General features: G+C 38.6%; 5 protein-coding genes and 1 pseudogene across 9 annotated transcripts in view; 1 reads left to right on the forward strand and 5 right to left on the reverse strand.

Moving 5' to 3' along the window:
- Positions 1 to 825, reverse strand: part of LOC127964076 (protein unc-119 homolog B) — a 3,804-nt gene extending 2,979 nt beyond the window's left edge. Inside the window, exons 1-2 of the mRNA XM_052564233.1 lie at positions 495 to 825; positions 28 to 141 (exon numbers count right to left, since the gene is read on the reverse strand). Of these exons, the coding sequence (XP_052420193.1) occupies positions 28 to 141; positions 495 to 720 (340 nt within the window). The 5' untranslated portion in view covers positions 721 to 825. The remainder of the gene's footprint in view (positions 1 to 27; positions 142 to 494) is intronic.
- A 2,186-nt stretch (positions 826 to 3,011) lies between these two features.
- Positions 3,012 to 11,025, reverse strand: LOC127964075 (malectin-like). The gene is made up of 6 exons (XM_052564232.1): positions 10,611 to 11,025; positions 9,701 to 9,905; positions 7,875 to 8,053; positions 7,537 to 7,713; positions 6,053 to 6,110; positions 3,012 to 5,936 (listed from the first exon to the last, which is right to left on the reverse strand). The coding sequence occupies exons 2-6, from the start codon at positions 9,900 to 9,902 to the stop codon at positions 5,695 to 5,697; spliced, it is 858 nt and encodes a 285-aa protein (XP_052420192.1). The 5' UTR covers positions 9,903 to 9,905; positions 10,611 to 11,025; the 3' UTR covers positions 3,012 to 5,694.
- A 1,097-nt stretch (positions 11,026 to 12,122) lies between these two features.
- LOC127964070 (calcium-binding protein 1) lies at positions 12,123 to 31,324 on the reverse strand. Of its 2 annotated transcripts, none has more exons than XM_052564224.1 (7): positions 30,421 to 31,324; positions 20,060 to 20,090; positions 19,732 to 19,875; positions 19,540 to 19,649; positions 19,395 to 19,469; positions 13,245 to 13,317; positions 12,123 to 13,140 (listed from the first exon to the last, which is right to left on the reverse strand). In XM_052564224.1, exons 1-7 carry the CDS (start codon positions 31,087 to 31,089, stop codon positions 13,115 to 13,117), a joined length of 1,128 nt encoding a protein of 375 aa, XP_052420184.1. In that variant the 5' UTR covers positions 31,090 to 31,324; the 3' UTR covers positions 12,123 to 13,114. The 2 variants fall into 2 exon arrangements, with proteins under 2 accessions (XP_052420184.1, XP_052420185.1); XM_052564225.1 differs by lacking the exon at positions 30,421 to 31,324 and adding an exon at positions 20,184 to 20,410.
- A 4,353-nt stretch (positions 31,325 to 35,677) lies between these two features.
- On the reverse strand, positions 35,678 to 42,845 carry LOC127964071 (aspartate beta-hydroxylase domain-containing protein 2-like). 3 transcript variants are annotated; one of them, XM_052564226.1, is made up of 5 exons: positions 42,756 to 42,843; positions 42,326 to 42,560; positions 40,443 to 41,666; positions 39,366 to 39,479; positions 35,678 to 36,872 (listed from the first exon to the last, which is right to left on the reverse strand). In XM_052564226.1, exons 3-5 carry the CDS (start codon positions 41,335 to 41,337, stop codon positions 36,763 to 36,765), a joined length of 1,119 nt encoding a protein of 372 aa, XP_052420186.1. In that variant the 5' UTR covers positions 41,338 to 41,666; positions 42,326 to 42,560; positions 42,756 to 42,843; the 3' UTR covers positions 35,678 to 36,762. The 3 variants fall into 3 exon arrangements, with proteins under 3 accessions (XP_052420186.1, XP_052420188.1, XP_052420187.1); XM_052564228.1 differs by lacking the exon at positions 42,326 to 42,560 and having other exon boundaries at positions 42,756 to 42,845; XM_052564227.1 differs by having other exon boundaries at positions 40,443 to 42,560.
- An 8,027-nt stretch (positions 42,846 to 50,872) lies between these two features.
- LOC127964177 (glutathione hydrolase 5 proenzyme-like) lies at positions 50,873 to 58,361 on the forward strand (annotated as a pseudogene).
- Positions 58,362 to 60,201: 1,840 nt separating this feature from the next.
- Positions 60,202 to 71,805, reverse strand: part of LOC127964066 (glutathione hydrolase 1 proenzyme-like) — a 26,855-nt gene continuing 15,251 nt past the window's right edge. For both annotated transcript variants that reach the window (XM_052564218.1, XM_052564219.1), the window contains 6 exons: positions 64,600 to 64,736; positions 64,184 to 64,371; positions 63,025 to 63,152; positions 62,824 to 62,936; positions 62,342 to 62,455; positions 60,202 to 62,228 (listed from right to left, as the gene is read on the reverse strand). In XM_052564218.1, the coding sequence (XP_052420178.1) occupies positions 62,082 to 62,228; positions 62,342 to 62,455; positions 62,824 to 62,936; positions 63,025 to 63,152; positions 64,184 to 64,371; positions 64,600 to 64,736 (827 nt within the window). In that variant the 3' untranslated portion in view covers positions 60,202 to 62,081. The remainder of the gene's footprint in view (positions 62,229 to 62,341; positions 62,456 to 62,823; positions 62,937 to 63,024; positions 63,153 to 64,183; positions 64,372 to 64,599; positions 64,737 to 71,805) is intronic.

A 71,805-nucleotide genomic window follows, 5' to 3' on the forward strand; every position in this document is an offset into this window, starting at 1 on the left:
ACTTGAAGACAAAGAAAGGAAACGTACCACACTGTGGTGGTTTGGCAATCTCAAAAAGGACAGTGCCCGTCTCCAGGTCCCTGATCTTAAACCGTGTGAAGTCAATGCTGTAGATGTTGTCCTCTGGTTTACACAAATAGTCTGTGGAGGGAACATGTATCATGTACTTCAATAATAGAAACATAGTATACAGTAGTTTTATATTCAGTAAGAGACTAGAAACAAAAAGAAAGCTATGTAGCAATACTCTCAGACTGCTAAATATGATGCATGACCTAAAGTTCTGTTTGTTGCTGTTTAAAACAGACAAAATGCTCTCTGGAAGCACATTAAAATGTGTTGCATGGACTGGGCCTGCATGAAGTAAACAAACACATGAAGTAAACAAACACATGAAGTCGAAGGATGCTCGAACTCATAATACGTGTTCATAGCGAGCATCTGAGAAGTTGTGAGCTGAAGCAGGTATCAGAGTGGAGTCTCGGAACTCTTACCGCGAGTGACTGCGCGAAGTCCCAAAACTTCATCCGGAGTGATTTCTCTCCCCAGCGCCCGCAGCTCTTCCTCCGTTACAGGCCGTCGGTCCACTTGATTTCGTCGCGATTTTAGCCTTTTCGGAACACCTCCTCCGGGTTTGCGGTCCCGAGGAGCCGTTGCCGTTGAATCCGAACCGTTGACTGCGGCAGCTGCCGTTTCGTTGCGGGAGCTCTGACTGTTCATCTCTCCGGGATCTCACAACGGCGGAGCGCGAACTGCGTTTCTGTTGAGCTCGACGCTCGCTGAATGCAAGATGGCGTAGCGCGTCACTATGGAGAACCTACGCCGACAGGATAGCAACGTGATTGGCCGAACGCGTTCGAAAGTTGCTATGGTTACCTGTTTACAAAAGTCTCCCCATTAGAAGGTCATTATTTATTCTGTATTTCTGATATTATTTATGCCCTGTAAAGTTTTTTTGTTTTACAATATTGCAATGTATTTTTTTATTTCGAATATTTTCATTTTGTTATAAATTATGTTATTTTGATATTGAGTTATTTTGATTGTATTTCGAATGCCATATTATCATTAGAATTGGTTGTCTTAAATATCAACAAACAAAACCAATTATGTATTTATATTTTTAAATAATTTTTACTTTATCTTTTCTACGTTGCTGATAAATTGTTCCCGCGTTTGTGTATGTGTATTTATTAAATAAAACTTTAATTTTAACAATATATATATATATATATATATATATATATATATATATATATATATATATATATATATATATTTAATTGTAACTATGTATGAATTAATTTTTTTATATTTTACTATTTACATATAATTTAATTAACAATTCCTTACATTTAAAAAGTGCCTTTCTAAGCACTCAATGCAGTTTACATTGTCAGGGGGTATCTAAACATTATATATTAATAATACACACACACACACACACACATTTTAATTTAACAATATACAGTTGTGTTCAAAATTTTTCAACCCCCTTGACTTGCAAGACAATTTGCTGTGGAGGATAACATTTTATGAAATCAATTTTATCAAAGGCATCAGTAAAGTATGAGAGAGAGTTTGTTAATACACTTTTGAGTGATTCTGAGAATGGAACATTGATGAATCATGATAAAATTCGAATTGGCTCTAAACATTCATGTTCAAAATTATTCAACCCCCTTTGTGCAGAATCTTTTATTCTTTAAAATCTCCAATAAACGCTGTCTGTAAGTGTTTAGAAGCTTCTGTCACCTCTACTACAGTTTTGGCCCATTCCACACCTGATAAAGCTTTCAGATCACTGATAATATTTGGTTTTCACATTGCCACTGCTTTCTTCAAATTCAACCAGATATTTGGCCTGACACTTTAAAGAATCCATGATGTCCTTCATACAGTCATGATTTCCACTTCCTTCTACAGTAAAGAAACCCCATAACAGGACTGTTCCACCTCCAAGTTTGAGGATGGAGATGGTGTTCTTCTGCTTATGAGCTTTGCCATTTTTTGCAGCAGACATACCGCTGACCCATGGGTCCAAAAAGTTCCAGTTTGGTCACATCACTGCATAAAACATTGCTCCAGATCTCCACAGGTCCACACAAATGAATTTTATCAAGTTCAAGTTGCCTTTTTGTTCTTCTTGATCAAGAGTGGTATTTATCAAGATGCCTCAACATGAAGGCCATACTTGTCTAGTGTTTTTCTTACACACTGCATTGAAATGGTTTTCCTCCTTTCATCGGGTCATCTTGCAAGTCTTTGGCTGTACATTGCAGGTTTTTTCTCAGTTGCTCTGATTAAACATGTTATGATATTGTGCTTTTTCTTCCACACCCTCAAAGGTTTTCTGGTAAAACAAACTTTAAGCTAAGATATAAGGCTGAATGCTGTGTCTCTAAAACTTTCAATGTCTTGGAAATCATCATATAGCCTTAGCCTTTCTAAAGTAATACAATATTTCTTCTCTTTTGCTTTTGTGAGATCTCTGTTGACATTTTTGCTACTCAACTTCAGCACATGCATGGGCTAACTGTATGTGTAACGGCCCAAGCTAATTCTGTTTTTAATAGAGTTTCTAAAGGCTTAATTGTGTTTTGAGACTGTTTTATTCCCCACCATGCAAATAAGTAATTTAAAAACAGCAATGTTGAATAGGGGTTGAATAATTATGACATAGCAGTATTATTAAAAAACCTTATAACTCAAATATATTACATTATATATTGATAAAATCACTTTTAATATGCCAGTGAACTGTTATAGATGCAAGTTTTATTATATCCTGGATCTTCAGAAAAGCTTGTATTTGTAAAGTACTGCAGTCTCTAGGGGGTTGAATAATTTTGAACACAACTGTAGTGACTTATCAGGCATACACATTTACTTATTTAATATTTATTTAATAGGAACTATAAATCAATTCTATAATCTTGACCTGAACAATGATTGTTAACAGAATCTTATAAATTAAAAAAGAGCTCTTTAAAAATACCCTCAAGGCCAGATAGATAAAATAGCACATTTATTAAAAAGAAACAGCATCAGTTTGCAGTTCCCACTTCAGAAGCCTTCTCTCCAGACGTGTGGGTGCTAACCGTTCCAATACTATTTCACTAGTTCTGAGGGACGAGGTTCAAGAGGGGACAGGTAGTTGAACACAACTAACATTAACAGAGAAACTACATCCCTCGTAAACACAGCAGTTTATGTGACATGGAGCAATACACAAGAGCTCTTTATGAAGGAGGACACAACAAAAGGCCTCCATGTGGTCTTTGGCTATTGTCCAAGAAGTTGTGCATTTGTAGAGGACTCACTAAACGGTTTTTCAGATGACAAAATAATGAAAACGAAATCATGCAATAAATCAACCTAAATGGTGGAAATAAAGATTCAAAGAGCACAAAATGATAATGCACATGAGGATGTATTCAAATTTAAGGCAACAAGGAATCAAAAAGTACACAATGCAAAAAAAAAATAAAAAAATAAAAAAAATTCACACCAACAAACAAAATATTTTGTTAAAAAAAACACCAGGCCGTGCAATAAAAGACTCATCATCATAAAAAAAAAAAAAAAAAATGTAATTCAAAAGATCCTGAGGAAATAAAAAACAACTACTTCTGGAAAATAAAGTCTTTCAAAATGTTTGAATATTCAACCCATTTCCTTTTACTTAAATTACACAACATAAAAAACCCCAACTGTAAATTAACTAAACTTAACACTATCCAAGCTCTTTCTGACAATCAGTCAGTGTGTCTTTATCCAGACCAGATACACAAACAATGCTATTTTAAGGCCACTCCTCCATTAGGCAAGATATTTAAAAACCCAGCCACCCCAATAGCAATTAACATTTACACCCCAGAAAAGTGAAAAATAACTGTATGGCACAACAAACCAAGTACCTTATATACACATGCACCGTATAAAAGAAAACGACTTTGGCGACAATAAGCAATCAACTTTCTGCAACTGATAAATGAAAAAGGTGCCTCAATGTTTTAATGATTGTTTTCTACTGGGGGTGGGGGGGGGGTGATCAAGGCAAAACCTGCCCTCTCCAACTCCTACTGAGAAGGTGAAGGCCAAGATGAGTTTCTGAGTTCATGCAAGAGACGGGATCAAACTGACATGCAGCACTCATCTCATACATCAGACAGTGGCATAATAATGTTTCAGCAGTGTGAGAGGTGGTCTCTTGATCACACACGTAATCACATTTAAAGACAGGCTTGCTTGAACAAAACAGTGAAGCAAATTAAAAAAACTAATAAAGAGGAAAATAAATTAGATGCAGAGAAAAAAAAAATACCAAGACAAAAGTATACAGATACAGAACAGGCTAAGAAAAAAAGATAGATGAAGTGAAATGCAGATGTTCACTCAACTTATGCTAGTACAAAAGCTAAACTACAGCACTGAAATTTGCCAACTTGAGTACAAAATTCATGCTTCTGCATTCATACTTCATGGTGTATGGCAGGCATGTATCGGTCAAACCGTTTCCCAACCAGGCCCGTATGGTTAAACCTAGAGCAAATATGACAAAGAGCATCCCAACAGAGCAAATATCCTTCTCTACACTGTGTATTAGGTGTCTTTTGCAATGTAATTAAGACAACATATTTATAAGATGCTATCCCAGACACATCATGTACCAATGAGAGAAATTAAGGGGATTTAACACTTTAGTCCAACACAATCTAGTTTCTGGGACTCAAAAGGCAGTGTATAAAAGACCCTCTTTGTTATGAACTCATGTTCCCACCTAAAGGGAAGCAAATATGCAATTTTTAAAAATAAAGATGTTTTATTAAATACTGAACACACGTAGTTATTCAGAGACCAAAAAGTCCCTGTAAACAGGAAACAAAATAATTTATATCTCCCTTGTGCAGTTAGAGATTTGAAGTTATGGTTCTGAAAATATGCAACTGAAGAATGGACAAGCACATCTCCAGACAATTTTGAATGTTTATGCTTTTTAAATCAAAGAAAGAATTGAAGCCGCAGGAAATTAATTATAGTAGTTTGTATGAGTGTGAGGGAAATAAAACGTGAGGTAAATAGAAACCAAGGTCTCAAATCACTTTATGATCCGCCACTGAGATTTAGATGCATTAACCAAATGATCAAAGAGAAAATTCATGTACCATTTCTGCCTCCCACTAGAGGCCACAAAAACCCAGCAGATCAACGCCACCGCTGATCAGAAATGCACTCCTAGCCAATATCTTTCCATGAGTTGGGACACGGGACCTAGGAGTGTCTCCAGCTCCATCTCCTGCTAGACCAGACAAACCAGGTTTGTAAAGTGGTTAGTCCTGCTGCACGTGTGTGTGTGTGCGCGAGTGCATTTAATCAGTACCTCTCAGGATCTCCTCAGACTAAAATTAGTATTAAATGTGTACGAACACAAGCACAATCACACACATGAAATGAACTCACGCTTGAAATCCTTGTGTTTTCCAGGTCACCCAATATCTGAAACCTCCTGGTTTCTGCATGTCTCTCATCCGCCTTTTGCTCTCTCTCTCTCTCTCTCTCTCTGTTGTAATATCAGTCTATATTCTGCCTGTCCCCACAGTTGTGCGTCCCTCGATGCTCCCCTCCCCCCACCCCTTCAGAGCCTGATGTCCGTCATCTCTCCTCTGTCTCCCTCTCGTTCACTTGTTCCCCTCAGAGGCGGCAGAGGCAGAAGAGGGTTGGGATGAAGACCCCGAATGCCACTAGTATAGGGAACATCAGGCTGCTGTTATCAGTGGCGTACGGGTTGGGGGTGCGCGGCCCGGACCGAACCGGATTCTTGGGAGAGGTGGAGGTGCTCTTTTTTTCGCTTTCTCCCCCCTCCCCGTCGTCCTCTTCCTCCTCCTCTTCCTCTCTCTTTTCCAGTCCGGGATGTGGCTGCAGTTTAGGCACATCTACAAACACACCAAAGGCTGTTACTTGGAGAAAGTGCGAAGAAATAATAATAAAAAAGCAGGATAGGACTTGATCGAGGATGCGACCCAATCAATTATAGGGGCCCCCCTCTTACCCTCAAGCGTCCCCTTCATCACATATAGTGCACATATCTTGGGGTTGTCATAGTAACCCTGTGGACACAAGAGATATATAGATTATAGTTTGCTGCTTACAGTGGATGAATGCATGCAAAGACATGGGGAAAACATGCAAATTAGATTCTAGTGTATTCCATGCGGCGGTTGGCCTGCAGGGTATCTAACAGTGAATAAAAGACTGAGGTGTGCACCCGGTCAGCCCTGTGGCTCTATACCCCAGTGGTTTCAGCTTCAAACCTCAAAGACCTCATAAATCATTTTGTTTAATGCAACACTGCAGAGTTAGTTGTCAAACTACGAATGCTGCATAACCTAATAAGAACTTGCTAAACAGTTCTGGCACAATTTGCCAAAGGAAAGCAGGTGCAAAAGCATCAGAATGATTCATTTTAAGAATGAGATGTTTTATGACAGACAAGCTAATGAGTGTTGCATCCTCATATCCATTAATGTCATCTTCCCTCTGGATTGCAGTCATGCTCAATGTGCACGGTTCCTCTGAGACTAATCGCTGACAGAAACCCCACAAGCCAAACACGTTTGTTGTTTACATAAGGAAAAGGAGCAGCTCTGAAATAATCAATTAAATTGCACTATTGGAACAAAAAAAAAAAAATTAATAAATTAAAAAAAAAAACGCTCCATGGGACCACAATTAGTTTTGACAGAATTCATCTTCTTGGAAACACTAAGCTTCAGTGTCTGTAACTACATGTCTACATCCCAGTGTTCAATTAATGTTAGCAAAAAAAGAAAATAAATATGGCTTATTAAATTGACTGATGTCTGGTTTCGGTTAAAAGACGACTGTATAGTTAATATATTATGTAAAGTATGTCTGCTTTTAAGGATTTTACCATTATGAAGTGGAAAAACAGTATTGTTTTCATCAGAAAAATATTTTGATGGGCTGGCCAATCTGAGTTTCCATTCAAAACTATTTGAAATTAATATTTTTATTCAGCAAGGATGCATTAAACTGATCAAAAGTGACAATGTGACAAAAATATTCTCCTCTTTTAAACTTTAATTCATAAAAGAAACCTGAAAAAAATAATGTTATCAAGTTTTCCACAATCATTTTATGTAGCATCATTGATTTCAAAATTAATAATATATTTCTGGAGAAAGTTTCTGGAACATATTATTAACATATTAGAATGATTTCTGGAGGATACTGTGACAATAAAGAATGGAGTAATGATTACGAAATTTCAGCTTTGCATCACAGTAATAAATTACAATTTCGAATACATTAAAATAGAAAAGAGTAACATTACATTGAAATCATTATAATACTACTATTCTTGCTGTATTTTTGGTCAAATAAATAAATGCAGCCTTGGCAAGCATTAGAAAAATCTCACTCACTATAAACTTTTAAATGATAGTGTAAAATATGCTGAAAATGCTGATTCTTGAGTACTGTTTAGCGATAAGGCAATAGAGTAACACTTACCTTAACAAACTCTACTGTGAGTTTCCCATTAAAAGTGGAAACTTCCCCATGAACACTTAGTTTTCCTCTTTTTATTGAGAATGGCACTATTTCATCATGAGCCGTGCTGTGACCCACTCGGTCAAAGATATCCAGATCCTTCACCACAATGTGGCCATTGAGACGCACATCAAAAACCTGAGGAAAGAAAAGAAAGCAGAAGAGAGAAAGAGATGATGTCGTGAGGGAAACTATGAAAGAGAGACCCTGGGGTATCATGAATTATTAAGCATTACCATGTTCAAATATCGACTACTAAGAGTGACCGTGTGCACTGCAGCTATGAGCAAAATTCACACCTTTTGTTGAGACTGGGCAAAGTAGACCTCAGCATATTTCATGACCAGTATGTAGTCTCCTTCTTCTCTTATGGGGATTTCATAACCGAAGGTATCCTCATTGTATCGCTCTGTCTGGTAAAGAATCTGATCCTCTGGGCTGGAGCGCAGGATCGGCAGACGGACACCGTAGTCTGATGCTGGAGGGGGTGAAAAAGTGCCAAAAGGTGAGTTTAAAGTGTATATAGTAAGCATACATGTCATTTTGTGTTTCATAACATGCAAGAGAATGTTAAAAACCCGAGCAATATTGATCTATTTATAGCCAACCTAGAGCTGAGTGGAAAATTAAGCATCACACTTATAATACTGACACTGATGCAATAATGTGAAATCTGACAAAACACACGGTGCTTGATGTCTTTACAGCGCTTTAAAAAGCACTATACAGGCCCTGACATGTGCATGCTGCATTTCTCATCTGACACAGGAAGTGACAGTCATCACATTTCATGTGACACAGACTTCCTGATATGATCGACAGCTCTAATAACAAACGGCTAATGAGCCGGATGAGCTGACAACCAGTCCTTTTCTTCAAAATATAGCATGATTAACATTCTTAATACAGTATAAAATCAGACTGTAATAAAACAACTACAGTTCCATCAAAGAACCACTGATATTTCTTACTTCTTAAAGGGATAAGTCATAGATAAATGACAATTCTGTCATTACTTACACGCCCTCAAATTTCAAAAACAATATGATTTTCTTTTTACCAGAGGAACACAAAAGAAGCCTCAGTCACCATGCACTTTCACCCTTTTCCATCTAATGAAAGTAAATGTGTTATGCTTAATCTTAACATCTGTTTTTGTGTTCCATGGAAGAAAGAAAACGATATGGGTTTGAAAAAACGAGCACACTTTAGCATGCTTGTAAAGAGAACTTCTTGCATAAATAACAGACTTTCAAAGAATATACTTAAGTGTGAACACAATGTAATGTTTTTGGACACTTAATTTCATGTTATTTACAATTAAATAAATCTATTTTAGTTGAAATTTATATCGAATTAGTTGAACTATAGTGCGCTTTTTTGGGCTAGTTAAGTAGAACTTAAGCACAACTCTTTATGCAATTTCATGATTACCTCTAATGTCTTTGAATTATGATTAAAGGGAATACACTGGCAAGCATATATGGCAACTAAAATATACTTAATTTTATTTCTACTGAAACTTGCATGTATCAGTGTCATTAGTGTGTGCATGTACATTTAAATATATTTGTAATTACACATTTATGACGATGCATTTTTAACTTTAAAAGGTAATACAAATAACATGAACCCTCCCCCTTTTCTTTTTTTTTTAAGTAAAACAATTAAAAATCTGAGCACACTTAAGTGGCCTTTCATTTTATTGATATTACACTATCTATAAGTACAGTTTTTAAAATATACTTTTAAGATATGAAGAACACTGCAAGTGCACATTTAATACAAATAGCCACACATATTTTTCACAAAAGAATTGTGACTATTTTCATTTTTGGTTGAATTACCACTCTTAAGATGGTAAATGCACATCACTACCATTCAAGTTTGTACTATACTGATTTGAAATTCATACAATCATAAATCAATACAAAGGCCCTTTTATAAGAAAAACAAGACAATGCTGCTTCTGAAAAAGTTATTCCATCTTAACACAGGACATGGACAATAGTTCATTAATTCACCACCAACACAAACAGTTTCCACCCCTTCTGGTGCAGACAACTAGGAAGGAAAATTAACCCCCTCTTCTGCAATCTGTCACATCCTCTACTCTAGTACTCACCTTTCCCCAATTTTCCTTCAAGTGGATCTTTTTTATAATGAATGCCATGTACGTCTGTGTGTGCCTCCCCGCCAGAGTTTACAGCCCAGATGACCCGCTCGGCCAGAATTGGGGCCCCGGTCTCAGCCCGACCCTCTTCCACCAACAGCCACAGAGCTGCCAACACGAGCCGGGCAACACAGCGCAATGACACCCTCCTCATGGCCTGCAACAGTCCGAGAGGAAAAGTGAAAGAGAAAAGAAAGGGGAAGGGGAAAAATGCTATGTAAGGAAGTCATTTGACACTGAGGAGAGCTATACATCATGCACTTAACTTGGGGTTTACAACAACATTAACACCGTGTTAAATGCAGGGTGAAAGACCATTTTAACCCTGGGTTAAATTTTAACAGAGTCAGCATCACTTTTAACCCTGGCTTAGCCTGGTCAAGCAACAATGTGCTAGAGAGTGACAACACGTTGTTTAGCAAAAAACAACCAATCACAAACTGACTCGCAGCTCGCCTCATTAAATATTCACACAGTATGTAGTTTTGTAGAAACTTTCATGCGCTATTTAGCTTCGGAAATTTGAAATAATGACAGACGGAGTGATATACTACATTATATCTGTTTTAATGTCTAGCTTTTTTGACGTGATGAAACTGACACAGAAACAGACCTTTATTAAAATAATGCGAACCGTACTCGTCCAATCTGTGTTACTGACGTCATGCACATGTAAATAAGAAGGTTAACCCAGGATATAAAAATGTAGAGTGTGAAGTCTGGATAAGTTACCCAGGATTAATACCAAACCTAAGGTGAAGAAAGGTGTGACAATTTAAAAATTGTTGTAGGGTGTAGAATGGCGTTCTGAGTTTACAATTTCATGTGTGAAGATCCCAAATCAATATAAGTCAACTCTTACTGTGCAGTCTGCGGGATACTCTCTGTAGAGGACGCCGGCTCCGTTCAGATGCTCGAGGTGCAGGTTGTCGCTGAACCGTTCAGATCGCCGCACATTTACCTGTCTGATAGTCGAGTTTAGCTCTGGCTGGCTAACTGACTTCCCTCTCGCTCTGTCATCAGTGTGGCAGCTGTAGTCTGCAGGGATATTCCCTTACATCTGCACCCGTGTGCGGCGAGTGCTCGCTCTCGTTTAACACGGATGATCACAGCGTGGTTATTCTGCGCTTGTACAGGTGTTCTGCGCTGTTTTTCGCCTAAAATCAAAGCAGTTTGTAACCGGGAGGGCCGCGTCAGGACTGTGGGTATGTGTGCAGTCAGCAGCGCAGGTTGAAGAGATGGAACAGTAAGGGGAGACAGACTAACTTGATTGTCAGGTTCCGGGGGTGGCGGGTCTTTCCGAAATGTAGCCAATCACGTAAAGCCAAATAACATGTTCTGCTTGATGATTTGCTTATGAAAGAAATCGATTTGTCAATGTCGACTAGCTCTGACCAATCACGATCGGTGGAAGTGTCCAGAAGCAGCGAATCAAGTGTATCAACTTTCACTCACTTCCTTGCATAAATTAGCTGGGTTCAATTCATTGGTAACTTGGTGCATGTAGCGAAAGGTGGGCGGGTTTAGGCGGATTTATTTTAAGTAATGGCCAACGTAAAGAAAGAGAAAAATAATGTTATCTTACTCATATTTTATTATTTTATTATATAATGATAACTCATAGTATAATAATATACAATAGAAAGTTTATCTTTCTAAGTCTTTCTAAGTTTATTTTTCATGTAACTATGTACACACTGTATGTAAAAAATAACTTTATTTTTATTTATAAATAAATAAATTATTTTAAATACATTCATATCCAAGAAGTTCATTGTATGTCTTGCGGAATGTATGTTTTATTTAAGTTTATTTTATTTAATTAGTCTAATGCAATTATTAATTTCATTATAAATTACATTTCTTCAAAAACGCAAAATATTCTTCTTTAAGTGACATATCAAGTGATCTTTATTTTTGGCATATTCTATTAGACTAATTAGCCCTGATATGGCAACCCTACTAATTTTTGCGATTAATATTAAATATGCCCCCCCCCCCCCAAATAAAAAACCTACGTGTAAATGGTTAAAAATGGACACGTTTAATAAAAACACCATCATGATGTCATCAGCCTGTTTTGACCACACGGTGGCGATAGGTTTCGGTCGCTCTGTCTGAATTCACAATGAACAGCAGGAAAATTCTGTCCCGTTATGGTCCGGTGGAAAAGCTCGTTACCATGACAACACGAACAGTCTGTTCCAGCCGCTGGGAAAGTGATGCTCGCTGCTGAATGATTTGGAGAACAGCACAACAGACACCAGTAAAAGTACTGCTTCTAATGTATACAAATAGCATTTCTTCAGAGGAGGTGAAGGCAAACCTGAACTATGGAAGACATAATAGAGTAATGAAGCTTACACAAACGTGGTGATGAAAAATATATGCTATAACTAGACACGCTTTTATTTGCTTATCTTGTTACAATGTATTGAAACCACTATATAACATATGAAGGTCTTCTGGCATGCAAGAATCTGGTCAGATAACAATTAAGACTACATATGTCTCTGACACTGGTCACACAAACATGGAGAGAATCAATTCAAGTACATCAATATGTTTCTTAAGATTATAGGGATCGGGTTTTGAATGTTTGTAATATCTGGGTATTGTGCATGGATTCATATGAGCCTGTGTTGAGTGAAACTCTGTGCTCTTGAAATTAGTTTCCTGACAAGTATGTCACGTTAACTAAAAATAGTGAATCGAACATTTCTAAAGTTAGAGACCACTTTTTTAAAACTAGAGGCTAAAGTTAACCCAGCAACAAGATTTGGTTCTGTTTTTGCACAGTGGTTTATATATGTTTTAAAGACATGCACTGTGGATTAAGAACAGTAACAGGCGAATTGTTTGACAAAGACAAACAAATGGAGTTAGGTAGCTGAGCTTGACTTACAGTATATAACATATTATTTGGAAGTCAATGAATTTACGCCATCACATTACTGCAAACAAAAGAAAAACTTTCAGACATAATTTTCTTCACCTACCTTATTACAAATAGATAGATATATACAGGTCAACAGGGACAACACTTAATGTATTATTGCCATGATCAAGCATGGTACTCTCCTTCGAATGTGCATGTAAAAAATATATATTGTTTGGTCTTGCATGTTTCAAAGTGCAGAGACTCTTGGCTACAGTATAAGTGTATACTTTTTTGTTTGTGTGTGTGCTTGTGTTTTGTTTTGTTTAGTTTTTTCTCCACAAAGTCCAGTTTTCAGTTTTTATACCATGCACTGGCTCAGCAAGGCTTTTCTTGCAGTAGTCTAATAGTCTGTCCGCTTTGACCAGCAGGAAGCAGTACAGAATCTCACTTTCTTCTGTTGGAGAAACCATATGAATGCTGCCCTCTCAGCGGGACACCATTCGCACAAACTCTGAAAGAGACAGACAGAAAAATACACAGACTTTAACTGAAAACGACTGTACATCTGTATCCTGCTTTTGCTTTTTTATTATTATTATGTAGTGCTATACTTACCTTCAAAATCTACATGTCCGTCTCCATTTAAGTCGATGTCTCTCAGTATGTCCTCTAGGTCTCGATGACCAACCTAACATAAACAGTAATGTGATGTTAACAATCAGGTGTCTGGATCCACTGACCCAAAGATGAAAATTCTGAACCCCAAAATGTTTTACCGTTTATGAAAGAATCATTCTAATGAGCCTTCTCCTTTCTGGTTGATTTGATTCAGTAATTCAAATGACTGATTCAGTTTTTTTCCTCAAACAAATTTATTGTAACACTTCAATATATTTGTAACAGTGCACAAATCATATGGACCATTTTAATGCCGCTTTTATTTTTGGTTTTTCGACAAGGTCATTATAGACTTTAGAAGATCCATTTTGGATTACTCAAAGAACCTTTAAGTGAACATTTTATTTTAGTGTGAAGAACATTTACATTTTTTTTTTTTTTAAAGAACCTTTTCCACCATAAAGAAACTTTTGTGGAATGGAAATGTTCCATGAATATTAAAGGTTCCTCATGGAACTATTGATGCCACTGTCAAACCTTTGTTTTATGAAAGTAGCAAATCAATAAAAGAACCATCTAAAAAACTTGTTTTCCACTGTAAAAATTCCTACAGAATGGAAAGCCTCCATGGATATTAAAAGCTGGTCATAGAACCACCAATGCAAATGAAGAATCTTTATTTGTTTATGGAAAAGAATTGTCTGCAGATTCATTCAGAATTCTTCTTAGAAACAGCATTACAGGTTTGGGAGAACATAAGGGTGAGTAAAGGCCTATACTTCAAGCAAAATGAAAGAATGTACTGGTCTGATGTTACTTTGAACAAAATCATTACAAATCGAAGTTTGTTTTGAGTTCAAAACAGCTCAAAACTAACTTTCCGTAAATGTTTGTTCTGGCTGGTAAACACCTTCAAACTACCACTGGTCAATGCGATTAGGTAACCAGTAAGAACATGAGTAAAAACATGAACACACTGGAGACGTGCTTTGAAGTATTAGTTGTAATTCTAATTAATAAAAGCAACACTCAGTAAATTAGAATGTTGTGGGAAAGTTCATTTATTTTAATAATTCAACTCAAATTGTCAAACTCATGTATTAAATAAATTCAACGTACACAGACTGAAGTAGTTTAAGTCTATGATTCTTTTAATTGTGATGATTTTGGCTCACATTTGGCAAAAACCCACCAATTTACTATTTCAACAAATTAGTGACATGCCAATCAGCTAATCAACTCAAAACACCTGCAAATGTTTCCTGAGCCTTGACAATCATTAACACCCTTCACAAGGAGGTTAAGCCACAGCATTCATTGCCAAATAAGCTGGATGTTCAGAGAGTGCTGTATCCAAGCATCCAAGCAAAATCGATTCAAGAGTTTGAGTGAACATCACAAGGAATGGACTGAGGCTGGGTTCAAGGCATCAAGAGCCACCACACACAGACATTCAAGGAATTTGCTGAACCACAGACAACATCAGAGGCATCCTAACTGGGGTAAGAAGGAGAAGAAGAAGAACTGGACTGTTGCCCAGTGGTCCAAAGTCCTCTTTTCAGATGAGAGCAAGTTTTGTATTTCATTTGGAAACCAAGGTCCTAGTGTCTGGATGAAGGGTGGAGAAGCTCATAGACCAAGTTGATTGAAGTCCAGTGTTAAGATTCCACAGTCTTTGATGATTTGGGGTGCAATGTCATCTGCTGGTGTTGGTCCACTGTGTTTTTTGAAAACCAAAGTCACTGCACCCATTTGCCAAAAAATCTTGGAGCACTTCATGCTTCCTTCTGCTGACCAGCTTTTTAAAGATGCTGATTTCATTTACCAGCAGCATTTGGCACCTGCCCACACTGCCAAAAGCACCAAAAGTTGGTTAAATGACCATGGTGAATATGTGTTTGACTGGCCAGCAAACTCACCAGACCTGAACCACATAGAGAATCTCTGGACTATTGTCAAGAGGAAAATGAGAAACAAGAGACCAAAAAATGCAGATGAGCTGAAGGCCACTGTCAAAGAAACCTGGTCTTCCATCCCACCTCAGCAGTGCCACAAACTGATCACCTCCATGCCACACTGAATTGAGGCAATAATTAAAGCAAAAGGAGCCCCTACTAAGTATTAAGTACACATACAGTAAATGAACATACTTTCCAGAAGGCCAACAAATCACTATTTTTTTTTTTTTTTTTTTTTTTTTTACTTATGAAGTATTCTAATTCGTTGAGATATTAAAAAGGGCCTCTAACACTAGTTTTCTTTATACTTTTTTCTATTTTATCTACTTTTCTTTTTGTTTTGTATGCACATATATATACACACACACACACACACACACACACACACTCATACACACAAACAAACATATCCAGATCTCTGTTACGTTAATGAACTTTCTGTTTCCTTATTTGGTCTTCTTCCTGTTCTTGTTTTGTTAATTGATTATTCCCCACCTGTCTCCAGTTCCCTCATTACCTCCTGTGTGCTTAAATACCCTGTCTGTTCAGTTCTTCCTCGTCTGTGATTATTGTATTGTAACTTAATGCTGTTATTGTAACTTAACCTATTGATGTTAATGCGTTGTATATAGTCTGTCAATTTCCTTCCATATTCAGTAAACTCCTCATTTGATCAAGATCCTCCTCAGGCTCTTTATTCCAACGTTAGCATACACCCATTTATTTTTGTTTTCCTCCCTCTCCCGGAATGGCGATTTCCAGAAGTCCAACTCCTGTGCCTGGAGCAACTGGACCATTTGCTGGAGGACCATACCAGGGACTTTCTAGATCTGGCGTGCCTTACCCACTTCCCTGACCGCTCGCTCTCAAACTTCTACACCGGCCTGAGCGAGCGGTGTAAGGCACGCCTACCAGCGAAACGGTCCCTGAAAGGATTTCGCCACTTTCATGGAGTGGGTGCTGGAGAAAAATGGATCTTCATGGACCATCTGCACCGCCGAAGAGGATATCTCCAGCCCCACTCCCGACCCAGTGACCAGCCAGGCACCATCACACCGCATGGAGCCAGAGCCCACAGCAGCCGCAGAGCCCGAGCCTTTCATTGACAGGGAGCAGGACTTCGAGAGCGTGACTGACCAGGTGTGTGAGCCGGCAACACCATGCGTCTTGGGAGTTTTAGTGGAGATCGAGGGCGTGGAGGAAAGCCCTGTCCACACATCTGCGACTGAGGGTGAGCTGTTTTCAGTTTCTGAAAGTTGTATGGAGCAATTTATGGACTGGTGTATGGAGTTATTCCTGAACCTCCTGTTTCTATGCAGGTTCCATCCAGCCCAAATTTCCTGTTTCTCCGCTGGTTCCATTCAGCCCTGATCCCCCTGTATACACTCTCAGTGGCCCACTCCCACCTCATCCAGTCAGTTCCTCTGCTCCATTTCTGCTGGTTCCGCCCAGCCCTGAATTTCCTGTGTCCGCTGGTTCCACCCGGCCCTGAATTTCCTGTGTGTCCACTGGTTCTGCCCAGCCCTGGATTTTCTGTGTCTCCGCTGGTTCCGCCCAGCCTTGAATTTCCTGTGTCTCCTGTATTCCCTCCCAGCCTCCCTCTCCCACCTCCTAGACCTGCCAGTTCCCCTGCTCCACTTCCACTGGTTCAATCCAGTTCCGTATCTCCTTTCTCTCTGCTGGCTCTGTCCAGCCCTGATCCACCTGTGTTTCCTCCCATCCTTCCTCTCTCATCTCCTCCTAGACCAGCCAGTTCCTTGACCTCATCTCTGCTGATCCCAGTCAGTCCTGCAGCTCACCCTCTGTCCGCGCCATCTGGGCACGATGGTTCGCCGCAGGACTTCCAGTCTCCGGCTCTGCCTAGGCATGTGGATTCCCTGTCTCCGCCTCCAGCCTCCGAGCCCTAGACTCCTCCTCAGTCCTTCGACCCAGCAGCTCCACCTTGGCTCTTAGCTCCCTCGTCTCCACCGTGGCCTGGCATCCCACCTGCTCCACCTGGCTCCCTCGTCCCTCCGGCTCCACCTTGGTCAGTAGTCAACCATCTGCCACCTTGGGACTCCATTCCTCTGGCTACACCTAGTCACTCCATCCCTCTGGCTCAGTCAGGCTCCTCCTTCCCTTTGATTCCACCTCCATCCTCAGTCACTCCGGCTCTGCAGCGGTCTTCCAGGGCCCCGCCTCCGCCTTGGTCACCTGAGCCTTCTGCTCCACCTAGGCCCTCCGGATCCTCTGCTTCACCCTGGCTCTGCGGCTGCGCTGCTCCGCTCCGTCTTGGGCTCCTCACCCACCGGTGCAGTCCCCGTCTGTTGGCCCCCTGGTGTCGTTGGCTCCTTCTCCACCATGGCTCCTCCCGCCATCGACTCCACCGTGGATCTCCATCCTGGCCTGGCTCCGGGCTCCTCCCTCCATCCACTCCGCCCTGGTCCCTAGCTCCTTGTTCCCTCTTCACCTGCCCCTTGCCTGCCCCACGCCCGCCTCCAGAACCCCCACCCTCCCTCTGCAAGGTATTCCTCTTGCGGTCCGAGTAGGAGTGTGACGGTTAGTATATAACCGTGAGACCGGCGGTTATAGTTGAACATCGTCATTAGAACTCTATAACCGCCAAAACCGTGTCATTAAATTATTTTGTACAAACATTTTTTGATCAAAAATTATTTTCATTTTTTAGATAGGATCATAAGATACGCAATATATCGGGAGACATGGTTTTTACCACTTAATGAAGTTTTGTAAATCGTCAGACATGATATTTACCACTTCATTAAATTTTGCTTTGTAGAAAACCTTTCTTAAAAACGAATTTGGTTTTGTACAAATTTTATCTTAATTTTAATAAATGTTTCATCAACCAATTGCATGTATTTTAATAAATAAAAAGCAAATATAGCAGACAGCGATAACCATGACATGGAAGCACCAGCGCGCCGCGTTCACTTGCACTGCACTGTGAACTAGAGCCAACTCATTGTAAATGAAACTCAGAGTAGGCCTATGCCTCATACATTAGCATTAAATATCTTTGCAGCATCCTTTCTATAACAGAAAATAATCAGCGGCTGGCGGGCGGGTGCGGCTTTGAAATTTGCTCAAAAAACTTTGGCGCGGATGATGAGTTTTGTGACAGATCTCCTTTATAAACGGAGGTCTGAAATCTCTGCCCCTTTACCGATCAGAGCGCGCACTGTCACGGAGTTAACCCGCTATCTCCACAAACAACCAATTGACTCTATGGCAGATCCACTAGCATGGTGGCGAGACAATGAAACGCTATCCGCTCACCCCAGTTCTCCAGTTCCCTCATTACCTCCTGTGTGCTTAAATACCCTGTCTGTTCAGTTCTTCCTCGTCCGTGATTATTGTATTGTAACCTAATGCTGTTATTGTAACTTAACCTATTGATGTTAGTGTGTGTGTGTGTGTGTGTGTGTGTGTGTGTGTGTGTGTGTATAATCGGTCATTCTCCTTCCATATTCAGTAAACTCCTCATTTGATCAAGATCCTTCTCAAGCTCTTTATTCCAATGTTAGCATACAGCCATAATTGTAACCATCGCTATGATCCGATGCATTCTTAACTGCTGTTTTCCCACCACAGGCATGTTTATTTTATTATCAAGTGTCTTTACATATTCATCTAAATGCCACCCTTGGGTAAGTAGCACTGGGATGTTTTTAACCGTAAACAGCTTGTGTATTTTGAATTTCTTTATATCCCCAAAGGAAGAATAAAACAGAACTTCACATTGAGTAAATCAGGGCATTTAGTAATTACAGATATCTATCCCTTTAAAGCTGCAGTGAAATAGATATTTTCTTCTGTATTGTGACATACATTTGAGTGAGTCAAATGATAAAAAATAATGTAGGACAGTGTCCTGATTTTATTAAGTTGTTGATTGGATGGAGGCAGAGCATAATGCAAGCTTCCAATCAACTGTAAAAAAAGAGATGAAGTTTAGGTGACAGTTGAAGGGTTAAGTGGACAAAATGATCCTGCACGTCACCAGAGAAAAGTAATTTCACAGTAAGTCATAACACTTTGATAAAACATCATGAGATTGAAATTAAAAAAAATGTGCGCATGGATGAATCACTCACAATGAGATCACTGACATGCCTTTAGAAAATATTAATGTCACTTCAACATGTCACCTCAAGCACATTGTCACAAATGTTCCAAAAGCACGAACCTGTTGTCCCAGCAGCTTCCTCATAGCTTCCCTTAGCTCTCCTGTGCTTATTTCACCATCTCCATTTGTGTCAAACTGGAATACATGATATATTTTATATGTATTTAATATTTGTATATTACAATCTTTTTAAATCTTCACTCACCTCTTTGAAGGCATTTCTCAGCTCCTTAATGCCGATCATGTCTGCTGTCTCTGCTAGGAGTTTAGGTCCCATCAACCCTACAAAGTCCTCGAAATCTACATGGCCACCTACTAAGAAAAACAAACTGATGTGAATATTTCGTAACAAAAACGTGGCAGATAAGATAATGGCTGTGTGCACACAGAAGCTTACAGTTCATGTTGATTTGTTGGCTCAGTTCTATTAGTTCCATCTCGGTGGGCATGTAGCCCATGGTTCTCATGCAGTTCCCCAGGTCTTTACAGCTGATAAAGCCATCTTTATCTTTATCAAACTCCTTAAACGCTTCTCGTAACTCTTTACTCGTCAAGACAAACCAAAGACATGAACAGCATACAGTTAACACACAGTAATAAAAAACAAGCTAAATAAACCATCTAGGAATGTTTTAATAATTGTAGTTTCAGCTTATTAAGGTTTAAAGAAGTTAAACAAACTATTAAATTTATGTCATCTATAAACTACAGATTGAAAAACTTACCATCAATCTCTTCAGGTCTCAACTCTCGATTCTGTAACAAAAAAGACGGGGAAGAAATAGTCAAAACAACACCAGCAAAGGTTGAATTTTAAAGACATAGCACCCAATAATCTTAGTTCCTCACAAAAAAATACAGGCCATCCAGGAAATGAAGCTCTTCTGGAGATGGATCCATTCCCAGAAAACCTTTAACCAATGATGCATCAAAACCAGTCATAGTGGCCATTGCTTTACTAGACTAGTTGCTCAGAGTCACTCAACATTGTGTTTAGGACTTGTTTTATAGCTTTAAGAAAGAGCAATAGCACATTATAAAAAGGTCTGGTGGTCCTGGTCATGTGACAATGGCATTTCTTCAGCGTCACAGCTAAGCGAACAAATCCCAGTAAGTGTGACAGAGAAAAAAACTAACATTGACAACCTTTAAAGGAGATGGAGGAAAGAGAGGCCGAACGATGGAGAACAGAAGCTGTAGCATTCACCACGGGGGGAAGAAAGGAGTATAAACATGCAGGCTTTACTGACGTAAGACCATGATATTCACGCACACACACATGCAAAAACATGCAATCTAAATTGTAGACCAAAACAAAGGAGCAGCAATTTATGTGACGTAAATATGTACACCTACACGGCACCATGCAGAAAAAGACAAGCTAAATTACTTAAGTAAGTAGCATTAAACGTTCCAGGGCAAAGCCACACAGAAGACTTTTGTGGACTGTATACAGTAAAGCATCATTCACAACGTGCAAGCCATTACGTAGTTCTGTGTTTGTGTTTGTGTATCTAAATTAGAGAGTGCACATTCATTCAATATAATTTAGATGTAACTTATTACTGTGATTTCAAAGCTGAATTTTCAGCAGTCGTTAATCCAGTCTTCACATGATCTTTCAGAAATCATACTGATTTGCGTATAGAATAGCTCTTTTAGAATCTTTTGTAACAATTTAAGTATTTACTGTCACTTTTAAGCAATTTTATGCAACAATGCTGAAAAACAGAAGGTATTCATTTCTAGCCTACGAAAAAAAAAAAATGATATTACCCAAAATATATGATATCAATGACTGGAGAAACACATATGCATTAAAGGGTTAAAAGACTTGCAATTATATACATATTTTTATGCATATACATTTAAGAGAACCTGTTTTTCTGGTCATTTAATTTAAGATACAATATGTCTGTGCTTCGATTCCATGTCCCAGAAAGCCTCAAAAATATATTATATGGCCATTGCCCCCAAAATGTCCTTCCTTTCTCTTTCTACCTTACCTCTCTGTGTAAAAATATCAGAGAATAGCTCATGATGTGTTAGATCAGGAGCTTATAACAGCCTCACTGACAGAAACACTTTGTTTAATGAGGTTCCTAGAAACATTAAGAGGAACATGTTCATATAAGCACACAAATCACAATAATAAGGATATGTTAACATCTAATTCAGCATTATTCTCACTTTTCTCTGCATTGGGTGTCACAGATAAATCTTATACACAAAACCATCCATTAAGTGTGAATAGTGTACTTTCACGTGTATGTTAAAAAATGGGGGTGACAGTTAAAAGGTTAAAAACACAAAGTCAAGTATGTATATTAATTTCAACATTGCTCTTAACCATAACACAAACGCATGAATTCACAAAGAATTGTTTATTTTATTTATGCCTATTTATTCACACAGCCATATGTGTTGTGAACGTCTCAGAGAAAGGACTGTATGTCTATGTATGTGTGAGAAAGACAGATAGAGAAAGAAAGCATTTCCATTAATAAAAATAAGCAATCCAGCCAACATTTTCCATTCATTCATCATAACAGTTTACTGAACACATTGTGTTGACTGGCTCTTCAGATCTATACACTCTTACAGTGACTATAAACAGAGAGGAAGGGAAAGCGAGAGCGAGACAGATAAAGAGAGGGACAATAAAAACACCAAAGAAATAGAAAAGACTTTATCTGGTTTAATAGCATTGGGAAACAAGATCATTCAGCTAATGCACTCAGTTTCACTGTGTAAGCCACGATGGGACAAATTTATTGCAGTTTGGGAAAAGTCAGAAATGTGTTTTCTCAAAAAAAAAAATAAAAAAAAAAAATAATACTGTTCATAGATTAAAATAGAGACAAACTAAACTATATCAGAGAAGTATGAAAAATATGTACGTATTATATATAAAAAAAACTTTTTCTGTAGTCAGCTTTAGATATGTCAGGATTCTGGACTGGTCTGTGCTGTGTTCCCTTATTTGGTCATGTTCCTGTCCTTGTTTAGTTAATTAGTCATTCTGCACCTGTGTTTGGTAATCATCCTGTGTTTATAAGTCCTAGTGCAGTCTGTCTCTGTTGGGTCTACAAGTGATGTATGTGTGTCAATCTTCTGTTCCCTGTTTTGGATACAATTAAAGTCTTTTTTTTGATTGTCTTCTTTCTGGCAGCATAACGTGACAAGATGTTTATGACACTGTAAAAAGTGATAACCTGCAAATGTCACCTTAAAGAAACATTTTTAAAGATACATTTTTGTCTGAATTAACCAATATTTATTTTTATTTTTTTTATTATTGGTTACACTCTGTAAATTATTATTATTATTTATTTAAGTTTAAAGTTTTTTTTTAAATGCTATGCTACTGCCATATAAGAACCATTTTTAGGTTCTTGCACACTGAGTTTCTAATTTGTCATCCTTTCCTATTAAAATGCTTACTATGGATGCAAAAATGCCATATATGACAATGGTCGTATTTATTTATTTTTAAAGTGCAAAATTTTCAGATTTTCAATTTTCGCCAAAGAACCTTTCAATTAAAAGTTCCTAAAATATACATGTATTTTTTTCTTTGCGTAAAGAACATTTTAAAATAAAGAACCTTTTTTCCACAATGAAAAAAATGGAACCATTTCATCATTATTAAATCAACCTTAAATCATAAATGCCAATAAAGAACATGCATTTATATGATATTAGATTGACACATGTCAAAAGCCTAAATTCCAATAAAGAACATGTTCATGATTTTTGATTATAACATAAATATTATCTCTCCCCATTCAAAACATGCTATGGTGTCTTAATGTTGTTTTGTGGTTGCTAGGTAATTCTGACTGTTAAGATATCAAAAGAGCAAGTTTCTTCTCAATCTTTCTCAAGATCTTAATTTTTATTTATTTTTGTAATCTTCTGTCGTGAAATTTGGGTAACACTTTAGATTAGGGAACAAATTAGAGTTTAATTTTTACATGAATGTATATATATATATATATATATATATATATATATATATATATATATATATATATATATATATATATATGTATATGTATATACACATAGTTAATCGCTGCCTGCTTATTTTATTGATAGTATGTAAGGTAGTTATTGTAGTTGTGATTAGGTATTGGTTAAGGGATATGGTCATGTTTGTAGAAAAATACATTAATATGCTTTGTAATTAATAATAAACAGTCAATATGATATAGAAATATGCGTGCTAGTAAGCAACTTAATTATGTTGCTAAAAATGTTTTTGAAAATTCTATGTCAGGTCACTTATATCACAACACAAGCCACATTTTGATCTTTAATATTGTGCAGCACTAAGAGACCCATTACACCAGGAAACCGACGAGAACCAAGACAAATGCAAATGAGAATAAAAGGGACACCTTTGAAAATGCAAATTCACTCCCCTCCTTTGTTTTACGAGCAAAATAAAATTCCCAGGCCTCCACAGTCATTATGTTGTGTTAGTCAGCATTCATGGAGGCATTGAGATTATTCAAAGATTTCCCTACAAAGACTTATACACAGATAGTACACAAATGTGATGGTCTTTACTGATAATTAAATCTAAAACTAGGTCACTCCGTGAACTGTAGCAACAGAAAAATGGGACACAAGAAAATGGGGCTTGGATCTCAAACACATTGGGAGAAAACATCATGAAACAAGTATTTTTATACTATTTGCTAAAAATGTTTCTCCCGCAAGTAAAGAAGGAAGGGTTCTTTCTGTAAATTCAGTGTTGAATCAATTTGATCAATCTTATATGCACAGATGACAGGCAGTGGTTTAAGATAAATGTGATATAATAATAAAAAAGCTAAAGCTCTGCAAAAAGGACAGAGGAGGGTGTAAATATGAAACTGTCTGAGTGTGTTTGTTTAGAGGAGAGTGGGTCTCTTTCAGACATGCATATTAGCATTCTCACAGCTGGAGGCCTGGTTTCTAATCCAAACAATATTTTATACAGACAGCTAAACATAACACACACTCACACATTTAACTTTAGATTGTGCAAACTTTGTTTCAGTCCTGCATTGACAGCCTTCATTGTATGTGTTTTGAAGTACTTTATAGATCTGTGATTCTCTGCTGGTTTTCTTACCACTTAAAAGGTCTGTAATATACAGTAAAGGAAAACTGACAATACATTTTGTCGATGGTTGGTATTTCATGCTTTCAGCTGTAGATTTACCTATACTGATTTTGTATTACTGATACTGAATGAATGCTTTATTGCATTTGTTTAGATAGGAGGACAAAGAGGAAATCACAGAAGAGGAGATTTGGTCCTGGAAAGTCCCGTAAAATTGGAACTCAAATTCACAACCACCGAGAAGCAGACCCTATTTTAGCTGCTTAATTTTTGGTTACACAATAATAAACTTATCAATAGAATATGACAGTATGATAACACTTTAGTATAGGGACCAGTTCTCTTTGTTAACTAGTTGTTTATTAGTATGCTTATTATTAGCATATTTCCATGCATTGATAAGAGAGTAAATATAAGGGACAAAATATCGGTCCAAATGACTCTGTTTCTATGCTTGGCCGTCAATAAGTAACCATTCAAAACAGTCAGCAAACTCAGCAAAAACCATGCTTATCCTTGCTGTAAGTGAGCTTGTTTTTAATGAAGCCTGGTTTGTATCTTCTTTGATCCTGAATAGTTCTATTGACTGTTTCTTAGAACACAAGTTGACATTCTCTTTTTGAACACTGTTAATAAAGAACAAAGATTAATCGGAGTATAGGACTATACTGGAGTGTATTTCTTTAAAAGAAAATTAATTCTTTCTACTTCAAAAATTAGTTTAATTCAATGTGTTAATTGCTGTTGTAATTCTGTGTAGTTGTTTTAAGTAGAAAGACTAAAATAGTGATTTCTTTACAAATGGTCTCCAGTAATCCTACTACTGCAACTAAAAACCATAGTACATGAATATGGTAATCGTATCAAAGTTACACAATTTGTATTATTTCAGGATGCTATTGTGCAACTGTCCTTGTCCTTTATTGTGAGCTTAAAAGTATTCATAAACCTTTCAGGAATGCCATAGCCATGCTTTTATAAGCCAGCCATGACTATGACATTAAAGCTTATTGAGTGGATACAGAGGCCAATTAATGATGCTTCTGTTTATGCTGCTCGCATATCTGTAACACATAGATACATTTTATTTTCTGGTTCATTTTGTTCCTTACGAGTCTCTTTTCTCACACACATGTGCATCTTTTTTATCTGTCATCTTCCATCCATCTCTATTTCCCCCTCATTATTCTCCATGAGATGATTCATCCCAAGAAACAGATTCAGGGGCAGAAGCCCTTCTCTGCCTCTTCTCCTCTGATATGTTGGTTTCATTTATCCCTCCATCCCCTTTTCAAGCTCACTGTGAATTTCAATGTGCAGCATACTTTTAACTGTCACCTCTCATCCTGTCAGCAGACACAGTCACAAGATCACCATGCACTCAAACACCCCCCTCCCCCCCACTGCAATGCACTGAATATTATCACACAATATCTTTCAGAATCCTTGAATGTACACCTGTTTCCACTTGTACACAAACAAAAATATGCATAGGCAAAAAATTCAACAGCAAAAGCAGTTTCTAAGGTCATAATAATCGGCATTATTGTAACAGGATAATACTTGGGAAAGAGGATTACTTTAAAGCACTGATTTCCAAGCAGTTTATAGGGGGTATTTGTTGGAAATATTTAGATTTCTTTCTTTGCTAAACAATATCGACTATAATATCATTTGTTATGAAAGGATATTTTAGCCTTACAGATGGGGCTGACAAAGACATAAAGGTTGGGAAACACTGCTCTAAAATAAGAAATGATGAAGAAGAATTAAAATGGTGAGAGAGACATGTGAAAGTGTGAAGAGATTAAGACATTTAATTAACCTATAAACACTTATTGACTGAGAGAATGAGCTAATTTATCATGGTAAGTCAACTAATGATGTACTATCAATACACAATATGAACCTAAAGAGCTTTGCCCACATAATAAAATCTGATCATGTTTAAAGCTGTTTCATTTTGTAGAGCTGTAATTACAGAATGTTGAAAAACAGTGACCTCACCCAAAAATGAAAATGCTGTCATCATTTACTCACCTTCATTTAGTTCCAAACCCGTATAAGTTGCTTTCTTATGTTGAACATAAAATAATGTATGTTTGAGGATTTATATTAATCAAACAGTTGGTGGTTGCCATTGACTTCCATAGTAGAAAAAAAAATATTATGGGAGTCAATGGCAACAACAAACAGTTTGAATACCAGCATCTTCAAAATATCTTATTTTATGTTCAAGATAAGAAAGCAGCTTTCTTCAATCCTTCAAGCTTGCATTTAGAAATGCTTCCATGTGTCAGATTTGTTAATAATATGAAGGCTAATAAGCAACTAGTTAATATTGAGAATTGGTCACTATACTTCAGTGTTACAGAGATTACTCTGGTGCAATATTAATCTCTTTTCAAAGTATTTCTTCATTTTACCCAAACTCAGTCTTAACATGATAAACTGAATGAAAAGTCTGTCATAGTGATAAATATTTACAAATTAGCACTTATTCCAGCATCTTGGGCTGTAGACAATGAAACACACTGGATGGATAGCTAGTGAATCACACATTTTTGTAATATTATATGAATTAAAATAGCCCGCAAAACAAAGATAATCTGTTGCACATTCATCACACCGGCTACAATATTGACACTAGATCCATTCAAATTCCAATTCTCCAAGTATCTGGTTTTTGATCTCCCAGAAGAGCATGGCAAGGTCACTGTAACCTCAAAAAACACATGAGTAAGAGAAAAGAAGGAAAGAAGGAAGGGCATGTTTAACAGTAGACACAAAAACATCAGAGGAACGAAACAGATGCACAAAGAGGTGTGAGAATAAAAATAGCATGAAAGAGAAGTGGAGCCCAAATCTGGTTTAACATCTACAAGGTTTATGGAGGGAAAGGGTCGCGTTGTCATCCAAGGACATGTTTGTCAGTCTTATTTCAACACCCCTGTCAAGGCAAGTGTTGGGAATTTCGACATACCGATAGGGAATGTGTCACCCCTGTGATCAGAGCCTATTACGCTGCATTTCTGGTAAACTGTGTTTACACACACACACACACACACCCATCGAGAGATTGTAAGCCAACCTCACTGATTCATACAGCGTCTGAGGCTGACAGCCTAAACAACATACTTGCAAACAGAAGGTTTCTCCCAGTAATGTGAGATTCCCCCATGAATGCCAATAAAGTACTCCAACATTTTAGGCAATAAGGGTGACTTTAAGTTTAAGGCTTCAAATTAGGTTAAAAAAACATGTATAATGATTGTATTTAGGGGCTTTGAGACGAAAAAACCCCACTGAGGCACATGTAAATGGTCCATCACAGTATATAAACAATAACAGATGGAGGGTTACAGTGAAAAATGCTCAGAACTTGAAGGCGAATATAATTGGTCTCATTTGCCCATGTTTTCTAACTAGCCGCCAGTTAATTTTACCCTTTGATCTAACAAGTTACTATTTGTACATTGAGAATAGCTCATGACCATGAATGGATTTAATCTATGTTTATGACTAACCCTCCAGTTCATTTCTACCATCAAAAAGGGGTTTATCTCATTAACCTGGGTTCTAAAATGTGGTGATATATCAGTTTTAAAAGCTTCCTGCATAGCAATAATAGTACGACCCACATTAGTGTAGCAGCAAATTTATGTGTGTGTTTGTACGTGTTGTTTTCGAACCGCAGCGCAGCATCAAAGTCATTGTGGCGGTGACATCAGACAGCTTTTAATCATTTATACACAGAATCTCACGGAATAGGATATGCCTAAAAAAGATTTGCATTTCACATACAGACATTGTATTCTTTATCTATTCAAGCCTTTCAATGTCTAAGCAACAAAGGAGCACCATCCCGCCCGGAGCTCATCCTTCCAGCCAAGATTCCTTTATTATTAATGCAATTGATTTTCAAAGTTCTGTGATATGTGTTCCGAAGGCAAGCTTCCATGACGTTCTAGACCTCCAGTCCTCTGGGGAGCACATTTAATCAGTGGCAGCTCACAGCTGTTTCAGGAATAAAACTCTGGGACACATTGTGAATATAAATTCAAATTCATTTTGATAATATTCCTTATAATTAAAAAACATCTCAGTCAAATAAATGTGCCGATTCAGGTACACGGGACAGAGAAACTGTTGCATAAAATGGTACCAAATGCCAAACTATTGTGTGTGAGATATCATGACACTGGTCTTTTTAGATTAGGGCATATAGAGTTCAATGATAAACGAGTCTTGGCCATATTTTTTTTAATTCCCAGTACAAATCATGCACCAATGTAGTATTTTTCAGAATGGCTCAGCTAGGTGTGGTCACATTTAATATTCCTTTGCAGTTTTTCATGGACAAACTAAAGTGATTTCAATACAAATGATCGGGATTTTCACATCCACATTGCACCATGGTACACATGTGCACACATTTTGTGAAAGAGTTGCCCACAAAGATTTTTGCTACAGGTTCAAGTCCTGCAAAGTGGCCACATTGCTCAACAAAAAGCTGTTTGGTTTTAAAGTGACTTGTGTGTGAGCTGTACACATTACTATACTATTGATAATAAACTAGGGATCTTTTTGGCCTGCAAAATTTCATATGAAATTTAACAGAAATGTTGCTAATGTGACTGCATCTTAATGAAGGACTAGACAACTAGGAGTTATGACTTTGGCCATAAGATGAGGTTTACCATCTCTGGCCTGTCTCTGATAATATGCAATATTGCCAAGTCAACCACATTGCTTTTTGAATTTTGTGGAAAACAACAACAACAACAAAACACACACACAGAAACAATGCTATAGCTGCGCCTGAAATTGCATAGTGTCTATTCGCGAGTAAAAAGTATGTTCTATATGAACATCCACATCCAGTTTATTATTAATATGTGACCTGCACAGTAGCATTACTTCAGTGTCATTCACAGCCCGTCTCTTTTGGCCTCATGGGAAAGTAAAGTGGAATATTGGTCAGTCAGTTTTTTTTTTTTTTCTATTATTATTTATTCTATTTTTTTCCAAATATTATATATATATATATATACATACATACTATACTGATGGAATAAGACATATTCAGAAAAACACAGCACATGAAAACATCAATATGGAAAAGCCTCTAAGTGCTTTCTGAAATGTTCTTCTAAAATGAGCATTTTTATCAGGCTCTATGTATTTAGGTACAGTGATTTCACTTTATTTCCAGTTAAGTGAAATAACTGAACATAAACATGGAGCCTGATAAAAATGCTCATTTAAGAGGAAAATTTCCAATGACACTTAGAGGATTTCACATATGAAGTCTTCATATGCATATGAAAAAACTTAGAAAGTTCAGTGACAGCACCAGCTTAAAAAATAAAAATAAATAAATAAATAAAAATAACCTACATTGACAAATATGTTTGAAAGTTTATGATTAATATTGCTCTCTTTTGATTTATTTGATTATATGGAATTATAACGTCTGTTTTCTAGACAAATGTCATTGTCTGTCCATCATTCTGAATTCAATTGAAAACCTTTTTGAACTCCTACAGTTAATAAAAAATTCAACAAATGTGGGACTTTACTAAACTGTTCTCATGGAACACATGAAATCCAATATACCCCACATAGTTCTAAATTTAACTCAAACATACCTTCCACTAAACATACAGTAGGCTTCAATAACTCTGACTTTATAGTAGTCAACTCTCTCGACACTTTTATCAAGCTTTTTGAGTATTTACACAAAACTTTTTGTAAATTATAGCACGATGCTCAATACCATATAAAGTTGCTGTGTGAACTGTAAGCGTTTGTGTTACATGCAATTTTAAGCCTTTCTAAAATCACGCCTGTCTACTATTGATATTTACTCATAGCATAAAGTTTATGACCCTATAAAAGCAGCTTACAACTATATTTAAATAAGACCCATTATAAAACTCCTATTGTCAGCGTGTGTTCAGGCCTTACCTGTCCGAACACGGAGCTGAGGAACGGCCGCAGGTTGAAGTCCGCTTCAGAAGATGCTGCGCTGGACCTCCTCGATCTGCGGGAGGAGCGGCTGGAGGATGCGGGTACCGGCGAGGATGAGGCGGTGGAGGCTTGACACGCCTCTCTGCTCGATGAAGAAGACCCCGGTCGAGCCAGTTGAGGTGACTCAAAAAACAGAGCCCTTTCGTCCCTTGACTCGGAGAAAGACTGAGTTCTGGTGGGCATGCGAGCGGTGTGAGAGTGCTCGAGTCGTGGCTCCTGAGGCAGGTCGTCCCGGGTGGAGCGGTGGCGGTGATGGTGATGGTGGCGGTTGTGGTGATGATGATGTCGTCTGGCTGTCTTGTGCTCTCTTGCATCTGGAAGCTCCGACAGGTCCTCCTGACTGTGAGTCGTGGAAAGAGTGTGTCGATGGGAGTGGGAGTGTTGTGGGTGGCTCTTCTCTGCGCTATTTTGGGTACCGACCAGTGAGGGGTGACAAAGGGGTCTCCGCGAGCTCGCATCGCAATCCGCCGTCTCCGCTCCAGATGCCGCTGCCGCAGCGGCGCGCTGATGGTGTATGCGCCGGGCTCCGGGATGATCGCTCTTGGCCGGTGCGGAGGATCTCAGTAAGGAAGTCGTCGATTCGCTTTTGGGGAGCGTGAAACTCATCCTCCTCAGCCTTGTAAAATGCCCTTGAAGGTAAAGGCTGACCTTTGAGATGTCACATTATTGTCATTTGAATATAATAGCCCGGTGTAGAGTGCTGAGAGTACACCGGCACCTCCTCGATGGCATTTTGGGTTTGAAATGATGCTATCGAGATCTTTTCCTCATGGAGTTGGTGCCACCTGATTGCTCCGTTAGGTGGTTAGCGCTACTCTGGTAGGACGCGTAGGTAAGGGGAGATGGGCTAGGGAATAAACCGAAAAAAAGATTCAGAGAGAGAGAGAGAGAGAGAGAGAGAGAGAGGGGGCACGCGGAACGTATGGTGTGCATCATCAGATGCCTGTGGGTGACACAACATAACATACAATGTATGGACAAAAACACAGAAAGAATCTCTCTCATTGTCTAAGCTTCAGTGTATTTGGGAATCCTCAGTATAAAGAATAGATAAAAAAGTGTAATTAATGTTGACCAATATCCACCCCATATGGATATAAAGACTTTCTGGACATTGAGAAAATAAGTATTGCATTTTATTCTGAAAGCGAGCAAAGCATTTATTTATATAAAAGATTTTGAGCTAACAGGTTTATCAAATAAAATATAAATAAAATAATAGTTGACATTAATGTATGTTATGAAAACATATTTAATTATGCCCTACGTAAAATTCTAAGCTAACAGGTTTATCAAATATCAAGAAAATTGTCAGTAATGCATGTTTAATGTAAAACACATCTTTAATAATTAATTATGTTCTATGTAAACTTTTGAGGTAGCAGGTTTATCTGATAAAATATACATACATTATAATGTGTTTAATGAAAAACTAATATTTAGCCTAATTATGTCCTTTAAATGTGCAATTATGAGGTTTATCGAATAGGATATAAATAAAATAATACTTTACAATGTATGTTTAAAGAAAACATGCTTTTAACATTTATGTAAAATTATGAGCTTACAGGCTTTATCAGATAAAATGTACATTAAATAATAGTTTACAATGCATGTTTAATGTATTTAATATTAAATTATGTCCACGTTTTTATTTATAATTGTTATAGGCCTATAAAAATGTAGGCTACAAGAGTACCTATCTATATAACCAATGTAAAAGAAATCATAAAATATTGATCCCCTGGTGTAAGCTTCATTCTCATATCCTAAAATTTCATATTTAATTTTCAACCCTTCCACTAATGTGTAATCAATATTTTGTGACTAAATGTCAACATGTACTTGTGCTAAGAAAATCTCAAATAAAATAAAAATAAAACACAGGAAAATGTCAAATCAGAATATGCAATTATATTCTAAGTTTAAAAAGCTTGCGAGACCCAGAATAAGATCAATAAAGTGCTGTAACCACAGTTAGTATTAATCAGAAAAGTGGTTGACTAATATTGTTTTTTCAGTGCTTACTTCTTAAAATGTATATTCACGCTTCCCCGGTCTTATGTGCTTGGTTACATCATTGCCATACATGACGAAACATATTTTCATTAACTCCAATAAAACCTACCCATCCACCCAGGGTTTTCAACCATCTTGAATGTGTTCTGTGTCCCCAGGGTGATAAAGTTTTCAGAACGCATCATGTTGAGGAGTTCTCTTCTCTCGCCCACAGATTTTCACTTGATTAAACACAGCATCCTATTGTGCTGCATGTTCAGGACATCCCAGCCTCAGGCTACTCCATGGTCCATTTATTCCTCATGAACCAGAATGAGACAACCTGCATAAAACATGACATTTAGACCCAAAATTCCATCTCTGTCTTGCTCATTCCAAGTCTTGTTTTTAAAAGCCATCTCCAAAAGAGGTATGCAAACATGCACAACATTAAGCCAAAGGATAATGCAATAGTTTAATCTATAGGGTCACAGTAATGTCAGAAACATATAGGCGGATCATGTGTGGCCATGGGGAGTCAGGGACTTTGGGCAAAAATGCAACTAAATTGGACAAAAATGCCCCTGCACAAACAAATTTCTCTATTCTGTCTGTTGCTAACAAAGTGAATATGAAGTGTCCATTGCGACATTAAATTAAGATCTGCTGCACTGGAGTTTTTACATTGATGTACATTTTAACAAATCACACACAGTTCTGTTGAGCTTAGTAATAAATTGACCAATCAGAGGTGTTCAGATGAGTCAGCGCTGAAACTCATCACTTTTGTTGAGTGCGCGCACGTTCAAGACTCTTGTGAATTCTCTCATCATAAACAACAAATCACAGCTATGTACAAAGGTACAATGTAAGTAAGATATTCATTGCTTCAGTGATTTATAATGATATGATTGATTTTTTTCTTTTTGAGGGTGCTTAAACTTGTGATAGATCATAGTTAAATTGTAATCACATTAAATACAATTAATTCCCATTAAACATGTTTTACAGCTTACATGACACCCATGTCTGATTCTTGCCTAAAAATAAATGTTTATGATGTTTATTTGGCTGCTTTTGGCCTTGCCCTGGAGTGGGTTCACCCTCCGCCTATGGTTAGGAGCCTGAAATATTATAGTTGCCTTCTGAAATTGTGCAATACATCATACATAAAAGAGAAAGAATATATTAATATAATAGTATAAATACTAAAATGCTGACTGTTGTAAGGGACATTTTGATGATCATTCAGACTAAAATGAACCTATTTATCAGTCAAAGTGCATCAGTTCTGAAAACTGACTTCGGTTTTCTTTTGTTTAAACGTGTCTGATCATTTGGATGTTTATCTTTTATTTTTTAGCAAAGGGACTTTGATGCAAATTGCAGACCTATGATGTGGTAATATCTGCACTTTGAATTTGCAAATATCTAAACAGATGGTTAAACTGTTCTAAATATTCCTGAATGATGAATAAATGTTGCCAGAATAAATGCATTATTAAAAAAAAAGAGATCATTCAGCATACTTTTCTCTGAATTATCTGAATCTTTTGAATTCAGCAATGAAGGTTCCTTAGGGAAATGGTTGTAATGTGTGTGTGTGTGTGTGTGTGTGTGTGTGGCACAGACTGAGAGCATGTCTGCTGTAGTGTTCAGGGAATGTGTCCTGCAGTGTCCCTGTCTGCTTCAGAATGTCCCTCCAGTATGTTGCCGACCTCCAACATTCATCAGTTTTCTCTTTCAGACACTGCTATTGGTAAAAGGTGCCCTTTTGTGCTGATAACAAGCCTTGCGCATCCAATTAAAAATCTTAACCTTCACCTTTAGCAGATGAGTGGAAACATTCATCCAGACTCGTTGTTAGCTGCTTTACACTCGCCCTGTCATAAATGACTGTCTAGCTCCACCCTGCGTCAATGATGCTATATTGCAATATGTAAGTTTCTGTGCTGGTAGGCCCTCACTCAGAACCAGTTATTTTGAAAGCCGTGTCACTTGAGACGCGAGCGCAGCGGTCAAACATATAGGGTGTTTAAAAAAAGTTGCAAATCAGCGCAATGTATGTATAATCTTCATACAAAGTCTTCTTTTATATACATTTGAATAGCTAAAGTGAACTTTGTTAAATTCTATGTGGCTACCCGGGGCCAAATTATTACAAACCAGGCGCTTGGGAAAATACATTTTCAGTTTTTAGAACAATATTATACAGTAGCCTATACACATTATCCATCATAAAGATGTGACAGCTGTGTCTGCCAATGTAGGCTACATGTAGATTCACAGTGCATTAATATTTATATTAATATAAGAAAATCCTTTATGATGATATAAGTGCAGCTTCTAATGCTATTCTAATGAATTTCTGCAATTATTAAATAATTTTGAACGCTAACTGAATAGTATTAGATCTGCAACCTCTGCAAAATGCCATCCAGAGAACAGATATGGCCCGTAGGTGGATTACATCTGCCTTTCATTCATCTACTATTTATCTCTCTCCCCCTGTGTTAGCAAAAGAGGTTAGTTATGTAAATCTCCAGAGCTGCATCTGATAATGGCAGCACTACCCTTCTATCTGCCACCCCCATACAAAATCCTCCAAACATCCAGCATGCTGGGTTCATGTTTGTCAAAATAGCAGGTATGTTTCTGAGAAGAAGCTAATGTTGTTGTCTCTTTTCCAAAAACACCCACAGGTCATTTGCATTAATACAAAAGACAAAGGTGTGTAATGCTATTTTTGATCTTGTTTAAATCAAGCATTGCCATACATTAAACAAATCCAGATATAAACCCTCCTGTTGTGTTCCAGTCATTTTGACCCAGAGACTTTCCCCCATTTTTTTTTTTTTTGTACTTTTTAAGGTTATTTTTTCCCACCTTGTTAGACTTGTGGCAATTTTAGTCAATGACAAAGTAAGAGGCCTACAAAAAATTGCTTGTAAATCTCTTACCATTCTATATTATCACCAGATACTGGATTGAATGTTCTCAAACTGAGGTACATTAATTCAGATGATCGATCAGTCCCAAAAAGAAATACAAAACTTGTGCTAACTGAAAGAAACAAGTCCACAAAAGAAAGTCTAAATCCCAGATTTGCTGGTGATAAAGCATAAAGAGAGAAATGAGAGAATGAGAGAAATTTTTACACCAAATAAGGTAAAGGATTTTCAGCACGGCACAAGGGTTAAATTAATTCTTTATTAAATCTACAGAATTACTCATCCATTGCAAAGTGAGTCCATGGCACACAATTTGGAAACATGGAAGTAGGAACGTTGTCATAAAATTGATCTGCAACTCCAAAGGTCTCACAATGATATAAAATGTCACTTCTCACGAAACGGTCTCAAAACTGTCTGTCATCTTACAAAAGGAATGTACCAATATTGATGCGGCAACCACGAAAGCTCTGCTTACAAGCAGTACGACAAAGCACAATAAGGTAGAACCTAGCACATATTAACAGCCAGAATGTTGTTGTTCAAAAACAATAAGCGTCGTGTCCCTCTTTAAGTTTCACAGAGATACAAAGCGATTGATAACGCGTTTCGATTTGATTTGAAAATTCAGGGTAGGAAAGAGTAAAGAGGAAAGCAGGCTGATTTGATGTGCTCGTATTCTTCCCCATCGAAGCGCTCCGACCCTGACTTAGGTGTGGCGGCAAAATAACTTGCCACTAGTGCCTTTAATGGAGGTCATTTTACACAATAGCTGGTAGTGCTTCAGTTCACTTCGCATAACATCTCTGCCATATATCCACATTCCTTCGAGGTAAATGTCAAATCCCCTGTCATTGCAGCATATGTCGCTTTACGACTGTTTAACTTAGCTTCTGTAAGCCTAACCTCAGTAAAAATGTACAGACCAAACAATGTACTGTGCTTCCTATACAATCCTACCTGGCTGTAGTGACCAGGCTTGGCAAAAAGTGCATTTCCATGTGCGGTTGACTGTCAATGCTGTAGGTGAAATGATACTATGACACTCACTGGGTATAAATGTGACCCTGCAGCTAAATTGTAGGAACAACATGAACGCGAGGGCTTCGTCTCAAGCGCAGTTCACCAGCAGGTTTTTGAGTTCTGTAAACACTGATAATGTACTATAGTGATGGTACATTGAAGTCTAGTCATAGGGAAAGTGAGAGTAAAGGTTGGTATACTAGAGGAAGAGACTTGTGTTCTCAACACTCTTTCTTTCCCTTTGCACTCATCTCATACTGTTAACACAATGGAAATCATTGACGTTTTTTCTCCTCATGACTCTCTCTCAGCGCCCAGGGGTGAAGATGTAGTCCAGTGCCTGTCTCTCGGCTGCGGCCACGTTTGGATGCCACAGGTCCACCATGAATACCACTCTCGGGCCATCTTCTGGAGAACCTGAGCACACAGATATGGAAAACCTGATGGAAGGGGTAAACACTAACACTGGGTTCAGAAAGTGTGTGCATGCACAAATTTGTGCGTAAAATCTGCATACAAACATGTTCACAAACAATGATTCACCATTAACTTTCATACTAAAATGTACTCTAAATTCACCGAAATTACAGTTGAACTCACACATACACAAAAAGCACATACTCTGCATGGTTTCATATTCGTATTAAGAATGTGTTTATGCATAGATAATTAATATTTCGTATATTTCACTATAAAGCTCAATCTGAGAGGTTTATCTGTATAACAATGCAGATATGTTACAACTTGATAATTAGAGGTTTTTATGAAAAGTGTCCACTGTATTTGATCCAGTTATGAGGATGGCACACTTGGCATTGCTTAAGGATATTGTGGCATGTCTTGTCTCTCAGACAAGAGCATGTCTTTTGAGAGAATCATATAGTCAAAAAAGAATATAAAGTAAAGCCTGTCTGAAAAAAACCCTTATTGAGATGGTTTGGGTGTGTTTTACGCAAATTCCTTTTTTAGTATACTGAATGATGAATGAATGAATGAGGCATCTATAAAGAGCTTTCACTGTGTATTGCTGCACACCCAAAGTGCTTTACAATCATATGAGGGGACCTCTTCAACCACCACCAGTGTGCAGCATCCACCTGGATGATGTGACAGCATCCACTGCACTCACCACACACCAGCTACAGGAGAGGAGAGAGAGTGATAGAGCCAATTCAGTGATCTACACGGGCTAGTGGAGGGAATCCGGCCAGGACACAGGGGTTACACCCCTACTCTTTACGAGAATTGCCATGGGATTTTTAATGACCACAGAGAGTCAGGATCTCGTTTTAATGTATCATCCGAAAAATGCTGCTTTTTGACAGTATAGTGTACCTGTCACTATACTGTGACGTTAGGACCCACACAGACCCTGCTGGTCTCACTAATGCCTCTTCCAGCAGCAACCTAGTTTCCCAGGAGGTCTCCATCCAGGTACTGACCAGGCTCAACCCTGCTTAGCTTCAGTGGGCAACCAGTCTTGGGGTGCAGGGTGATATGGCTTTGGCATATTCCAAATTCAGTAACATTAGAATGAGGGGAAGACTAAAAAAATTATGTAAACTCCTCTTAATTACATAGGGGCCCCTTACAACTGATTAAATGCAGATGCATTGGAGCTCCCATTCTCCAGCTTCATTAGTTTATCATTTGTCTTTAACAGTTATGTCTAATAATTGAAAGCTAAATACTATAGACGGTTTCAATTGGTGCACACGCCTGGACCTGAGTCTGTTGTGTATATCGATCTGGCTAGCTGTGCCGTCTACAAACGCAGTTAAAGTTAAGGTGATGAGTAGACTGAAGTTGGGCTCAGGTGGTTGTGCTTTGGGATGTGTTTCCCATACATTTATTTATTTGTGGAGACTCGCCACGATTTTAAAACTAAAAGATTTTCCAAAAGGCTTCATTGAATAAACATGAGCATGTACTGCACATTTAATAGTAATAATACCTTACATTTATATCAAAACGAGGCACAAGTATTTTTATATCTCTGTATTTCTGAAGGAAGACTTGCATGTTATATGTCTGATAAAGCAGCGTTTGTGAGCGTAGCTCTGCTTTGTTACAGCTGTTACTGGGGAAACCTCTATTTCTCTGCTTTAAAGAATCACCTGCTGGCAAAGAATGAATTAGCATTTTCATTAAGTCCACCTGATTTACACAGCAAACATTTTGTTTCTTATCAAAAAAAAAAAAAAAAAAAAAAAGAACTACTCTAGAGGGACTTGTTATTGATTCTATTTGGAAGTCTACCAGAAGTTAAGTTAGAGCCACAAAAGCGCATGCACAGTAACATCTGTTTATGTTGTTGCCATTGAAACTGCCTATAGCAAATGCTATAATATTTTTTTACTATACTGTCGGCATTCAATAAATATTAATTTTAAATATTTTTTTCAATATCTAATTAGCATTAATGGCAAGAACGTTGCAAACTGCATCAGCTATTAGACCTTCTATTGTGCACGGCCTGTATAAAAATGCAAGTAGTCTGTGTGTAACAGTCCTGTGTGGAGTGGGTGCAGACAGGTGCATTCTGCTATTATCAGATACTCACAAATGAACAATGAGAAATCCTTCATTTCAAACTATGCTTCACATTAGCTGGTTTTTATTTTGAGAAAATATCCCAGTGTGCACAAATTTAGCAGTTTACTGTTGGTTACAGTGTTTAATTGCTGTTATGTTTAATATTAAAATGTTTAAATCTTTATATCTTAAATTAAACAGTGTGATATCATATATAGACTTTATATCAACCACACTGATATTGAAAACAATATACTGGGAATCAAAAACCCACTAAATAACTACTGCACACTTAGTTTTCTACTTAATACTGAATAGATGCCTCATGCACTACAATTTATTATATATTCTCTACAAATTATTTCTGTTTCTCACCATCATGGAACGCAGTGTGAAGAAAAGAGTCATCGAACAGCAGGCAGCTTCCCTCAGACCAGCACTGCGGCTCTCCACCAACTACCAACTCACAACCAGAGGGCACCTTCAATCCTGCACACACACACACACACACACACACACACACACACACAGAGAAAATGGCTTACACACCTTAACCAGCCCCACAGATCGCTATATACTGTATATTGCTGCACTCACATATAATGCTTACATTTAAACATTTGTATGCGTTTGACTGAATTTATGTTTCTCATGATCTCAAATATATGATGTAAATATAAACTGTGCCTACAAATGAAATTCACATTTACAAAACAAATGAACACTTGACAAAAATAAATAGCATCTAGGTATTTATAATAGATGTGAACTCCTTCAATACTGTTTAAAAAGCATCCGATGCACCACATGAAGTTGCTTGAGAGGGATGCAAATTAGAAAAGCTCAAACATAGGATGACAACAATTGATTTAAATAAACTACCATTCAAAGGTTTGGGTTTTAATTTTATTTATTTATTTTTTTAATCTTTTCTATGACTTAAAATCATTTATTACATTTCACAAGGACAATTTTTTTTTTTGTCAGCCATTACTTCAGTTTTCTGTGTCGCATGATCCTTCAGAAATCATTGTAATATGCTGACTTGCTGCTCAATAAAAAAAAAATATATATTATTATTATGAATGTTGATTATTATGAAAACAATTGTGGTGCTTAATATTTTTGTGGAAACCATGATTATTTTTTGTTGGATTCTCTGATCAATAGATATTTCAAAAGAACAAAATTTGTTTCAAATTTAATTTCATATAACATTATAAATGTCTTTGCTATCATTTCCAAAAAAATAAAATAAAATAAAATAAATGCATCCTTGATTAATAATTTATGCATTCTTTTTTTTTCCCAACAAAAGTTATACTGATCTTTTGCACTGATCTAATCTGACTTTACTTTGATTCTAAATTTTAAAAAAATTGTTTTAATAAGTAGCTGTGCCCAAACTTTCACCTGGTATTGTACATATATTCACATCCTTTGTCCTCTTACCAAGGTGGCAGCGCAGGCGTACATTGGTTGGCCCGTAATGCTCAGTGATCATGGCTCCAGGACTGAGCACAGAGAAGCAGGCGTTTCCAAACACATTATTCGCAATAAAGGTACGGAGCTGTCCGAGCACCCTCCAGGCACGTGGACAGCGCCGAGCGTTCAGCACCATCGGAGTACCCTGGTTCACCAGATAGAAGGTCCACCACTGGCCACGAGGTGTGCTGTTGGCCTTCCAGCCCAGTGGAAGCGAAGAGCCAGTCCGACTGGACGGCAGCCGGTACACGCTCTCAAATTCAGCCAGAAGTGCCAGAAAACTTCTCTCCAGGAGCTCCACGTCATGCTTCTGCGCCTCCCGTGAGAAGAAAGGAGCAGAGGAAAGGTCCGGCAGGAAGAAGACCTCAGGTTTTTGGATGGATGGGCGGTTGCAGAGCAGATATCGGCCTTGCTCACGTACACCTTTGTGCACACGGCCCATGCCAGCCCAGGTGTAGCGCTTGGCATACTCCTGCAGGCTATGGTAGAGCCGCTGGTTCAGGCCCTCACCAGGTTTGGCACAACGAAAGCACTCAGACGACTGACAGTAGGCAAAGCCGTTAAGTTCTTCCTCGCCGACTCCGCTTCCTCCAGCCCTGCCGACCTGATGGAGTTTCAATGAGCCTCTGCGAGCCAAAAGGTCTGAGGCGAGAACTCCACCAGGAACCGCCCTGACACGTGGCTCGGGGCTGAAACCGCCACGGAGCGAAGGTGCGGAGTGTTCACATCCAACACGGTAGCAGTACCAGATAAACAGAAGGGCAAGACAAAGAGTAGTGCCTAGAGCACTGGACTCACATTCTCGCACCGACTGCATGCCACCTGCCACCCATTCCCTTATTCGCTCTAAAGACCACTCCATCCCAGCATACGAACATACATACACACTCTATCCCAAATGCACACACTCAAACATACATGCAGATATGATTTAGAGATTCTTATTTGTTGGCTTGTGCATAGGAAGGCTTGATTTGGTGTTTAACTGAAGTGACAGCCTTTGCCAGTCATCAAGGAGCTTTTTGTGCAGTCTAATTTGATCACGTGCCGATTGCTTTGGTTAATGCAAGCGCACATTTAATTTCCTTTTCAATGCATTTGGAAATGTTGACAGTGTGCCACCGTGAGATAATACAGCTGCTTCTTGCCTCCTGAACGAGACCAACAGGGACACGATGCATCCGAGGGCACCTGAGAGAGAGAAAAAAGCAGATACAGAGACATGTCATGATAAAGTGCAGCAGAATATCACTATGTCGACATTGCCGTCGAGGCAAACTGCATCACACCTGCCTTGATGGCCCGGTTTGACCACATGATCATTGCTATATACCACCCACACACATTTGGCTTCTTCTCCCCCTCCTCACACTCACGCACAGACTGAAGAGCAGCTTGATAGAGACCGCAGCACACACGGGTATGGCATTCGAAATTCAGTCTTTGCAACACCTCCACCCTGCACTTTTTAAAATCATGAGTCATGAGAGAATTCCAAGCAATTAAAGCATGCAGACAGTCATCACAAACCTGCATCAGGAGCCAAACTGCCTGACATAAAGACAAGAGAAAATTGTTGCATTACTGTTGCGTTAGGATACCTCAGATGGAATGCAATCCGACAGGCTAGAGATGAAATAATAAAACAAACCTAACATTTTAACGCAACATCTTAAGACAGCTGTCAACACAGGCAGATTGAGAGAGACAGCAGGGAATGCATACAAGAATACAGCACAAAGAAAAACAAACCCCAGCCACCTAATGCAGCATTTAAATTATTCGATAAAGCATGCAAAGACTGTAACGAGTCAATGCGCAAATTGACGCTCATTCAGTTGCATATTTACCGAGAGCTTCGCGACACTTCTTGTCTGTCAGATTCGCAGCGGCTGTCCTTCCGCCCGGCGCTGCCAGTTATTCTGCCTCTACGCTTCCCTCTCAGACACCTCCCTGATGCTGTGTTTCATTGCAGTTTCTAGTTCTGCCCTTATGTCCGTAAAGCGCTGTCAGGCGACGTCCATAATGCCGAGGACAATCAGGCAGAAAACAACATGACAGACGCCCGACGTCTCATCAGTGAATCTGGGAGTTTATATAACAAAGATGCATAACTGATTGACTGACTGGCTACTAAAACCTTAAAAAATGCTTCATTCTAATATTAATATCGATAGGCCTACGGCTCCTTTTTAGCACATTAACACATTATAATAATGGTAATAACAAGAATAATTAATGTTATTTTAGTAAAATTTGATATTAGCTATTAAAACTAACGTGCAGGTTGTAAACCGCATAAGGGGGTGTCACGGGTAGTGGGGGTTGATGTCGAATCATCCCAGTGAACCGAATCGTTATACGTTCACCAAAAAGATTCACTTAATGACAAATATAAAGTTAACATTTCAATAAAGGAGCGTGTACTACAATTTCGAGCCATTCTATAAGGTGACATTTCAGCACTTGACAAACGGACAGCGACTCATAAGCAGCACTTAAAGCACAGCTACGCGCGATTGCTTTAAGTGCATTTTTTTGGAAACGTAGGTGAAACAATAACGAATGATCGTAAAATGACTTGTAGAAAACGCTCTTAAAAGCTAAGGGCCGGGTTTCCCGATAACGATTGATCTTAGAGCTTTATTTCATAGCTGGTTTTCGTGCACTTCAGCACGCCACTGATATATTTATTTTCCCCCAGTCTTCGAAGCATTTCCTACATACTTCTTTTATTTTATTTTTATTGTTACTTTTTTCGGTCATTTAATTTGATTGTGTATTTCTATTTTTCTGCGCTTTATAATCATTTCATTTATGAATTAATAAAAATAATAATAAAGAAAACTACTCAAACTGTACAATAAAGCATAATCACATTGCACTTGAATCAAGTTAAAGGTATAGTAGTCTACCGATGGTCCTGCAAGTGACCGCGTAAATCTCTCTTCTTATGATGCACTTAGGGCTTAAAGGTGCTGTAGGGAACTTTTGTAAAAAAATATTTTTTACATATTTATTGAACCTGTCATTATGTCTTGACAGTAGAATATGAGACAGATAATCTGTGAAAAAAATCAAGCTCCTCTGGCTCCTCCCAGTGGTCCTGTTGCCATTTGCAGAAATTCATGCGCTCCCGGTAAAAAACAACCAATCAGAGTAACTTTGTTTGTGTTCTAAATGTAGAAAAATGAACATAATACGCGAGTACACCATGAATCCATTTTCCAAACCGTGTTTTTAGCTTGTCCTGAATCACTAGGGTACACCTATAATAAGTGTTTATATTCAGACTATTTTAGATTGCTTCGGGGATACCGCGGTGGAGTAACCCAGTACCTTTGTGATTCTTCATAGACATAAACAGAGAGAAAGTAGTTCCGGCTACGATGTTCTTCCGCAAGACGCAAGCAGTTCTGTTTATTAACCGCTAGAGCGTCAACTCAAGTGCTACTTAAGTTACGATGCTTTTTGGAAACAGACCGTAATATTAAGATCACTCTTACGATCGTTTTTACGAATTTAGGCTTACGAAGCTTTTGGGAAACTTAGCCAAGATCAATCGTGGAAACCCGGCCCTGGTAAAAATGCAGTTATGCAGGCGAATTGATTAAACCTGTTACTTTTCCAGAAAGATACAGTGACAGTGCAAAATACAAATGACTGACAATGCCAAATTTGAAACTTGCCTTCAGGTGATAAGAGAAATAAACAGCTTCCTGATGTGCTGTGCGTTTGTGTCCTTGGCTGTCTTAAAAAAAAATAATCTTAAAAAGTGAAAAGTAACGTGACATTCAGCCAAGTATGGTGACCCATACTCAGAATTCGTGCTCTACATTTAACCCATCCAAAGTGCACACACACACTGCAGTGAACACACACTGTGTGTGTTTGTGTGTGTGTGCGCACTTTGGATGGGTTAAATGCAGAGCATGAGTTCTGAGTGTGGGTCATCATACTTGACTTTATGTCCTGTCACTTTCAAAGTATTAACCATTTGGTAGTGTGCTTAATGCACACTTGAGAGTTTCATCCTTATCTATTTTCTGGGCTATTTCAGAAGTTATAGATTTCTTTGTAAATTCTAAACTAGTTGAAAAGGAGGAACCATTTTAAGGAGGCTGCAGATGTTTAGATAGCTAGCTTGAAGCCAGTAGGGCTGTCGGTAAGAACAGATCCAGTCTTAGTCAAACAAGGTATCAAAAGGTTTATTGTACGTCCAAGGAGGTTTTGTGCATGTAGATATGCATGTGTGCGTATGGTTTCTATAAAGGGAACAGATATACAAAGTTTCAGCTTACAAATAAACTGTGCTAAATAAGGTACAAAGCAACAACAATGTTCCATTAACTGCACATTAAATAAATAAAGCACATGACACAAAAACCTTAAAACACTAGAGATGCAGCATTTCTTGTCTGCGAGGGAGTCTATTGTTTTTGTGGTTTCCATTTGCTGTTCCATCAACTTTGTTTTTGTTTTCGACTGTGAAACTTCCATACAGTAGTAAGCGCAGTGAGAAAATATAGCTGCTTGCATAATATTCTGATGATGAAATTTATGTCACATGCACACATACCTAAGACTGAAGTATACTCTGTGGTCTAGAAATATAAGTTTCAGTACAATACTATGCTGGTCACAATATTTTTGTCACGTACACTGTATGCATAAAACGAATTATATTTTGGGCTTTACTGTTTAATGAGGCCAAGGGAGAGTTGTATGACTCCCCCCCAGCTACCCAACCAAAATTGTGTCATGTAACTTGGAATCAGCAACAAACTAGATAATCTACCCAGCTCATGACATAATGACATAATAAGTAACATGACATTGCCAATATAGAAAGAAGCAGTGCCGTGCACAGGGGGTAGCCCGATGGCTAGAGCCACTGCCCCTTTTACCTCATCGGCTGACGTACCCCCTCAGCAATCCTCCCATCTGCCCAGCTCAAAGCTGTCTGTTACAGCTCCGCTAAAAATCTGCTGATCCACTCCATGTTTTCCCGCCGCTCCACGGCATCAATAGCCGCATTTCCACTGTCGGGCCAGTGCGAGCCAGGGCTTAAAGCGGGCCGGGCCGGGCTCATAGCCCCGGGCCAGAAGCACCGAGGCCAGAATAGCGCAGGGTTTCCACAGAGGAGCTTGAAGCTCCGCTGCTCGTCACTAAAACACGCCCTTTACACGCCTCTCAGAACAACGTCATGCAACCTCATTATTTCACTAACAAAGAGAAGTTATCAGAAAAATAAGAAATAAGTCACTGGAACATGCGCGATCACAAAACGAACATGATAAAAGCGGCCGTTTGTTTGCATGCTTTGTTATTCAAATTCAAAAGCATCGATGTTTTAACTATTGAATAAGTGATACATTGATCATAATGATTTAATTTATCAAGACTCAAAATTAATCGCACATACACTTTATATTTTATTTTAGGGGTGCTCCGATCACGATCGGCCGATCGTTAATGCGCATCTCGTCAGTAAAGCCGGTTTTCTAATCAGCGGTTAATTCCATCAGGTGCGTGATTTCACATAGAGCAGCTGTTACTACACAGAGCCGTTGTTAACTGAGAAGATGGGCCAATAAACGCTGAAAATTAACGTGATTTGCGCATCTTCTCTATTAACAACGGCTCTGTGTAGTAACAGCTTCTTTATGTCAAATCACGCACCTGATGGAATTAACCGCTGATTAGAAAACCGGCTTTACTGACGAGATGCGCATAACGATCGGCCGATCGTGATCGGAGCACCCCTATTTTATTTATTTATTTTTAACGCTTATGAAAATAGCCTGCTTATTCAGTAGAGTCTGTTTCTGTTTATTTGTAGTCACAGTGGCCTATACGTCACATTAAGAATTAATGATATCTTTATTTTTATAAAGGATCCCGAACAAAAACATTATTATATTTTTATAAAAGGCAACATGAGCTAAACTCTCGAGACGAGGCTTGTGATAGATAATATAAGTTAGTAAATACACGATTGTGATAGAGAATAAGAAGCTGACGTCCGATTTCTTCAAGCGGTCATATTTACCATGTTTAATGTTAATGCCCAGCGTGCATAGTCTTTTACATCGCTTATAAATATTTCTGCCCTGTATGGTGATTATAATCCACATTGGATCAAGTTATTTCAAACACTCGCTGCTGACTGAAAGTGAGTTTTGAGCTCAACTTATTTAAATAAAGCGTTTAATCCTGGCGTTATAGCGGCTATCTTTCTGAAATAATCCACAGCGCAGACTCTATTTTTATAAAAGCTCCCGAACAAAAATCATTATTATATTTTGATGATATGCAACGTGGAGCTAAACTCACGAAACAAGACGACAAATAAAATGTTACTTAATAAATACACAATTGTGATAGAGAATAAGAAGCTGACGTCTGATTTCTTCAAGCGGTCATATTTACCATGGTAATGTTAATGTTTAGCGTGCATAGTCTTTTACATCGCTTATAAATATTTCTGCCTTGTTTAGTGATTATAATCCACATCGGATCAAGTTATTTCAAACACTTGCTGCAAACTAAGAGTGAGTTTTGAGCTCAACTGATTTTAAAAAGTATTTAATGCTGGTGTTAAAGTTGTTATCTTTCTGAAATGATCCGCGCTGACGCTCTCCAGACACGGAGAAACTCCGCCTTTGTTCGTAACCCCTCCTCTAGCCCCAGCTGGCCCGCTTTGGCCCAAGGATTTCGTCGGGCCGAAAAAACCTGGCCGTTGGCCCCGAGGAAGCCCCGGCGAGGCACGATCAAGCCCCGGAAGTGACAGTGGAAACGCGACTGGCCCTGGCACGCACTAGCACGCCCGGTCCTAGCTCGATAGTGGAAACACGGCTACTCACAATCTGTGCCTGCTCTCTGGAGAGTGGAGACCACAGTCTCCGAAGCTCATTTCATTACCAGGTAGATGCATTACGATCCACTCAGTGGATCATTAGTCAGTGGTTGATCTGCTGAATTAGTAATTAGTTGATAGTTTGTTTGTTTGTTTTTGGTCAGTAATGGCTTGGCCTTCTAAAAGAGATAACAACTTGGTCTACAAAAAGTTGTTGACCACAAATTTGTAGACCAAAAAAAAAAAAACAAATTGGTCAACTGTCCCTAGAAATGTAATTTGTGCATGGCTCTGAGAGAAGTGTTCGATTGTACGCCAAACATTTATTTTTCTTTTTTTACCAAACCAGTTCAGTGCAAATGGATTTTCTTTAGCTTACACAAGATTTAATTCAAAATTCAAAATTTGACTTTTGAATTAAATCGTTAATATTTTTAATATAGCCAGTTAATTTTTTATGTTACACTTTTGTCGCTTAACTGACAACATTTTTTTCCCCAATCCAACAGTATGTCAACAAACTGAGTTTTTACACTGCACCAGCAGAATTTCATGAATTGACAAATGCTGATTAAACAGGTTCAAAATAAGTACCAACCAACAGCAAATTCCAGCAAGGGGATCTGACAAATGTGACAAGTGAATTAGTGTCTGTTGCTGTTGGTCTGCCTATATAGGTGCAGTGTGAATTAGCATTTATAAGAGAGACATTTCCGAATATGAATGATAATTCTGATCAATTAGTTTGGAGACATACAGTTTGATGTGGGGGTATGTTACCGGGTAACCTACAAAAGTGTGCACCATCTGCAACATCTAAATTAACTACATTCAAAAATATTATTTAACCACTTAATTTAACATTTTATTAAGAGTCATATAGGTAGACATAGGTTAAGATTACTCACTTTTGGTGTGGCAGTAATATGACCCCCATCTATCTAAATCACAACATATGGTGGTTAAAAAAGGGGGGTGATGAATTCAAAGCTCGGGTGGTCCAGCAGTCCACCCCATGGCTGCAGGGCAGGGGGGATGTCTCTGTAGATAGTGAAGTTTGCCTAATTACACTGGAAAGTGCGAAAATACCTCTTACAAAAACACTTTACACAATCCAATTTAGACTCGACCTCTACACCTTGACAATGCACTTACTTAGGCGATGACACTCTGAAAGGGGAGGGCTAAAAGCGCACTTCTGCTGTAGCCTTCTCTAGAAGTTCAACGATACAGTAAAGGAAACAATGGGCAGACGAAAAGAGAAAGTTTGCTTGTGCATAAGTATTCCAGTTATATGTATTATTTTAATTATTATTATTTGCGTGACTCACTTTAACGGACAGTGTATTGACGGACTTTACAAAAAAGCAGCCGTGGCAGCCGACTCGGAAACCTGCTCCAAGATCGGGCGGTGAGTGATTGCCTTGAGGCCTACCACTTACCGCATAGTACATGAATGCAGTGTGCTATGAATTCTGTTACTTTAAATTCAGAAATAGTATCCTTACGGATGATTAGATTATATATTTTAGTAAACACAAATCTAGCATCCAAACTTTTCATATTGAAAAGTTTGGAAGACCACGTTTTCCTGGAAAATGACAACTAGGTTGTCAAAATCCCTGGGTCAGGTAAATCTGAGGATGCTGCTGAGGTGAAACGTCAGGTTAACGACACAGAAAGTCTGAAGTTAATTAGGTAAAGTAGGCTGTCTTCAAAGCCTTGTAATCCTCTTGACAGCAATCTCTGGCTTCCTCTTCTTGGACTACTGGCAGCTAGTGATTTAGACCTGGCTATAACGCCTAATTCTATTCTATATTTTTATTTACTATAAAGAAAAGTCAATTCTTTCTGTAGAAGAAATAGGCCTAAATGATAAAAACTGATATGTTTTGAGAGGTAAAATGGGTTTATATATAAGATATCGGTCTTTGAAAGGTGTAGTCAGAAAGTAGGCTATTCATGATTGACTATTTAATTATAGATCATTTGTAAGCATAAAAACATATTGGTTATGCCAGCCTCCTACAGACGCTTCTGATGGGTCTTAAAGCGCGTTTGCTAAGCGACCGCCTGCAGTTATTAGCAAATTTTCCAAATTACTTCCTCATTTTTTTTGTCCTTGATGTTGTTGTTGTTGTATATCCCCTAAATGCTCTCTCATGTCCGCCCATGGTTGTCAAACAAGGAAAAAGATACAGATTATAAATCATTTTAACACAAATTCTTGGAATTATTCACAAATTATTGATTGCCTTACGTTTAATTCTGTTTTTAAAAGATAGATCGCAAATCATATCGCTTTGTTGACCGCAGTATTTAAAAGTAGCTAAAATAGCCTTTACACTAGAACATTTGATGCTGTGACCTTGGTCAAATTGCCTGTTCTGTAGCTATGTTTGTTTACCTGCTTGACCTGATACGCGGGACTGATGCACTGCAAGTGCTGGCCATCAGTAGTTACTGACTCCCACGTTATTTGGAACCTTTTCAATGTATGACACTTGGGAAACAAACCAAAGGTTCGAAAATCGAGATGAGCAGCGCTATCACTTTAGCCCCTTTCACACTGCCATTCCGGCAAATAGAGGGGTAAAGTGTTCCTGCAATTGTTCCCTGGTCGCTAGATTTGGCACTTTCACACTGCCAGTAATGACCCGGGATATGTGCGTTCTTTCACACACAACCCTTGAAGATCCCATAACAACACGTGACATCAGCGCGTGACGTGTAATGTACGAGTCGACAACGATAGGCACGTTATACTTTCACTGAAGCAAGCAAATGATCTCGGCGTCAGCACGGAAAGTGAGGAACTAACTGATCTCTGCTTCATTACAGTTTGCACATATGTTTTCGTCACTAACGTTGATCTTCCTTCAAAACAGCCGGTAAAAGAGTCGCGCGATAATGTGCGTCATCACTTCGACACGGAATTAGATCTGGCTTTTGTTCATAGAGCGCTCGTCCCGGGTCGAACCCCGCAATGTTACTAGGTCCCCGACCCGGGTTCAATTCGGTAATCAATCCCGGGACGTGGTTGCTTTCACACAGAAGGCGACCCGGCAATGTTCCGGAAAAATTGAGGGTCCGACGTGCAGTGTGAAAGGGGCTTATGCCAGCATGCTACCTGTCAACAGAGGTAAAACATTTGCCTATGTAATGTGATAACGAAGCCTAAAAGAAACACGGTTCTGACCCGAAAATACAGTGTGAACAGAAAGAAGGAAGCTATGGAACAAAGAATGGAATTGTGTGAACACACCATTAGGAATCATAATTGTGAAAATCACTATACCAATACATTTGAAATCAGCTGTAAATTTTGGTAAAATAAAATGACACGCTGACAACTTAGCGTAAAATTAGTACTTTCCAAATAATATTTAAATTAAAAAAAAACTACTACAACACAAATACAGTTATTTCGTTTTGAAAAGCACACATTTTATATGTGCATGATATTAATTTTAGGAAGAAACTTTCCAGCGGGATCATTGAACTTTGATTCCCTTGACATCAAATCGTTAGACAACCCATGCCACTGCTCAATTCTGTCTACGTTTTCTTTCCTAGAGACATCCTGCAGTTGGGTGGCTCAGCGGTAGATGGCGCCAATGCTGCTTTATGTGCACGTCAAGCATGAATCCTCAGAGTACGGGCATCGGTGGAGGATCTGTATTCACAATACGGGAACAAAGTGGTGAAGATTATCCTACTTTTAATACCTTAAATAAATAATGATTTTGTTTTATATTGCATATTATTGTTAATGTTATTCCACATCTCTGTTATCTAGACAAAGTGAGAGTAATCAATGCCAGAGAGACTGTCCCACAAGCTTTTAAAACCGACCTTCTTGCCATGTGTCCAACCACAATACAGCCAATGGAAGGTGACAGTGAACAGTGGATATTTTTTTTAAATACTTAAATATGTAAATATTTATATTTGAATATGTGCAATGCCCCATCAAAATATGTAACCCACTATTCTTTAAATACAGACCTTTTTTGCATTATATAGGAAGTAGCCGTCTTATTTATCATAACTACACACACTCAGTGTACTGAGCATTTTAAGCACAAATAATAGCGATAGTTTCTCTTTCTCTCTAAAGGTGCTCACTGGATCGGTGTAGGTGATATCCGTGGCTGTGAGCGAGCTCATAAACTGTATGGACATTTACCTTGGGCCAGTTTAACTGAGCCCACTATCAAGATGGCTAGAGAGGGTGTCCCTGTACCCTATGTGCTCTCTCGATTTTTGCCACTTCTCTTAAAGGAGAAGCCAGAATCACCATTACGGTAATACATGAACTCACAGTATGAATGAATAAAGACTTATAATGTTTCCTTTAATAGAGCTTTTTTAAAATGAATTCTGTCACATTACAGTACGAGTGAAACCATTCATCAGAATGTGTTTCTTTTATAGCCAGTTATTCCAGAATAAAGAAGGTGAGCTATTAAAAGAAGGGGACATAGTGAGATTTGAAAAACTAACAGATACACTTGAGATCATCGAACAAGGGGCAGTTGCTTTATACAATGGAGACATTGCCAAAAACCTTGTCAGTGATATACAAAGCACAGGTAATTCGCTTTGCTTTGGTCCGTACCAGTTGAAACAAACCAAAATGCAGTCACATGACAACATCTACATCACTGATTGGCCATGACGTATTTCCTAAACTGCTTTTCGATTGGTCAGAATTTACGTGTGGGAAAATTCCAACATAAGGAGGAAAAGCCAGCAAACAACACGGAGACAACACGACTTCGCGGGCTGGTTTTGTCCCTGGCCATAATCTATTACATTGTTTTTATACACCACCATATGCAAAAAATAAATTTCTATAATGAAGTGCGGATGCGGCTTGAAAACAATGTTCTAATGCACTGCAAACGGCGAGTGGGAATCGCTCGTAACTTCAAGCGGAGACGTGCATTAATTCTTCTTAACTCTGACATGCTCATGGTCATCTGACCAAATTTCTATGAGGCTCCGCACCTCCTCACTACTCCAAGTTTGTCCATGAGCTGCCATGCAAAAGGGCAAACTGACAACAAACACTTCCTCATCCCATAATGCACAACACAGCTGACTACTACAGCCGGTTTAGTCCAAAAATGATCAGTACTTTTTGCAGTTGGGTCTGTTCGAGGTCGGATCACATTCTCACCACAAACGAACCGCTCCAGAGTTCGTTTGAAAGCGTACCGAGACCACCTCTTCAAGCAGGTCTCGGTACGCTTGTTTGGTCCGCTTTTAGTCCGCACCCGAGTGCGATTGCTGCTTTCTCACCTGCCCAATCGAACCGCACCAAAGAGGGAAATGAACTCTGGTACGATTCAACCGAACTAAATGAGGCAGGTGTGAAAGCACCCTTAGATGCTTGGGAAGTGGCTCTAGGAGAGTATGAAATGCACTTTCCTCCACCGCCAGCAGGGCACTTAGCTTCATACTAAATACCATGCTAGGTGGGAAAACTAATTAACCCCTTTGTCCTTTATTTGTGCTACTTGCTGAGCCCAAGTATCACCATTGCTATTCTTTACTAGTGAATAATTAAGTTTAATGTTAAAACACATTGTCACAGTGTCTGGTCTGTGTATCCCTGGGTGTCTCACTTCCTCATATAGTCACCCCACTGCAGGTACTACATTTCCCACAAGCCTTTGTCTGATTCATCACTGTTAATTGCACACCTGTTAATTGCACTCAGCTGTTCCCACTTTCATCGTTTTCACCTGCCCATATATACCCTGTTTGTTTCTATCAGTTTCATGGAGTCCTTGGTTTATATCAACCTGCTATTCGTGTTCCCTAGTGTTTGTCATGTTTCTTATTTTGGACTGCTTTTATGGATATTGACCTCTTGCCTGTCTGGATTATGATTATTGGATTCTCCAAATAAAACACTGCAAATTGGATCTCTCTGTTGTGTGTACGTTCATGGCACACATAGCATTATATTTTTTTCTTGTGCTACGGGCATGAGTAACCTAGCTATTAGCGTTCAAAAAACAATAATTGGCAAGATTCTTTTTGCTCACCAAGGCTGCATTTACAGTTTTTCTCAATTGCTTCAGAACAGTGCAAATGTCAAAAATGTTTGCTGAAATATCAGAATCCTACTGCATGTCTGCAAAAGGTTGTAACTTGTAACCCTAAACATTTAATTGATGTTTCGAATCCTAGTTATTGTGACCGTGACATGGCCAATGCTACCAAAATAAAAAGTGTTTTTGTCATTGTCTTAGCCAAAGTGGTCAAAATGTCTAGATGTTTTTTTCATCATGGAAATATTTGTTATATGCAATTTTTATTTAGTTATGTTCAATTTTATATGCACAAGTTTTGTATGTTTATACATATTTCAACAGTTGGAAAATATGTTTTGGGCAAAGACAACACTGTAGTACACAATAAGGAAAACAAACTTTTTCATTTATGCAGTACATTTTATCTTTTTATTTCACCATTGCTTATTTCATACCATTGCTTATATATTTTTAATATTTTGTAAATATTTTCTGAAGTCAAAATATTCCAAAAATGATGGAAACTTAAAAAAATAAAACATTTACAAGACATTTTTCACCCCTTTGCAACTATAATGACAAGCTACTTACTAACTTAACAGACACTACAACCATTCCGTTTCTGATATTTAAGTAATTTTCACACTGTCTGATAGATTTTGATAACTAAACAGATCATTTTGCTTGTAATATTTCACACGATGAAAGAACGTTTATAAGTTGTGAAAAGTTGCTTAAATCAATAAGAAATTCAAACCTGATGTGAAAAGGAAACTAATTGTTCAGACACCTGAACTTATTGTTTGGAGGAATAAACTCTAATTTGAGAACTGTGTCCCAGCGATTAAGAAAAAAATGTATTAATAAAATAAAAATACAGTAGAAGCAGTAATATTGTAAAATATTACCATTTGTAGTTTTCTATGCTTGAATGTATTTCAGACTTAAATTTAGTCCTTAAATGTGCCATATGCAAAAATTTAGGTTAAAATATCCATAACATGACCTACACGCATCAAAAGAATGAGAAGAAATAAGGGCGATGATGTCATTAAAAAAAATGTCAAGTTATAGTGCTGCAGAGATATCAACCTTAATTAGCATTAGCATTACTAGCCCGGCCCGACAGGTGTCGTAATACCAGTTTCGGCCATGGGAGGCGATATGCGGGCAACATAACCACCAGCCAACCTGCAATACACGAATAACTCGCACGGCTTGTCGGCGTGCCTGAATCTGATGTCAATCATGTAAAAAAAACAGCCCACTAGTTCATTTCAGTTCAGAGAAGAGAGAGAAAGGATGACTGAAGCCCTTGGCAAGAGACCACCACCGCGCTCGGAATCACAAATCAAATCCGATAAGAAAAGGAGCCGAACCAGAGTAAACATCGGCACTGCTTTTAATCGCTGGAGACAACTGATGGACCTAAAGAAATGAGGTTCGACTCCGAACTTGCAACATTTATTTTGCATTGGTAAGTTAGATGCTGTTAGTATTTCGCTAGAAGTTTGTTTTATGTGTTTGTGTATTTGTTTTCGGGAAGTTATAACATAGAAATGTATCGAAGGCTGTTCGATAAATGTGCTAATGTTAGCTGCGTTTGATAATTAGCTAGCTATAACTTAACGTTACCCATTTTGTTATATCATAACTAACCTGCTCTGTCTAGTCTGTTGGTCTCCGTGTCCTCTTTGCTTTGTGGTTTTTCTGTGCGTGAAAAAATTGATGTGTGGCATGAAAGCGTGTGAAAAGAGTCAATTGCGTGTGTCTCACGGTGAATGCTTGAGAGTTGGCACATGAGTTCCCAAGCAGAATAAAGGACAGGTTGATTATTGCTCTTTAGCGTTTGTATTAATCTATGATGTGTCCCTGTTTGCGTACAGGAACATAAAAATAAATTAAAAGTGATACATGGACCAAGGTGTCTGAGATTGTTCATTTTAAGTAAAGGATCCTAATATATAGTCCACAACAATATTTAATGAGGTTAACTTATAACTCCTTGTGGTTAGTCTGCACGAGATCAACAAGCTTGTTTGCTTTGCGGCCGCTTTAAATACAAAATAAGCATTCGATCTACGTCTGAGCGCTCACAAATCTTTCTGCAGCGTTGTGAGCAGAGCGGCAAGGGCAATTGTTGACGCTCTCAACGCCGGTGGTGTGAACGCACAGTTAGGCTTCGGCTATGGCTGTAGTGTTGTTGTGAAAGTAGGGGTGGAGCATAGGGACTATGCCTTTTCTCGTTTGTTACTCTAGAGTAGACCAATTCACTTTATTGAGGCATACTGCCCCCATCTGGTATGGAATGTGGAGTATGACTTAATTTTTTTTGCCAAACATTACAGATGGCACCTTTAAACGCAAAGCTAAATATTAATTTGCATTACTTCAGTTTCCATTGTCACACGATCCTTTGCTCTAATATGCCGATTTGTTGCTCAATAAATATTTCATATTATTATTAGTGATTAGTAGTATTTATTTGATATACATATTAATGATAAGTACATAAATGTCAAACCTTTTTTTATTTCTAATCTGTTCCACTGATTTATTTCTCTATTTTCCTCAGGTTTTAACCTAAATTCTGCATCTCTGGAGGGAGACGAAAAGGTCTTAACATTTCAACGTTACGTAGAAACCTGTAAATTTGCCAACGGTCTTAAGTTCATGAAAGATCCCAATTTTGCTTCTCAAACGGTAGGCTTTGTAGGAGGAAATTATTTGTTTTACATTTTAAACTTCTCTGTGAGTGTTATAGGCACAAAACCATTGGTCAGGCTGTGCTTTAGTATCTGAACAGAAACATTACAGTCATTACACTTTCTGGAGGCACTAGTGTTATCTGCTATAATGACTTAAGTGCTGTGTTCTGGGGGATCATTACTGCAGGCAGTAGAGTTCAGCACAGCAACACTGCCATTACTGTTGGCAACCCACTGGTTGGAACACATAAAGCCATGCATTAGTTCATCATCCTCTACGTTCTGTGTGGCTTGAATAGGAGGCAGTTGAGATCATTCAGAAGCATTTCGTGGATAAAGTGAGAGCAAAAATCAGCCCTGACCGCACTTATGATGCCAGCTACTACAACGTCACTCCATACCTGGACTCTCATGGCACCACTCATGTGTCCGTGCTCGCTGAGGATGGTATGGCGGTATCTGTGACCAGCACCATCAGTCACATGTATGTGCCTTCAAATAACATTCAATCCATTTATATGAGTGCTAGAAAACTGTCAAATAATATTATGTATCATACTATTACTTAAGTAAAGAATGCAATGCTATTCAGGAATAAAACTGTGCATTAGAACGTGTCAAAACTGTTTCTTTCTTTCTTCTCAAATTTGGATTCAGAATTTTCTCCCCCCAAAACTGGAATCCTCCTCAACAATGAACTCGCAGACTTCTGTGGAAAAACAGACCAGATTCATGCTGGTCAGTAAAAAAAATCACAAATTGATCATTAATGCATACAGCTCCCAATACCAAAATAATATTCTGTCTCGAAATACTAATACACTGTAAAGAAAATGGTGTATTGAAATGAAATAATTTTCTTGTAAAGTTTTTACAAATCTTTTACAAATTTTACAGTGTAATTTAATAACAGTTTTTTTTTTCTTTATTATTATTATTATTATTTTTTTTTTTTAAGCAGAACAGTTTAGAACATTGGCATTTATTTGAATTGGATTTTGGTATTTATCAGAATTTGTATTATTTATTTGGTATTCTTGTATGTATGGCTTATCAGACATGATAATAAACATAATTATCAGTGCGTATCAGCTAGGATTTTAATATACGATTAAAACAACAACAACAAAAAAAAAAAAAAAACATATAGCCACATATATTTTCTTATTGTGGTGACTTCTTAATATATATTTTTTTTTAAATTTTACACCTAACTTTGACCAGTAGTGTATTAGTAGTTTTTAAGAAGATGTGGCTACTGTTTTGTGAATTGGAAATGTCCTTCTATCATATGTTTTTTGTGTTTAAGTCCTTCTATCATATGTTTTTTGGTGTTTTTGTTGTGGTTAATAAAGGGTAAACCAAAAGACATGCAACCTTTCTATCAGCTACAACAGATGTTTTTAATAAACTATTTAGTTGAAATTTATTTAAATTATTCTTTATGTCAACATTTTATTTAATCAGTGTAAATCAACCTGACAAATTAGGTTACAAAAACTCAAGTCATTTTTATTGGTTAGATCAAATAAAAAATACCTTTACAAAGGATGATTTATACAGCATCACATGACAAATATGCTATTATATAGTTCTTGTAAGTGCTGGTCGATAAGTTTAACTTATACCGAACACAAAATGTTCCTTCATATAATATTTTGACATTTTGTGAATGTATAATTTCTGTGTGTATCTGTGTGAAGGTGAGCAGCCGCCTTCCTCCATATCTCCAGTGATCCTTTGCTCCCCATCTCAGAAGCACATTGTGGTCATAGGAGCCGCAGTATGATCACCACCGGGATGGCTCTGGTGAGTCTAAACTGCACTTTTCTGCACTACAAATTTAATGCACTGTGATTCAGTAATCCAGCTCTAACCCAAACTCTTCTGGCTAGACTCTCATGAACTTCCTGTGGTTCGGCAAGACTCTGCGAGATTCCATCGACGCCCCTGTAGTGTTTGTGGACTCCAAAAACGTCCTCAACTTTGAGCCCTCTTTTGACAAGGTAAGTAGATACAAATGTTTCCACGTGGTCAGTTGTTTGTAAAGGATCAGGTCAAATTTCCAAACCTTTTTCACCTCTTTTCCTCCTTAGATTGTTCTGGAGTCACTTCAAAAGACTGGACACAAAGTCAAAGTCCCACAGATGTTTTATAATGTTGTAAATGCAGTGTCAAAGGAAAACAATTGCATAGATGCGGTCTCTGACTCACGGAAACATGGAAAAGCTGTAGGGTATTGATATATGTGAAGTTTTGATGCTGCACTGTGAAAAGCATGAAAATATGTATGTTTCACTTTACTGTGAATGATGTGTGTTGTAAATATATATATATATATATATATATATATATATATATATATATATACAAACAGTACAGACCAAAAGTTTGGACACACCTCATTCAAAGACTTTTCTTTGTTTACATGACTATGGAAATTGTAGAGTCACACTTTCTTTCTAAATTTAGAATACTTTAAATGCAAAATGAAAATTATAAATAAAGTATTATATACTACTACTACTACTACTACAAAAAAAAATCAGTTTTTGTTTAAGTGTTGTGTATGCTAGTATTCATCTAATATTAGCTGAAATATGTTCACATCTTTGTGATTATTTTTACTTGGCATCAGTCTTTGCTTGAATAAAAAGAAACACTCACCTGAATTAGTTTGAAATTAGATTTTTTATTATTCTGTGTTAAAACATTTCTAATAGGTAGGCCTCAAACAAGTGTAAAAAAGTGTTACAGTCACATTATTGATTGAATGGATTGCCTGTCACATGTTCTTGGCATCTCTCAATAGTTCTGAAGTGTGCAGATGGATGGTCAAAGGGAATGTTTAGCTCAGCTGCTCACCAATGATGCCTCCACAGCATGACACCCAGCATTTCTTAATAATTAACGTCCAAAGCCCTGAAAATAGGATGTGTCTGACTCACAATGAGATCTCATCAGAGGCTATGAGCAATCTGAGTGATTGCATTAGCTTTGGCATCACGATCGGAAAGATAAACAGAGCATTATGAGCTCTAGCTATTCGGGAGCACAAGAATAAACGTTGCCGTGTAATCACTTGGCATAAGCAGTTAGCAGTGCCAGTCAGCAAACCCTTAGAGTCCGCCGTATGTGTGAGTCTAAAGCAAAGTCATTTCCATTTGAAGTCCACAGGGGAGCTTTAGTCCTGATTCTGCCTGCTGGTACCCGAATCTTTCTCACTCTCGTTCCTTTATGCTTTCCATCCTGGAGCAGAGAGCATATGGAAGCCAGAGGGTTTTCGGTCTGACAGTAGAAGAATAGCATCGACACTGAATCATCTCTCCTCAGCACAAACTTACAGACATCCTCAGCAACTGCAGGCGGAGGGACAATAAAACTGTCAGACGATTGTGCGCTTTTGGACATCGCCTTTTGTGTGTCAATCAGTTGATTTCCTTATAGTTTCAGTTCATTCAAAGTGTGAATGTGCTCTTGAAAACTCTGAAGGAACATTTATGAGCACTCCAGAATCTCAACAATGCGTCTCTGCAGTGAGTTATGAGCTTATGATGTTGACCACACACTTGTCAGTGAGCAGCTGCAGGGCTGTTGTAGAAAACAACGATTTTCTTGTTTCCTTGAATAGGTCTATTTTAGTTGCGTATTTCTCTGCTCAGTTAAATCCACATGTAAATATGCAAATCATACATAGCCTGAGGCCACACGCAGGTTTCCACAGGCTGCTACCATGTTAGCCTAACAGTAATGCTTACAATATACAGTAAATACATACATATGGTACATTTATGCTCATTAATTTGAATTAAAACAGTATGTCATGATATGTTATTATAATTAAACTATTCTCTCTTAATCATTAGTTCAGAATGGTTTACTTCATTCTTATTACCTCTTTCAAAATATTATAAGTTTGGCCTTAATAAAAATATATTCACATGTGGCTGCTGACTGGAGTATTTATAAAGCCTACTATTTATCAAAACAGTTTTTTGCTTCAGAGCTGTTTCAAATGGAACCGTTTCATAAAATACAAGCTTGCATTATTTAGTAATTAGCTCTTTTGCAATATTTATATCAACACTTCTGAATGCGACAGAAAACATACATTGGTCCAAAAACAGTTTAATTAACAGCATAACAACAGCCCCATAACAGTGGATGTTTAAAAAATATATACACACATGTATTTCTCTGAATGCACTATACATTAACACCACAGTGTCACTTCATGATAAACATTAAAATGTCTAGCTTCATGATATAGCTTAAATGTGATCTGTACATTACACAGCATGATATTGCAGTTATATGATTTGGAGACAAACAGTCTAGTGATAGCCTTTAAAGGAACAGTATACCAAAAATTAGTTAAAAATCAGACCATCCGAGATGTAGTTGCATTTGTATCTTCATCAGAACAGATTTGGAGAAATGTAGCATTACATCACTTTGTCATCTGGATCCTCTGCAGTGAATAGGTGCCGTCAGAATGAGAGTCCAAATAGCTGATAAAACATCACAATAATCCACACAACTCCAGGTCATCATTTAGGTTTTTTTTTTTTTTTTTTTTTTTTTTTTACTTCAAACCGTTGTTTCTGACTAAAATACAAGTCTTCTCTACATAATATTGTTCTGTCTGATTCAGGACAGAAGTGTGAACAAAGAGAAAACAGTCCAAACAGATATAAACAAATTTGAATTTTAAAGTAAGAGGACAACAAAGGATATACTCTTTTTTACTGAAGAATTTTGGACTATGGACAGAAGCAACGTTTACATTTAAAACACATTGATGGATTTGTCCCTTACAAACACAGCTTTTCATTTCACTTTATTCATTGTTTTTATCTGCTGTTTTGACTCTCATTCTGACGGCACCCATTCACTGCAGAGGATCTACTGGTGAGCAAGTGATATAATGCTACATTTCTCCAAGTCTGGTCTGATGAACAAACAAACTGATCTACATCTCAGATGGAATGACGACAAATTATCAGCAAATTCATTTTTGAGTGAACTATTACTTTGAATGTAATTTAAACATAAAATGGGACTAACATTAGCTAATAATAGACCTGAGGTGAACATGTTTTTCTGCCTTGGAACTCGGGTCTTTTTCACATACACAAGTCATTTACTCATAACAATAACAATTCAGCATTTCACATTATGTAAGTCATCTCATGAGAGAATGGCTGTATAGCCTACAGAGGCGAACGTGTCCAGTGAGGTAATCTAAAGCTGTACATGCCATTCTTCCATGATTTTACCATAAGAATATTATCATTCCAGTTCACTGTTTCAAATCAATATACTGGTTAGAGCTTTAAGTGAAACATTCAGCTTATAGATGGTAATATAATAGAGTTTCCACACATTTTAACAGTGTTTTATTATTACAGTGTGTCTACCATGAAAATAAATAAATAAAAACAGAATCTTAAAGAGATCATGTTCCAATATGACTTTCTTTTTTTCTTTTTTGGCAAATAAATACATGAACCATTTTTATTACTAAGATTAATTTTAAAATTATTTCCCTGACTTTGTCACTTTCACAGGCACTTTTTGTATTGCTCATTTTGAATTGCTCTTAACATGTCCATTAACCCAAAGAACTCCATTACACAACAAAAAACCCATACAGTGGGATCAGGTACCAAAGGACCCCCACATACTGATAATCAATCCTCTTTCTCTACACACAAAAGGAATAAATAAGCTTGGAAATATCACAGACAGTTCAATATGAAAGTTAGGCACTGATGATACCAATAAAACATTTTCCCATCAAAAATAAAAAAATTATGTTAATAAAAACAGGGAGTATTTGTATTACCTTGTCCATTGGGGTCCATGTTGACGGTTTGGACTGAGAGGTGCATTGCTTCACAATGTGTATATTCATTTTTTAGTGGTTCTTGATTGAGTCACCAATGATTGAAGGCCCACAAAAATTGAGAAGGGAGAGAGGGAAAGTTGTTTAATATCCCGCGGGATAGCCGCCTTTCCTGGGGTCAGACTCGGCGCAGAGTTTGTCTCCTTGTCGCACAATGGCCTGGACTACTGCTCCTGGCGTCCTCTGCAGCTCTGTTACATGATTCTTCTGAGCCAGGCCATCAAGAACACTCTGAAGAACCAGAAACATATAATAAAAAATACAAATAACTGTCTTTTTACTGACTCATTAAATCGTTTGTCATGCCTTAAATTAGGTAAGCTCAGTTAAGTCCAGGGACCCACCTGCTCAAAGTCCTGTTCCACAACTGTCATGTTGGGGTTGAGCTGGTTGTGGACTCTTGGCTCTGTAACTGCTTTCTTCAGATCATAATTAAAGAACAGTGAGTTCAGGATCACCTGGGAGAAGTGGAAAAGGAGAGGTAAAAAGACGCTATTTTAAATACTACAAAAAATTCAAAATTATACTGCTTTTGCTGTACTTTGGATCAAATAAATGCAAGCTTAGTGAGCAGAAGAGACTTCTTTAAAAACATTTAAAAAACACTGTTCCAAAACTTTTGACTGGTATTGTATGCTCCAACCTCTAATAGGTTCCATACTGTATATGCTTTATACTTCCTATGACAAAATATTTTGTATATGGAAATGTATACATACTGTATATTTAATTTGCATAAGGGAAGCCAGGTTTAGAAAACACTACTGTACCCTGGCCATATGCATCCAGTGAGTATAGTTAAACGCTGTTTTGTGTTTGTGGTTACCAGAGCAGTTGCAGTGGTGATTTTCGTCCCCCCTGAGGCCCCAACCACCATTTTGACTCTGTGGTGTTTGTCAAATATTATCGTGGGGCTCATCGACGAAAGTGGTCTTTTACCTTGTCAAAAGACAAAAGTCGTATGTTAAAAACAAAAAAAACAACGTACCTGTGTGTCTAGAGATAATCTGTCATTTAATTTTGTTACCTGGCTGAATGAAGTTGTTGGGTGAAGGGGGAACCCCAAAGCCATCGTTAATGTAAGGAGAGCTGAAATCATCCATCTCGTCATTAAAGATAATGCCAGTTGAGCGTGACATCACCTTTGAGCCAAAACTATGAAAACACAAGATCAAGATCAAGACAATAAGATTCTTGTCATTTTCAGGGCTCAAGACTAAAATATGAGCATACTAAATATTATAAGAGGAACAGTGTTTATTGATTTATATATATATATATATACAGTGGGGCTCGAAAGTTTGGGCACCCCTTGCAGAATCTGTGAAAATATGAGTAATTTTCAAAAAATAAGAGAGATCATACTAAATGCATGTTATTTTTTATTTAGTACTGTCCTGAGTAAGATATTGTACATAAAATATATTAACATTTAGTACACAAGACAAAAACATTGCTGAAATTATTAAAGTGACCCCACTCAAAAGTGACTGAAATCATCCATCATCAAAAAAATAAGACAAATTTGGCCATCTTCATCGTGTTCAAAAGTTTTCACCGCCCAGCTCTTCATGCATCTTGTTTCCTTCTGGAGCATCAGTGAATGTTTGAATCTTTTTAAATAGTTGTGTTTGAGTCCCTCAAATGTCCTCAGTGTGATAAGATGCATCTCAAAATCATAAAGTCTGGAAAGGGTTAAAATATGCAAAGATGCTGGAAAACTGAAGAATCTGCAGGACCTTAAAGATTTTTCTGAAGAACGCTGCTCAGTTTAACTGTTCAGAACAAACAAGGGACTCATGCACAACCATCACAAAACAGAAAGACAGCCGAGGATCATCAGGTAACAGAACACAGTATTAAGAACCAAGGGTTCCCAAACTTTTGAGTGGGGTTATTTTAATAATTTCAGCAATTTTTTTTTGTCTTGTGGACTAAATGTTAATATCTTTTATGTACAATATCTTACTCAGGACAGTACTAAATAAAATATAACATGCATTTAGTATGATCTCTCTTATTTTCACAGATTCTGCAAGGGGTGCCCAAACTTTCGAGCCCCACTGTGTGTGTGTGTGTATATATATATATATATATATATATATATATATATATATATATATATATATATATATATATATATATATGAACAGGGAAATGCAGGTCAAGTGCTGTTTTTCTCTTACTAAAGGTTGATGGTGCTGGTGGCTGCCACCGCACTCCCATCCTCTGCGATGACTGACAGGTGAGCTGTGCCATGGTCATCAGGGACGAAGTACTCAGGATCATAGTAGCTGTCTGGGTGAGTAGTGTCATCTGTGATTTTACTCCTAATGTTGTCTGCAAAGTAGTCTGAGGTCATGTTGTGGATGAGCTGGGAAAGCAGATCATTGAAAATAGATTTACCAAAGGCCATTAAACTCACAGGTGCATGAAATAGGAACAGTAAGAGGCCTTGGGAAAATATAATCTGCTGTATCGGATATTATTTATAAAGGACTCTTTAAACCACTTCACAGATCTTGAGCTAAAATGCATAAGTCCTCAAAACTCCTTGTGTGAGACCCAAAACAACAAATTATGTACAGTTAGTTGAACTCACGTCAGTAATGTTGAGGTAACGCGGGTCTCCCAGTTTACTCCTCTTGGCATAAGCAAAACGAAACGCCTCTACAATGCGATGATAAGTCAAAGTCCTCTCCTCTGCTGTTGACACACTGCTATCTGAGAAGTTGAAACCTAGAAAACGAGTTGAATCCTTGATGTGAATTATACCTGTTATGCATATTTATATTAGGATACACAAACACTTCGCCTTGCATAATTCAGAAAGCCTTCATTCACATAGAACACATTTTGGTAACACTTTAGTATAGGTGCCAATTCTCACTATTAACTAGTTGCTTATTAACATACCTATTCATAATATATTGGTTGTTTATTGGTACTTAATCACATATTCACATATTCTTTGTGATTATATTCGACATAATCCTTATCACCTACCTTACTTATTATTATTAATTACAAAAGTTGTAGTTAATTATTTGTTAATAGCGAGAATTTGACCTTAAAGCATAGTCTGACCTGCATTTTTTGTTTCACTCCACTGCTTTTGATTTTATTTATTTTTTATGTAAACCTTTGCTAATCCCTTATGTATTTGACTGCTGCACTCACGTCTTGTGTGTTTTGCAGAATCACACATGACACACCATTCTTTAAACACTGCATTTAATGTAAAATTAGTTCAAGTTTAAAAATAAATAAAAACAGACCTTTCATCTTGTGTTTTTAAATCCAGAACACGTTTTTGGTTTTAAATAGGTGAGACACAGGGCAGCCTGAAGGCAAAATGAAACATATCTGAAGACTAATTAAAAGTTGAACTTACTATGCCTTGAAGCATTGCATTTTTACTTTTAGAATGCTTGTCATGTACAATACACTGCAAAATATGTGGGATATGGTCAAATATGTTCTTCTAGCGCATATTTACATATAATAAATAATGGACAAGGAGTGCAGTGGAGTGCAAAACCATATTCTGTGTTTAATTTACACAACTCTCTTGAATACTTTGTTGATATTTGCTATTCTATGAAAAGTGAAAAGTATATGAAAGTGGCACTACTATCAGATTCAAATTCAACTGGCACCATCTTGCATCTCATTTATTGACTGCAGTGACGATGAATAAGCAACATAAGATGGATAATATACAGTCATCTGATCATTATCACAAAATAAACCCAGAGGGTGTCACAAGACCTTATACTCCTCACCTTGTTCGCATATTTTGCAATGATCTGCTACATGTACATTCTTCCTTAAAGCATAACATGATGATGCTTGCCCTCATTAACATGGAAAAGTACATTTATATGAGTAATTCAACAAATCTTTGGTTCTTTTAATTGTGGTGATTTTCAAAAACCCACCAATTCTCAACAAGTAAGAATACTTCATAATAAAAAAATAAAAAAAGCTTTTTAGTGAATTGTTGGCCTTCTGGAAAGTATGTTAATTTACTGTATGTGTACTCAATACTTGGTAGGGGCTCCTTTTGCATTAATTACTGCCTCAGTTTTGCATGGCATGGAGGTGATCAGTTTGTGGCACTGCTGAGGTGGTATGGAAGCCCATGTTTCTTTGACAGTGGCCTTCAGCTCATCTTCCTTTTTTTGGTCTGTTGTTTCTCTTTTTCCTCTTGACAATAGCCCATAGATTATCTATGGGGTTCAGGTCTGATGAGTTTGCTGGCCAGTCAAGCACACCAACACCATGGTCATTTAACCAACTTTTGGTGCTTTTTGCAGTGTGGGCAGGTGCCAAATCCTGCTGGATAAAGAAATCAGCATCTTCAAAAAGCTGGTCAGCAGAAGGAAGCATGAGGTGCTCCAAAATTTCTTGGTAAACGGGTGCAGTGACTTTGGTTTTCAAAAAACACAATGAACCAACACCAGCAGATGACATTGCACCCCAAATCATCACAGACTGTGGAAACTTAATACTGGACTTCAAGCAACTTGGGCTATGAGCTTCTCCACCCTTCCTCCCGATTCTAGGTCTAAGTGTCACTATCCCCACACAAAAAAACACAGGACAGGTAGATCCAAAATGCAGTATGTTTATTTCAGGGGTAATCTAAATCGTAATCAGTCCAGGCAGGGGTCAAAACCAAAGAAACAAATCCAACATAAACAGACACAAAACAAACCGGCAAGAGCAAGACTAAGAAGAGGTGTAATAACTACAAGGACTCTGTGACACATACTAAAACAGTGCAATGATTAATAACCCGTGACAGGTGAGTGCAATGAGGAGACAGAGATTGTGGGGAATGTGGTTCATGAAGTGACAGCCACCGTGGGGAAGGAGGACATCTAGTGGTTACCCAGGGAACACAAACCAGACACTGTGACAAAACCCCCCCCTCTACGGAGCGGCTACCAGACACTTCAAGACAAGACTGACAAAACAAGACCAGGAGGAGGTGGACCGGCGGAGGATCAGGGGGAGGGACGGAGGGCCAGGCTCACAGAGGGGAACAGGGACAGGAAGTGAACAACCAACCAAAAAAAAAAAAACCCAACAACAACACAACAGGAGATCAGGGTGGGTCAGTGTGTTCAGGGACCCAGGACTGTGCCGACCGGGCAGGATTTCAGGGTGGAGCAGAAGACCAGCATATCCGTGTGGTCGAGAAAGAGGCCCACCTGGGAGGCGCAGAGGACCACCACAACCGTGTGGTCGAGACTGGAGCACCCCAGGGCGGAGCAGAAGACCACCACAACCGTGTGGTCGGGACAGAAACCCCCCAGGGAGGAGCAGAAGACAACCACATCCGTGTGGTCGAGACCGAAACTCCCCAGGGTGGAGCAGAAGACCACCACAACTGCGTGGTCGGGACGGAAGCCCCCCAGGGCGGAGCAGAAGACCACCACATCCGTGTGGTCGAGACCGAAGCCTACCAGGGTGGCGCAGAAGACCACCACAGTGGGATCGGACTGACAGGAGAGCAAGTCTGGTTGGGTAAGTCTGAAACAGAGAACATGATAAAGTTAAGGGTAGCCTCCGTAGCCACCACAGGATCAGTCGAGCGCTCAGAGAGTTCGGCTGAGACGTGTTGAGGCTCTGGGAGTTCCGCAGAGGCCAGGAGAGACTCTTGTAGTTCAGCAGAGACGTGTGGAGGCTCTGGTAGTTCCACAGAGACATGGAGAGGCTCTGGTAATCCCATGGTGTTTAGACTGGATTCCAGAAGATCAATGCTGACTTGACTCTGATCATGAAGATCATTGGTGGTCTGACTCTGCTCATTAAGATCATTGGTGACTTGCATTTGTTCATGAAGATCATTGGTGACTTGCATTTGTTCATGAAGATCATTGGTGACTTGCATTTGTTCATAAAGATCAATGGTGACTTGCCTTTGTTCATGAAGATCATTGGTGACTTGCATTTGTTCATGAAGATCAATGGTGACTTGCCTCTGCCCATGAAGATAGTCGGTGACTTGACCTTGCCCATGAAGAACACTGGTGACTTGACCTTGCCCATGAAGATCATTGGTGACTTGCCTTTGTCCATGAATTTCACCGGTGACTTGGCTTGACTCCAGAGTGTCAACGGTGACTAGCCCTGACTCTGGAAGGTCAACAGTGACTAGCCCTGACTCTGGAAGGTCAACGGTGACTAGCCCTGACTCTGAAAGGTCATCGGTGACTAGCCCTGACTCTGGAAGGTAAACGGTGACTAGCCCTGACTCTGGAAGGTCATCTGTGACTAGCCCTGACTCTGGAAGGTCATCGGTGACTAGCCCTGACTCTGGGCTGGCGGCCACTTTGTGCAGTGGCTCTGGACTGGCAGCCATCTTGTACTGTGGCGCTGGCTCAGCAGACGTGACGTGAACCGTCTCTTAATCAGCAGACGGGACGTGAACACTCCTGGGAATCTCTAGGATCTTGGTCAGCATAGAAAAATAATCTAAAAAGGTTTCAGCGGCCATCTTGGCAGGTGGCGCTGGGCTGGCGGCCATCTTGCATCGTGGTGCTGGGCTGGCGACCACTTTGTGCCTTGGCGCTGGACTGGCATCCATCGTGCCTCGCAGCGCTGGGCTGGCGGCCATCTTGTGTCGTGTCGCTGGACCTGCGGCCATCATGGGCAGTGGTGCATGGGCTGTTGCTTTTCTGTCAGTAGAGTAGCTTTGCTTGCTGGACCGATGTTCACCTTTGTGCGCATTTTCCTGTTGAATATGATTTCATATGGTGACACTCCTTTTGAACTGTGTGGAGTTGCACAGTATGTGAGCAAGAAGTCCTGTATGAATGGTTTCCATGGTTTCCTCTCCTGCTCGGCAGTAAGAAGTGTTTCTTTGAGAATGCAGTTCCAGCGTTCAATAGCTCTGTTTGCTTGTGGATAATACAAAGATACTTTTCTGTGTGTAATATCTCTTACTGCCAGAAATTCTGTGAACTCGCTCGAGGTAAACTGTGTCCCATTGTCACTAATGAGTTCTGTGGGGTTGCCGAAGCGGGCAAACACAGCAGACAGGAAGGTAGTGACAGCCGTGGTTGTGATTGAATGTGTAAAAGCCACCTCCGGCCACTTTGTATAATAATCAATCAGTGGCAGTGGAACGGGCCGAAGTGGAGCAGCATGCGTCTTAGCGCTTTTATCATTCATCTGGCTGGTCACACATGCACTAATGCTGTCCTGCACCAACATGTCCATGCCAGGCCACTAGTATAAGTTACGCAGCCTCTTCTTGGTGTGCACAACACCCTGGTGAGTTTCATGTGCCAGGTCCACCAGCTGTTTTCTCAGAGCTACAGGCACTAGCCGTCAGTAAGGGCCCCTGTATATTATCACATCTTGAACTGAGAGTTCATTTCTTAGTAGCAAAGTAGGATTTGAGCACCGTCTGTAGAGACTTCCGTCTGCTGTTTTAGGCCACCCCTTTTTTGTCTGTGCCCTGATGGCAGTAAGCTCTGGGCATGCTTCACATGCCCCAGCAAAGTCCTTCACTGAGGGAGCTTTCAGTTCTGTGTCTAGCAAAGCTTCAAGTTTTGGCTCAGTCACTGGCTCTGCATTCTCTTCTGATGGTAGAGGCAGATGGGAGAGACAGTCAGCAGCATAGATTTGTGCTCCTGCACGATACACTACGTGAACCTGGTGATCTGTACACAGTGTTAATCTTGTCCCCCATAAGAACGTCCACCACTTTTCCACAGCCCACACAGAGGCTAATGCCTCCTTTTCCACAATAGAGTATTTTCGTTTGGCAGAGGTCAGTGAAGGTGAGGCAAAAGCAACTGTGCACTACAGCCATGTTAGGTTTACATAAGACCACAAACATTTTCAGTGCCAAATTCTAGAGTTGGGTCCGAGTCCACCTTTGTTGAGTACGAGTCAAGACCAAGTCCACAAACATCGAGTCCAAGTCCGAGTCCGAGTCCAAAAGGGGCCGAGTTGGACTCAAGTCCGAGTTCTTAAAGGCCGAGTCCGAGTCAAGTCCGCCCGAGTCCAGAAAGTAATTAAATTAAAAAAGAGTATAAATTGGTATTGTACATTTTTACATTCTATTAATATTTTAACCTTTCAACCCATTAAACCAATGGCAATATAAAAATGTAATAAAAAAAATACCACTGTTACATCTAGTCATTGCCATTGAACATTTTTATTTTATGTCAACCTAACTAGTTTCCTATCAAAAAAGTTTTCAAAGGTTTTATTGTATTACAAGTGCATGAAAATACAAATGAACCTATTTTATTATTGTATCACACTATATTGTCCTCCAGTTAAAGATGACATTTCAGTTATTTAATGCCTCTCCCCCACATTTGACAGAGGTAAAGTGCAGCCAATGAGGAGATCCTTAATGATGGCATTATGAATTTCTTGTTGTCTTGGAGAACTTGCATCATAAAGTTGCATTGCTTGTTTGGTCAGTTCTGGTCTTGCAAATCCTGCAATGCTGAAATGTGCAGCACCTGTTGGTTGCTGCTGCTGTCTTTGGTACTCGGTTGCATCGGTTTTCGGATCACCAGTACACTGAACCGAAAACCGTTTCTTTCGGAGGCGTCCGATTTGAGAACCGATGAACTGATGATACTGCGCATGCGTGTAATTTTTCAAGTATTTTGTTAAACATCGGAAAGTGTGATAAAACTATAAAAAAAAAAAAAAAAAAAAAAAAAAAAATATATATATATATATATATATATATATATATATATATATATATATATACGTTTTTTTTTTTTTAAGATCGGGGCTAAATGTTTCTAATCTGTATATTGTAGATTATGTATGGGCCAAAAAAGGGGTTTTCAGGGAAGTTAGACAATAATTAAGACTCTAAAGACATGTTTAATATGAATAAGGGATGATTTATGAAATATCTGTACTGTATTTATAGTTAATGATGACAGATTCACAAACTGAGTTTGTAGTAAACAGAACATGAACACGAGTAGAGCAGCTGATGATACTGAACTGCAGCACGTGCCGGTGTCCTGACATTTTATCCTACCCTGTCAGATTTTCCTACCCGGGTTTTGAGCGATTCGCGTTCTCGAGTCAAGAACCGGTTGTATCAGTTCCCTTTCGATACTTCACTCATACTGCGTATGGGGAAAAGCTCCTTTTTTCCTCGATACTGAAGCCTTTTTTCAATAACGCAGTGCAACTGCACTGCCATTGGTTTAATCTGTAAACTTTTTTAAACCAATGACAGCGCTGCGTAGCTGCGCGAGCCTGTGGCGATGCAGCGCGCCAAAGCCCGCCAGAATGGGCGGGGCGAATGGCTATATAAGCAGGCAATCGCCAGAGGAAATCAGATCTTACTCCTTCAGCGACGACTTCACTTCGTTGGATCTCTGCTGAACGCCTTCGCCTGGAACGAGCTCTCGCCGTCGAAGAGGCACCGCAGCGGACCAGCTGAGACCGCCGACCGCCTGCAGCGCCGGCGTACTCGCAGACAGCCGCTCTCAGCGCCGATCTCGGGCCGCCCGCTTCCCGCTTCCGGCCGCTTCTCAGCGATCTCCTGCCGCCATCCGGCGATCCTAAAAGAGCTTTTTCCAGCGGTTTTCACCGCTCTAAAAGAGCGTTTCTAACGCCGTTTTAACGGCGACGGCCATGCCGCGCCACAGCTGTGGCACATGCAGAGCCCCTCTGCATGAGGACGACGGCCATGGTGAGTGTGTTTTCTGCCTGGGTAAACCCCATGCTGAGGCTGCACTCACTGAGACTTCATGCTGCTTTTGTGAAAGCATGAGTCTCGCCTCTCTGCGCTCGCGGA

Source organism: Carassius gibelio, chromosome B8, assembly GCF_023724105.1.
Source record: "Carassius gibelio isolate Cgi1373 ecotype wild population from Czech Republic chromosome B8, carGib1.2-hapl.c, whole genome shotgun sequence".
Taxonomy (NCBI): Eukaryota; Metazoa; Chordata; class Actinopteri; order Cypriniformes; family Cyprinidae; genus Carassius; species Carassius gibelio.

Excerpts from the sequence above, each read along its gene's own strand:
- LOC127964075 (XM_052564232.1), bottom strand. The coding sequence starts at position 9,902 with ATGAGGAGGGTGTCATTGCGCTGTGTTGCCCGGCTCGTGTTGGCAGCT. Across the intron at positions 8,054-9,700 it reads TGAAGGAAAATTGGGGAAAG|CATCAGACTACGGTGTCCGT; the intron begins GTGAGTACTAGA and ends CACCCCCTCCAG. Across the intron at positions 6,111-7,536 it reads TCACAGTAGAGTTTGTTAAG|GGTTACTATGACAACCCCAA; the intron begins GTAAGTGTTACT and ends TTGTGTCCACAG.
- LOC127964070 (XM_052564224.1), bottom strand. The coding sequence starts at position 31,089 with ATGAGTTTCACGCTCCCCAAAAGCGAATCGACGACTTCCTTACTGAGA. Across the intron at positions 19,650-19,731 it reads CCAACAAATCAACATGAACT|TAGGTGGCCATGTAGATTTC; the intron begins GTAAGCTTCTGT and ends TGTTTTTCTTAG. Across the intron at positions 13,318-19,394 it reads GGAAGCTGCTGGGACAACAG|GTTGGTCATCGAGACCTAGA; the intron begins GTTCGTGCTTTT and ends TGTTTATGTTAG.
- LOC127964071 (XM_052564228.1), bottom strand. The coding sequence starts at position 41,337 with ATGGAGTGGTCTTTAGAGCGAATAAGGGAATGGGTGGCAGGTGGCATG. Across the intron at positions 39,480-40,442 it reads ACGCCTGCGCTGCCACCTTG|GATTGAAGGTGCCCTCTGGT; the intron begins GTAAGAGGACAA and ends GTGTGTGTGCAG. Across the intron at positions 36,873-39,365 it reads TCACACTGCGTTCCATGATG|GTTCTCCAGAAGATGGCCCG; the intron begins GTGAGAAACAGA and ends CTGTGTGCTCAG.